Source organism: Palaemon carinicauda, chromosome 7 (assembly GCF_036898095.1).
Source record: "Palaemon carinicauda isolate YSFRI2023 chromosome 7, ASM3689809v2, whole genome shotgun sequence".
In the NCBI taxonomy this organism is placed as follows: domain Eukaryota; kingdom Metazoa; phylum Arthropoda; class Malacostraca; order Decapoda; family Palaemonidae; genus Palaemon; species Palaemon carinicauda.
In genome coordinates, this window is record NC_090731.1 from 110,017,506 (window position 1) to 110,083,334 (window position 65,829).

Here is a 65,829-nt window from a genome sequence, read left to right on the forward strand (position 1 = left end):
TGGGTGCAATGTTTAAATTTAGGTAAGCCATAAGGCTACTAAAAGCAATTTAGATTTGCCTTTATTAGGCAGCAAGCACAGGATAATTTAATTTTACAATAGGATTGTTATAATGACGTCTACAAAAAGTCTTATAATTACACAATCCGTCTCTTACTCCTCCAATGAGAGTATTAAAGTGTTCACCAGCTTTATGCGCCATACTGGGAAAATCTACTGAAGCAAGAGATGAACAGCTAAATTGGCATTTTCACAAACAAATTTGAACTTTACTTCCTGTCCCTTAAGTCGAGCGTTAATCACTTCTGGGCTGAGCATTTCACCCTTAAGCTGTGAAGGGTTGTTGATGTTATCAATGAGATCTGCCATCTTGGTTTGACTGAATGTGATGAACAGAATTGGCAAAAGGAAAGCAAAGGAAAAATCTGACTTTTCAAAACTCCATGGCAAATTTGCAGAACTTGATCACAAAACTTTAGAAAATTACAGGCGCACAGGGGAAATAATTGAATATTCAAAATTACTCTTAACGAGGGGGAAGATGGTTTAGTATCAAAACAAATGTGAATAACAAAATTAATTTAAAATTTAAATGGACCGGGATCAGCACAGCAGATGATACTCGGTCACATGACACTTAACATTACTAGAATGAATTATATTCACACATAGCGATAACTGAATGATTAAAACTACTAACGTAGAGTATAAAGCATGTCTAATAGAACCAGAGTATGGTGGGAATCCTTTCCACGTTTCATTTTAGTTATTTCCGTTATTCCATTTTTTTTATTTTTTATCTATTATTCCCTGAGTTTTCTGCACCACAATTTTTCTTTGTTTCCTTTGTAACCTTCATTCATTATACCTTTATTACTCATTCGTTGTACCTTTATTGTTCATTTCAGCTAACATGTTTATCATTTCCCTGTACTGTCATACCTTTCATCCCCTCACTCCTCTTCAACTTCTTAAACTCCAATATGTGCATTTTAGCGATGCAAAGTGCTCATGTAACGAAGGATGTTTAAACTGATTCATTAGTGTTCGAGTAGCTTGTTAATTTGAATGACTCACTAGTTTCAGCTTGCAATTATTTATATATCTGCACCTATTCATGGGCATGTCTAGGTAGGATTGTTAAATGTAACAGCCAATGAACACCGCTTAATCCTTTTGTATGAATTCAAATTTTTTATGCCAGACTGTAGGATTTTTTTGTAACTACTATCCCCTGGAGCTGCAAGAATACTCCTTGTACTTATATTAGCACCATTCAGCCCCTATCAGAAAAATGAAGAAAAAAAGATAAGAGAACCATCACACAAGTGACGATGTCGAAGACCTGGCAGCGGGAAAGTTTAACGGCCCACTTGAAGACGTGACCTAGTAGCAGTAGGTCGTATTAAGGGAGTGACCCGTCACACTTTGAGACCAGACGTTCCAAGGACAGTCTCTTTTTAATGTTCAGGAGTTCAGGGTCCTGAATCTGGTCACGTTCAACAGGCTGAGCCTGTATCTGACTTCATGTGTCAATGGGAAACGAAACAGGCCTCCCTTCTAATTGTTAGGATTTGAGGTCCTTAATGATGAACCAACCTGGTCCTCCATGACGGACAAAAACTGAAGACGGATCAAGTCTCAAGAGTATGAGTACTCAGTGGTGCTTAATTTGGCTATTTTACGACCCCCCTTAGGTAGTTACGTGATTTGTGCACAATATCTAGGATATCATGTCTGTAGTCATCTGGCTAAATTTAAGTAGCTTGTCCAGTATTCTACAAATTATACTCGAACAGTTTTCCCTCCTTTGTTTGGTTTAGATTTTTGTTTAAGGGAAACATGTTAAATGTGTTCAATCGTACTTTCGTGTTATGGTTTTCATCATTTTCACTTTGATCGCAACCGGTTGATTATGGAATTAACCCATCTTTGCCATTAATGTTTTATTAACACATTTTGTTTCATATGTCATGTGTTCCCTACTAATTCAATTTCCGTTAGGTAGCTTTGCTGCTCATTTCTTTGTCAGTTAGGTGAAAATTCCTGTGATACTTTGTATAAATAGATGCCATTCTTAGGTTAAAATTATGTACTGATTTTAACTCAAACTTCGTGTAACATAAATCTAATGTTAAGTAATGTAATCCTAAAGTGCTTGCAAAGGTTGATTATTTATTATTATCATTCGACATAATGAGTCCCGTTGCTTTAATTATGTGAGGTCAATCATGAATATAACATGAATTCCTGACCTCGTGGCTCTAAATAAGATATGACTAAGGTGAGTTTTATGTTTGTGTCAGATGTAAAGATATCGGTAACAATCCCTTAATTTATTGTTCTATAATATTGCCTCCCAGTAGCCCTTAGAACTCTTAACTCTTACATTACTGCTCCCCTTGTGTATGCACTACGTCATAATTACTTGATATTAGCTCACTCACCTTAGATTATGTGTTGTTCTCTATCCCACTCGATGCCGCCAAATCTTCTTTGGTGGGTTTGATTGATAGTGTATGTCTTATTAAAATACATTTAATGCTTAAAGGCTTACATTACTGATCGGCTCTCAATGGCTTGTGATTCTCGAGTGAGATCATCGTGAACACAACTCTGGTATACAAAAATACGAAAATAACAAATGAGCATTACCCTTAAAATACTGAATCCTATTAAGAAATATCTTTTTTTTTAAATTGAGTGGAATGGGAACTTGCTGTTCCGGGAAAGTCTCCCTATACCACATAAGTAAAGATCATCAGGGGAGGAAAAGGAGCACTAACTCTCAAGGGACAACACCCTGGTAATGAATTTGATGATGTAGTTCTCATGCCTTTCCTCTAAATGGAAAACTGTATTCTGTCCACAGGCTTGAAAACTCCACATGTGAATTAAAAGTAATTTCATGGCTTACTTTAGCTTTGTCAGGTCTAAAGCTATCCCACTCTTATGGTCTTTTTCGGCTCAGTCCCAGAGTCCCAGAGACCCCAGTGGGATGTTGGACAGGAATTTTACATTATGAAATTATTGAAACAATGGCAATGGATGGGAGCAGTGATGTATTGTAGTAAAGTATAAGTTAAAGGTAAGGATCTTTACCTTCGAAGCAATGGCAATGAATACTATGTCACTTGCTAACAAACTATTACCCTTAAGTTATTTAGAATTACGCCTTTCGGTATATTGGGTATGCTGTCCCGAGATTGAATATTCCTATCAGACACAATCAAATAAATGAGGGAATAACAATACAAATGGGTGTAATTAACCTAATGTAATTACTTTATTATACAAAATTTACTTTGGAAAATCAGACATCTTAACAGTGGTAAAAGGAAAAGCAAATAATTGAACCGATCAAAGAATACAAAAATAATACTAAAAATATGGTTGCTTTAGACTCGTGGTCTTCTACAATGGCAAATGATTAAAGTGGGATTGAACACATGGTATTGTGACCGGAGACTATACTACTCTCTAAGAACAAAATTTACACACAAATGAATCTAAGCAAAAAATGGGGGAAACTTCAAGTGGCCACAGATGTACCTGCACTCCTTACTTTAATGCTGGAAAAGCAGCCCTTGTCCTCAAATGGCTGTTACAGCTTGTTTTCTTGCAACTTTCGTCGTCTGGCTCACCTCAGGGAACCTTACTTCTTGGTAAATATGGTATTGTCAGAACAGTTCCCAGGCTTTTGGTCCTCCCTCTCTCCAGCCGACAAGACACCAGAACTCCTCTGTCCTTTGGTGGGAGTCAAGTGGGGTGAGCCAGAGTAATGCAGGTTGCCCGTCAGGTCAAGACAGCACTGCGTGAACAAATGGGACGACTTTCGGGTCAAAGGCCTTCAATTAAGTTCAGCTTCCAAAACAGGTGAAGGTTGTGGTGCGTAGGATAACGCAGTTGAGGTGCCATATTGGGACTTTTGGGCAGAGCAATGTATTGTTTTAAGGAGGGAGTAGGAGGCAGGATTCTGTGCAAAACACGGAGAGAAATCTTGCAGTTCCAAGGGAATATACATACATAGTAATCCTACCTATTCTGGCATACCAAAAATTAATAATCTACATGAGTAAGTAGTGTGAGGGTTCGAAATGACAGACCATAGACGAGTGATGCTTTATTTCCGACACGGGAAAACTACATTGACCTGTGCGGACGGCAGTGTAGCAAGGTGACTGACCGACCGCAAACAGGTGAAAAAATGTGGGGCATTTGTGTTTTCTACAGTTAACATTACAATAAATATGAAAGCCCACGCTTGACATATAATAATGAAATGTATATAGAAATGAAGGGCCGGACTGAATAAATATTATGTACAGAAAAATATATACAAAAATTATAATATTGCTGCAAGCGCTGTAGGACGTTGTCCTTACAACTACCCCCCCCCCCCCACAAGACAATTATTAAAAGGGGAACATTCTAATGATTGTATGAAAGAAATAAATAATAAACATATGCGCTTTTAGTCTCTGTAACGAGACGAGGGTTGCAGGCGTCCTCTTCGTTGGGACACTAGCACTGGAGGGCCATTATCTACGCCTTGTCCATCAGGCGGTTGCAGGATGCCACCCCGGTGTTGCAACCCAGGGGGTTCAACTGCTGGTTGCGGTTTCCTTGGACCGCATCTGGGCGGCCTTCTTGTGGCTTCTGTTTTATTCTGGGGAGGCCCTTGTGGGCACCACCCTTGCTGCCCGGGTACGTTTTCCTCGTCTTCTGTGTGAGCAGGCTTTAATTTGTCCCCGGTCAACCAGTCTTCTACTCTATGGACCAAGATCTTGAATGCCTTATTTGTCCTCTCCAGCACACAATACGGCCCCTTGTACGTACATGAGAGTTGGGGGCGGTGACCGTCTTGTCTGACAAAGACGTAAGGGCAGGTGTCCAGCGAGGCCGGCCTAAGTCCTGTCCATGTACGTTTTGTAGCACGCCGTGAATTTTTCTGTCCTTTCATACAGCCAGACGTGGCTGACGTCTTCAGTGTCTGGATTGGAAGGGAAAAACTCTCCAGGGACCACGAGCATCTCCCCCATAGACTTTTTCTGCTGAAGATGTGTCACCGTTTGCTTTCGGAGCCATTAAAAAGCTGAGGAGGGCCCAGGGGAGTTGCTTGACCCAATGCTTGTCCTTGCATCGGGCCATTAAGGCTGCCTTCAGGGACCAATGCCTCCTTTCAACCATGTCGTTGGCTGCGGGGTTGTAGGCAATCATACTGTGCAGGTTGGTCCCCATCAGGCAGGCGAGGGATGCCCACAGGTCCGAGATGAAGGCGGGCCCCCTGTCGGTTGTCATGTCGTCTGGGACCCCGAAACGGCTAACCCAGCTTGAAAGAAGGGCCTGGGCACAGGCGTCCGTTGATGCTTCGGTCATGGGTGTCGCTTACAGCCACCTCGTTGATTGATTGATGATTGTGAGGAGGTATCTGGCATTGCCTGACTCAGTGTGGCAGCCAACCTTGCTGGTCTGACACGCTGTGCATGCACGCGCCCACTCGCGGGAGTCCTTCCTTCTTCCCGGCCACACGAACTTGTCGATCATCTTCTTGGTGGTGGTCCTTGATGAGAGGTGGGAGAGGCCGTGTATGACGATGAATACCAGCCTTCGCCTCGATGGTGGGATAAAAGGTTTAGAACGATCTGTGCTGGTATCACAGATCAGAGTGGGACCGTTTGGATGTAACTTGACATTTTCCCATCGATGGGAGGTTGATGAGGACCTCTCATCTACTGTGGTGGGGTCATCCATCTGCTCCTGGGCGATATCCTCATAGTCCACCCCGATGTGGATGGAATTAGTGCAGATCCTCAACAGGGTGCTGGCCACCGGGTTCTTTTTTTCCTGGGTCGTAGCTGATGGTACAGCTGAACTCGGAGATAGCCGCCAGATGTCGTTGCTGTCGGGCGTACCATGCTTCCCCAGGCTTGGTGAAAGCGTGGACCAGAGGCTGGTGGTCCATCTGAATTGCGAATAAGGTTCCCTCCAGCAGGTACTTCAAGTGCCTGACGACGGTGCATACTGCCAACAGCTCGTGGTCGAAGGTGCTGTATTGAGTCTCAGGCGGTTTCAACGTCCTGCTGAAGAAGGCGAGGGCTTGGGGCTCATTGTTGACCAACTGTTTCAGGACGGCGCCACATAAAACATTACTGGTGTCAGTAGCTAACCTTAGGGGGGCCCCGGGCTCTTGGTAGGCCAGGGTTGTGGCCTTACAGAGGGCAGTCTTTGTCTGCTCGAACGCTTTTTGTTGAGGAGGACCCCACTGTAGTTTCTTCGTTTTCCCCTTCAGGACGTTGAGGAGAGGAGTCATCACGCTGGCGATGTTGGGCAGGAACCTCCAGTAGTAGTTAGCCATGACAATGAACTCTTGCAGGGACTTCACGGAGGTCAGTCCCAGGAACTTGTTTATGGCCTCCTCCTTCGATGTCACAGGGCACACGCCCCTTTTTGATTGTTCATGTCCTAGGAACTCCACCTTCTCCGCCCCGAATGTGCACTTGTCGAAGCGTACCACGATGTAATTCTCCTGCAGTCACTTCAGAAGCATCCTCACGTGCCCCAGGTGGTCCTCCCGTGTCTTGGAGAACACGAGGATGTTGTCGACGTAGACAGCACAGAAGGGGAGGTCCCCCTGGATGCTGTCCATTAGACGCTGAAAGGTTGCCTCGGCGTTTCTCAGGCCAAACGTTGAGTAGGAGAACACGTAGGATCCGAATGGGGGGATGATGGCCGTCTTCGGGATGTCGTCGGGATGCACGGGGACCTGAAAATAAAACTTCAGGAAATCCATTTTAGAGAAAATAGTGGCCCCGTGGAGGGCCCCGGTGAGATCCTACATGTTGGACAAAGGGTAGGGGTCAGGTGTCGTGACCAGATTTAAGCTTCTATAATCGCCGCAGGGCCTCCAACTCCCGTCGGGTTTCTTGACCATGTGCAGCGGAGTGGCCCACGTGGTAGACGCCTTCTTGCAAATTCCCATGCGCTCCATCTCCTGGAAGGAGCCTTGTACCTTCTGCGGTGAGAGGCGTCTAAACCTGCAGTGGGTTGTGGGGCCCATTATTGAGATATGGTGAAATATCCCATACTTGGCGGGAACCCCTTCCAGTTGGCAAAGCTCAGGTTTGAAGACCTCCGGGAATTCCTGCAGCAGGCAGCTGTATTCGTGGGGTGTGACTGAACACACCCTGGGAAGGCTTGGCCCGCTGGAGAGGTGGTGGGACTGGTATTTGAATCCTGGTTGACTAGTCGTTTGCGATGAACATCTACCAGCAGTCCATGGGGAGCGAGGAAACTGGTGCCTAGGAGGGGCACCTTGACGTCTGCGATCAGGAAAGGCCAGTCGTAATCCTGGCCCATGATGAATATCTTCATTGTCCTCGTCCCGTAATAGGTGATGGGGCTGCCGTTTGCGGTAACCAGGGCAGCCCTGTTGTCTAATGGGAGGCCGCGGTCATCCTTCGAGGGCAGGAAAGTCGACACTGTAGCGCCGGTATCCACCAGGAACCTTTTTCCTGAGTTAACATTCAGGATGTAGAAACCCGTGTGATCGAGCCTTGCCTGCTCCACGGTCGCTTGTAGATGTGGTCGCCCTCCTAGTTTTTTTGGATGGGAGCATGGCTGGACGTACTTTCATGCTTCTTTCCCCCATTCTCCGTGGAAATAGCACCATCTAGGAATGTCTGGACCCTTGTGGTAGTGCTCTTCCCATTGGTGCCGTTGCTCCGGCTGGGGACTCCTGCTGGCGTTACTGTTGCTGTTGACCCCCACCTCGTCTGGCTCTGCAGGATAATCTTCAGTCTCCTCCGTGACGGCGCTGACAGAGGCGATGGCGGCTTATCTGGCACCCCGGGCTACCAGGTGAAGTTTCTTGGCCTTCTCAACCAATGACGGCGTGTCCAGGTCCTCGGCGCCCTCCAACTGGGCGTGGATGCTTTGGGGAAGGCGACAGAGGAAGATCTCCCTTGACAGGCTTATCTTCCTGGGCAGCCCTTCGCTGACGAGCTCGTTCAGCAGGAGGTGGTCCATCAGTTCGTCCTAGGCTGCCGAGAGACCTCAGGGGTACAGGGAGGTTGTAAATCTCCATCAGTTTCCTTTATAGGTCGCTGTACCTCATGGGTCGCGGCCTCTGTTTCAGCCAGGGGGAAATCCTTTTTGAAAGCATCTGGTGTCCACATTACTATCCCCATATCTTCTTCTTTTATCTCATCAGTAATGTTTGCCAGCCTGAAGTGGGACTCGGCATGCTGGAACCATATCGTCGATGCGTCCGGTGTAAGGGGAAGCAGCTGCAATTTTTGTCCCATCGACATTTGTGTGGCCGCTTGTGTTATTATCACGCCGTGCCCTTTGGTTGCAAGGAGCGAGGTACTGTCGACTTCTGAATCTGTCATCTGACCTCACACTCCGAAACTCAGTAGTGAGCCGTATTAAGCAGTCGAGTAGTCGTTAATTGTAGTGGCAAAACTGCTTTTGGAAACACCAGAACGCAAACTGATTTTCTCCGTAATTAGTCCATTAGTGGCGTTGGGGTATGTGGAGTTGCGAGCCCAAACAATTTCTGTTGAAATCGCCGTTGTAAGTCCGTTAAGGGAAACTCCGTGGCAAAGTCTTGCAATGCCAAAACGCAAAATAACTTGCGCCGTAATTAGTCCGTTAATGGCGCTGAGGTGAATGGAGCCGCAAGCCCAAACAATTTTTTTGGGAAATCATCGTTGTAAGTCCGTTAAGGGAAACTCCGAGGTCACCAGTGGTGAGGGTTCGAGATGACAGACCATAGACGAGTGATGCTTTATTTCCGACACGGACAAACTACATTGATCTGTACAGACGGCAGTTTAGCCAGGTGACTGACCGACCGCGAACAGGTGAAAAATGCGGGTCATTTGTGTTTTCTACAGTTAACATTACAATAAATATGAAAACCCACGCTTGACATATAGAAATGAAGGGCAGATGATTCTGTGCCGGACTGAATAAATAATATGTACAGAAAAATATATACAAAGATGATAATATTGCTGCAAGCACGTTGTAGGACGGTGTCCTTACAGTAGCAAAGGGCTGGTGCTATGTGTTTACTTCTTAAAATAAATCAAGCCTGAATAGGTACTGAGGGATATAAGCTGCTTACATGTCAGCAGTATTAAAATTATATTCAAAACCAGTGTAATAATTTATCTTGACATATGTTGTTTAAGAAAAGAACGTACACAGGCGTATAGCTTCTGTCTTGTGTTACCACGCAGTGATGTCACAATCATGGTGTATTAAAACAAGGTAAATTCAGTGCAGATACCCGTGTTTTCGTAAAGAAAATGTAAAGTATGGGAGTGAAAGTTTTAGGAGTAACTACAATATTGGGAGCGACACCAAAATTCGAGAGAAAAGAAGAAGAGTGAAGAAATATTTTACACAAATCTACTGCAATAGAAAAGAAAGAAGAATCACATCCTATCTTTAAGAAAATTAACAAGTGATTGAATCCTTCATAACATACGCTACTACACTTATACTTAATGCCTTAACATGCGCTATCAACGCAATACTGTGCAACATAAGTCTTAATACCCGTAGCGCATATGGTATCACAGTACAAATACATAACTTTGCACAAAACTTTACAAATGTTATCCCTCAGGGGCTTCCCTCTATTCATCCTATTGGGAAGTACTTTAATTTCAGCCTGTACTGGTGCATGAATATATTATGAATCTACATCTGATGATTGAGTATCTTGGTTAATATCTGATTCATTTTATCAAACTACTTTTGAAAATTTCCCATCTCTAACATTCACATGATCTACATGATTTTTTTTGACAGGAGTAATTGATCAATATTTACAATATTTCCATCAACTTGAACATCATAATGTAAATTTCCTATCTTTGACAATTTCTCCTGGTACCCACTTTTCTGGAGTATTGTATTATCTTACCATCATGAGATAAAGGGTAAAAAATGTATTGCTTTTGGAAGATTTTCTGATTGCTTATATCCTTTTTCTTCTAAATCACCTTGCAAACTTGGATACAATAAATCTAACTTACACCTCCACATCAACAAATTTGATGGTGTCACATCTGTTGTGCTTTGTGGTGTTGTTATACAAGACAATAAAAATTTGACACGTGAAAAAAATATGTTATTTGCATTTGCGTTTGTACACTTCATGTTATGCTTAAATATTTGAACAAATCTTTCAGCCTCTCTATTTATGGAAGCATGATACGTTGCTGAAAATGTATGCTTAATACCATTCATATTATAAAAACTCTAAACTCTTGTGAGGTAATCAGTGGACCATCATCAGTTACGATTCTTTTTGTAATCCCGTGTGTAGAGAAAAATTACATTAATTTTGTTATAGTTGCGTAAGACGTTGTTGTCTTCATTGGAATGACTCCTGGGTACTTACTGTAAGCATCTACAACTATCAAAAACAAATAACCTAAGAAAGGACCTGCAGTATCTATGTGCACTCTTAGCAATGGATACCTGGGTAACAACTCCCATGGCTGCATATTAGCAAAATGAGGATTGTTCTGTTGCATAACACAATTCATACAATTTCTTACAAATAATTCAATATCTCTATCTACACCTGGCCACCAGACAAAAGTCCTTGCAGTAGACTTTGATCTAACAATGCCTTGGTAATTAGTGTGTATTTCCAACAAAACCTTATTCCTCAGTAAACTAGGAATAATTACTCTTGAACCCTTCATTATACAACCTTGTGTTATGCTCAATTCACTCCAAATATCCTTATATTGTTTAAAATTAATCTCGTTTCTACATAAGTCCCTACCTGTCATTAACCTCTTTAAAACCTTACTAAGCATTGGGTGTTTCTTGGTATTGTGAGCAATACCCTTTTCTGTAATGAGTATATCACATACTAAAACTGACAATATACTGTCATCATACTCTGCTGGTACTTTGTCCACTGGGAATGTAGATAAAGCATCTGCATTACCCATTTTTGATGTGAAACGATATCCTATATCATAATGATATGCGGCTAATGTAATTGCCAAATGTTGTAGTCTTGCAGCTACCAACGTAGGTAAACTTGCTTTTGGACCCAATATTGCTAATGGTGGTTTATGAACTGTAACAATTGTGAACTTTTTCCTTCCATAAAGATATATATGAAATTTCTTAACTCCATATTCTAATTCTAACCCTTTTTCTATTTGGGGGTAATTCCTTTCTGCCTTGTTCAATACTCTAGAAGCAAATGCGATTGGTTTTCTGTTCCATCTGGCATTACACGAGATAATATTACACCTACAGTAAACCTGTTTGATGCATCACATACTAATTTAACTCGTAAATTCATTTGATAATGTACTAAAAATGTAGGTGATGTTATTTCCTGCTTCATTCTTTCAAAAGATTCTTGACAATCTTGTGTCCAATTACAATCTGCACCTTTATTTAACAAGTTATAAAATGAATGTGCAATTGTAGATAAATTCTGAATGAAATTCCCATAAAATGTTACTAAACCTAAAAATTATTGTAATTCCATAATATTTTTTTTTTTTGGTATCTTTGATTACACTGCTTTAATTTTCTTCTTAGTCTTTTGAATACCTTTGTCATTAATTAAAAAACATAAGTATTCAACTGAATCAACTTCTATAATATATTTGCTCTTATTTACTCTATTATTATGTTCCTTCAACTTCTTCGGAACTGTCTGTAATCTTTCTCTATGTTCTCTTTTATCTTTACCAGAGACTAAAATATCATCTATGAAAATGAATACTTGCATTCCTGAAAAAATGTCTTATCCATAGTTTGTTGCCATTTAGCTGGACTATTTGCTACTCCATAAGGCAATATCTTTGGCCTATACAAACCTAAGAATGTATTTACTTTACATAATACTTGTGAATTTTCCTCCATGGGAAGCTGTTGAAATTGCTTCTCTAAGCTCCAACTTAGAAAATACGGTGCATTCTGACATAGTTGTAAACATGTCTTTTGGATTTGGTAATAGATGTTGAGCTACCTAGAGCTGTAGATTCAACGTTACCATGTAATCTCCACAGAACCTAACCTGACCATTTTTCATTCACAATAAGAACTAATGGTGCAGCCCAATCTGAGTATGTAACTTTTTCCCATGAACCTTCACTTTCCAACCTTTTGATATCTGTTTCAACTGCACTTTTCAATTCATGTGGTACTGGTCTTGGAACAAAAAATCAAGGAATACTATCTGATTTTAAAACTAAAATCGCTTTTACGTTCTGTAATGTACCGACTTTATCTTCAAGTACATCTTGAAACTCTGATTGAATATTATCCACAGATACTTCATTCTTGTGTTCATCTTGTGTAACTGTAACCTTCAAAATACTAGGCCAATCTACCGGTAATTCTAAATACTGTAACCAATTCAAACCTTGTAAAGTTTGTCCTTTACCGTAAAGTACGGCTAATGACATTCTCTCCAACTTCTGCTCTGTACTTCTACGTTCGAAGCACCTATTACCTGAATATCAAAACCATTATAACCTTTCAAAACTACATTTGTACCTTCTAATAACAAATTAGGAATGGTTTTTTTGGCTCAGCCATGACGTCCTGATGGAAGGTTCCATTTAGGTAGCTTTCTAATGGATATTTGGCTACAGTGATACTACCATAGAATTGACCATAGGTCTCTAGAATTCTAACTTCTGGCGCGAGTTTCCTTAACCCTGGATAGGTACGGTCCTCGGACACCCCTTTAAGGGTATACTCGGACGCGAACGACCCCGACGCCAAAAAAAATTCTTGAAAAATCAGTTTTTGCAGTAACCTCCTTTTTTCTTTTGCCAAAAAAAACTTCAATGAATGCTTAAAACAACTGTATAGATAAATACTACTCATCTGCAGAAAAACTATTTATTATAAATATTTTAAAAAATTAAGTAGAAAAAAAAAAGACCTGACATAAAAATTCATAAAAAAAAAGTTTATACATATATACACAAATCCTTTTAGGAATTGATTCTTGAATGTTTAGGACACATCTTGATGTATTTTGGATGAAGTCAGACCCATGGAGGTGAAGATCTGAAATGAGAAAAAAAGGGTAACTTTTTTTGGCCAAAAAAATTTGTCCAAATTTCATGAATTTTTTTGGGTACCCAAATGAAATAGGAAGTGGCTAATTTTTTTAGGGAATAAACATATGTTATCCTAAAATAGAAATATGTAAAAAAATCTTCATTATTTTGTAAATTACATTTATATCAGGGGCCATATCTAAAGGTAATTTTTTGAGTACTTAGAAATTCCGTAAAAAAATACATATATTTAATATATAATATGATATTTATGCAGGTAAAAATATACCAAAATATCACAAATTCTATAGGGAACAAGAATATATATAGATAGGGCAGCTTACGCTTCGGATATGTCCACAAAATGGCCGCCAACCACACTGACTCAGACTCCCTAATCTGCCACTTGAAATGTAGGAAGGGTATGTCAATTTCAAGGTGTTATTTACTAATCTAATTATTATTGGATATGCATAAAAATTGTATGGTGGGTTGCTGGATAATTGTCGATTATTTTACGAATATAAAATTAAAATTCTGACCCAAAAAATTTTTTTTGAAGGGAAATAAAATCGAAAAAAAAATGTAAAACAATATTTTAGCTAAAAAAATTTGATGATATTCAATCAAAAAAAAAGTAAACAAAATTTTCCGACAAATAAACATCTAGAGGAATCATTACTCTGTGATAGTTCCTTAGTACGTAGTAATTTTGAAAGAATTGGGAAAAAACGAAAAAATGGCAATCACCGGAAAATCGAACACATACCTATATATACGCCATATCTGGCTAAAAAAAAGATAGGCATGGGTAGCCAGATCATCTAGAAACACTTTCCAACACTATAAAAATATAAGTTTTGCGACACTACTTGCCAATTCCTTACGGTAACATGACTAAGCAAAAAAATGCAAAACAAATAAAAAGGGGCACTCGAGGAAAAATGGCTAACATTCTAATATACGGCATTTCAGAAGAAAAAAAATTCAGCCACGTGCTAGTCAAACCATCAAGGCACATTTTCCGACAAATAAACATCTAAATGAATAATTACTCTGTGATAGTTCCTTAGTACGTAGTAATTTTGAAAGAAATTGGAAAAAACGAAAAAATGGCAATCACAGGAAAATCGAACACATACCTATATATACGCCATATCTGGCTAAAAAAAGAAGATAGGCATGGGTAGCCAGATCATCTAGAAACACTTTCCAACACTATCAAATTATAAGTTTTGCGACACTACTTGCCAATTCCTTACGGTAACATGACTAAGCAAAAAAATGCAAAACAAATAAAAAGGGGCACTCGTGGAAAAATGGCCATTCTAATATACGGCATTTCAGAAAAAAAAAATTTCAGCCACGTGCTAGGCAAACCATCAAGGCACATTTTCCGACAAATAAACATATAAATGAAATATTACTCTGTGATAGTTCCTTAGTACGTAGTAATTTTGAAAGAAATGGGAAAAAACGAAAAAATGGCAATCACAGGAAAATCGAACACATACTTATATATACGCCATATCTGGCTAAAAAAAAAATAGGCATGGGTAGCCAGATCATCTAAAAACACTTTCCAACACTATAAAAATATAAGTTTTGCGACACTACTTGCCAATTCCTTACGGTAACATGACTAAGCAAAAAAATGCAAAACAAATAATAAGGGGCACTCGCGGAAAAATGCCCAACATTCTAATATACGGCATCTCAGATAAAAAAAAAGACATGCACGTGTTAGCCCAACCATCAAGGCACACTTTCTAACACATAAACATGAAAAAAAAAATCAATAATATACGGCAATTCCTTACTACGTAGTAAATTTTTACAAATATTGAAAAAAAAACAGAAATTGGCAACCGCAGTTAAATACCCAATATACCAATAACTACGTCGTATCTGACAAAAACAAAATCACGCATGGGTAGCCAGATCATCTAGACACACTTTCCAACACTAAAAAAGCAATAGTTTTACGACACTATTTCGCAATATCTTACGGAAAAATGACTTGGCAAAAAAATGAAAAAAAAGGAAAAAGGGACACTCGCGGTAAAATGCCCGACATTCTAATATACGACATCTCAGATAAAAAAAAAGACATGCACGTGTTAGCCCAACCATCAAGGCACACTTTCTAACACATAAACATGAAAAAAAAAATGAATAATATACGGCAATTCCTTACTACGTAGTAATTTTTACAAATATTGAAAAAAAAACAGAAATTGGTAACCGCAGTTAAATACCCAATATACCAATAACTACGTCGTATCTGACAAAAACAAAGTCATGCATGGGTAGCCAGATCATCTAGACACACTTTCCAACACTAAACAAGCAAAAGTTTTACGACACTATTTGGCAATATCTTACGGAAAAATGACTTGGCAAAAAAATGAAAAAAAATGAGAAAGGGGCACTCGCGGTAAAATGGTCCTCGTGGTGATGAACGACATTTTAACTAAAAAAAAAAACATGCACATGGTAGCCAAACAATCCACCAAGACTTTCCACAACTGATAACCTATACAAGTTGCACCATTCTACGACAATTTCATAATACGTAATAACTTTGATAATTATGCAAACTACCCTAGAAGGGTAAACTCGGACGCGAACGACCCCGACGCGTCTCAGAAATCGGGGAAGGAGTACAGCTACAGCAATGCACATCTGGACACTACTAGAGCGTGTAGGGGAGACACCTCCTGCAGGTCGATCACCCACAAATTCAGTCACGGGGGTGAGTCACGTGAGAAAAACCTGTTTTTTTTTGACGCTCGGGGTCGCAAACGACCCACCGTACCTATCCAGGGTATAACTCTTAAGGATATCGCATAATATCAGGGGACGTATTTCTTGATACGACACATAGCAATCTTCACCCCGAATAGAGTTTTCACTTTGAGGGGGAAGAATGGCGAAATTGAAGGGGAGCCGTTATCTAGGGTACCCGGTGGATCCCCTCCTAGTACTACCACAGCGTACTATTCCTTTTGAAGTAGCTAATTAAGCACGGTGTTTCTCTCACTTGCTCTCGGTGTTGTTACTTTTCTCAAGGATTATTACGATGCAATCTCCAGCATCTTCATCCTCTGGAAAGTTGAGTATTCAATCTTTCCTGTGTATAATTTTAGGCTCCCTTCCCACAGTTAAATTAGCATAATTTAGGTGTGTTAAGTGGAGCAGAGCCAGCACCGGAGGCGGCCATTTTGGGACCACTGCCGTACGCCATAAATGCTTTATTTAGTTAGTAGTGAAGATACGATTTACACATGTAATATTTCCTCTTATGATAAACCGTTTCAATCGTATACGATAGGGCCTTGGTGGTACTAGCGTAGCCGAGATCCCGACTCGAGTTAGGCTAGCCTAACGCGTTTTAGTATACTTTAGTAACGTTATCCCCGTTTAACCTCTCGTATCGTTTTATTAATTCAATCGGAGATATAAATATCTCCTAGAATTACTATCATAATTCGATACTCTTCTCTTTTGGAGAAATGAGGATAAACTCTTCCTTCCCCCTGAGTGTCGCCAGCCCAGGCAACAACCCTATCTTTCGTCTTGCCATAGAGTAGTGTACTCCGGCTTGAGTGAGATAGTGTTTTCTGTCAATCCTCTTTGCCGGTGAGTATCCTGGCTTTGAAATACGACAGTAACTCAGGGTTTTAAGTCTTGTTGCCGGCAACGCTACCGATGGGGGATTAGTCATTCCCCTGCCAGTTACACTGTTGCCGACATAGGAAGCTCAGCTTCCCTAGTCCACAACCGAAAGGGGGCAGTACAATTGCCACCACCCTTTTTCCCTTGTGGACTAGAAGACATGTCTTATATCCGGCAATGTAAAATGCCAGGGAATCGTTATTCCTCTGCCGCCCAAGACGGCGCCAGCATATGAAACTATATTTCCTTGATTTGCAGCCAAAAGTAGGAGGCATATCTGCTGCCTTCTTTCTATGCAAAATATAAGACCCTTTCCCTTCCCCTTCTGTCCTTTGGTGACGGCCTAGCCGTCACGATCCCTGTGGCCGGTATTCTACAATCACCCCGCTTGCTGGGCTGACTACGATACCAGCCGGACTCCTACAACGGCGGTTAGGTTACCGCTTTGACCTTCTCCTTAACGGAAGCAATGCTCCCGGAAAGGTTGAGCCAGCCCTGACGGCTGCCGGTGGGAAACCCATTACATCTTTGAGTAGTCTTCAGTCCTCCCTTGGACTGCCATCCACAAACCCTGTAACCAGCAGTGCAGCCAGCAACAGATATTGTGGCTGCATGGAAACTGGAATTAATACATTCTCTCCCCTTCCATTTGAATCCTTATTCTGGAAAGAAGGCAGTAGAGACAGTAGTCCCTACAACCCTAATTATTGTACTAAACTGTAATAATACGCTAGTCCTTCTCTCCATTCTTTCTCTCTCTCTCTGTCGGCTAGTGCCGCCAGGTACTAGCCTAGCCCGGTAGTATACCGGCAGAACTACAGTATAAGATTATACAGTAGCCAGTATTCCTGCAGTATAACAATACAGCAGTTAGAAAACTACAGTATATAATATACAGTAGTATGATTTTCCAACATACTCTGTGTATCCTTTCACAGTCCATTGTTGAGACCCCTAAGCAAATGTTGAGGTGAAGCATTCCTTCAACATTATGATGTATCCTAGATCATCGGAACACCAATAATTACCCTGCAGTATTAATATTTCACTTGTGGTGGAGTTAGTGTTAGTATACACTGACTTCAGCTCTAAGTACTAGAGCTTTTCCACCCTGTAGTTTCCCTAATAAGGAAATTAAATATATTAATACTGAGGGAGGCCACAGCAATTGCCAGGACAGGAAACACAGATATGTGTCTTTCCTATTTCCTTTCTAGCTTACTATCCTAAGCTATAATTATAATATTAACGATTACTATTTAATGCATGTGAATATATATATCAGTGTGATAAATTACCCCATACTCATTTCACTCTTTCTTTCCTTACTGGAGGAGGCTAAGGTGAAGTGTGGGGTCATGTACAACCACAAAAGCAGGGACTTTTGTGGCCAGAAGATGTGCAGGTCTCATGCCCCCTGCTCCATCGCAACTGAAACCCTGAGGTATTGGGATCCGAAGGGTTGCACCGTCTGCTCGGCCTTGATGTCCGAGGGTTTTGGTGATCCCAAGACGACGGAGTCGAGGGATACTGCGAGGGAAACGCTTCAAAAGTGTGAAAGAGGGTTCCAGAAGAACTCTTCGGGACCTTACCTGCCAAACGAAGCGATGAGAAGCCTTCTGTTCCCTAAGGCCCAATCCGAAGCGGTTGTGCCTCAGGCATAGGTCAAGCCTCCCTTCATACAACTGACGATAGAGGCTGACATCAACAAGGCTCTAGAAGGCATGGACATCCATCAGGAACGGATGTCAGATGTGTCCTCAGACACTGAAAAGGATCTTCTACACGAAGACCCTGAAGAAGAGGTGGCCCAGCCACCCGAGGAGGAAGAAGGATCCGTATCGACAGTGACGCAAGACCCTCTACTGTCTGTGACGGCATATCAACCTGTGCCATCAACCTCTTTGGCCCCAACCCCTCAACCGGACCCGCTGTTATCCAAGGGCGAAGTGCTCATAAACAATGCCCAAGGAACAGCAAGAGATGAGGAGGGAAGTCAGAGAAGCGCACCGCTCGGCCGCTGAAAAAGCGTGTCAAAGTCTCTGAATTACCCCAATGCTCCGAAACCAACCCCTCGAGGTATGCGGAGTTTATGCCCATGATGAATGGGAAACTCTACATCTTTGAAAAGATGGGGGCCATACCCCTCGACGATCTCCAATTCTGGCCGAACATTTCGGCTTACCCGGAATGCTTCGTGAGATTGCGGGATGAACCAGCATGTGACAGGCCGAGAGAAGGTTTTGACTCAAAGACAGTATGAAAGCAACTGAGTAAATTTATTATAGAACAATCTCCTTTATATACAAAAGCTCAAAGCAACAAGAAAAGCAGACATGTTTATTCTGGTTCTTTTTAGTGTGAGGGAAGAGCGCAGATACAAGCATAATATATACACAAAATGAACTATGTACGATCGTGTGACACACGGTTGGTACATGGCTCCCTCCCTAAAAATTACATACTGTACATGTTAAATAGGGCGCCCTGATCTTGAGGGGCAAACTGTAGGCGGGTCATCTGGCAGGAGATAAGCAGGTTTTAGACGATCAATGGAGACCCAGTCTTCTTTGCCACGAATGTTTAGTAGGTATGCTTTCGGACTGCGTCGGATCACAAGGAAAGGGCCCGTATAAGGGGGCATTAGCAGTGGCTTGCTAGTGTCGTTGCGCAGGAAGACATGTGTTGCAGAGTGCAAGTCTGTTGGTATGTGATGCTTTGCTGGGGGGTTGTAAGTCTGGCGGCATGGAGTAAATTTTTCCACGACGTGATGTATGCGCTGGAGATCGTCGGAGGAGGTTGTAGAAGGAAAAAATTCGGCAGGGACGACCAGCGGGTCGCCATACACCATTTCAGCTGCCGAGACGTCGAGGGCGTCCTTAGGAGTGGTCCCTAGTCCCAGGAGGACCCAGGGATGCTGAGTAAACCAGTTGGAATCCTTGCAGGGGGACATCAAAGCTGCTTTGAGGGTGCGATGAAAACGTTCAACCATTCCATTGGCAGCGGGGTTGTAGGCCGTTGTCTGATGTAGGGTGATGCCCAGGAGATTCGCTAATGATGTCCACAATTGAGAGGTGAAAGTGGTACCCCTATCAGAAGTAATATGATCAGGCATACCAAATCTTGCAATCCATCCTGAGAGTAAGGCAGATGTACATGAGGCGGACGTTGCAGTTTCCATGAGAAAGGCTTCAGGCCAACGAGTGGAGTGGTCAATGATGGTAAACAGGTAACGATGTCCTTGTAATGTGGGTAGGGGGTACAACGTCGACGTGAATGTGTGCGAAACGACGCTGAGGTTGAGGAAAGGTGCCCACTCCTGAATCCGTGTGTCAATGTACTTTGGAAGTTTGGCAAGAAGTACAGGCGCGGACCCAATCCTTAGCATCCTTAGAAATGCTTCGCCTTCAGCAGCTGTGCAGTAGAACGGCACGAGGGATGTGAAAGGCCGTGAATGAAATCAAACACCTGCCGGCGCATGGGAGCAGGAATCCAAGGTCGCGGTCTACCAGTACTGATGTCACAGAGGAGGGTGGTGTTGGAGACTTCGAGGGGGAAGTCTTCCCAACGGAGGGACGTGCAGGATGTCCTACATGCTTGATACTCTGGATCCTGTCGTTGGGCTTCAGCCAGGGCATTGTAATCCAATCCCAGTTGAACGGCAGCCAACGCGTTTCTTGACAGGGCATCGGCAACGGGATTCATTTTCCCAGGGACGTATTGAAGGGTGCAATTGTATTCAGCCACGGCGGAGAGATGTTGGCGTTGCCTGGCGGACCAGGCGTCAGACTGTCGAGTGAAGGCGTGCACCAGAGGCATGTGGTCTGTGCGAATGATGAAGGGCGTACCTTCTAAGAAATGGCAAAAGTGATGGACAGCCAAGTGCACCGCCAGCAATTCGAACGTAGAATAACCCGATTCTGCCTTGGACAGTTTTCTGCTGAGGAAGGCCATGGGCGGGGCGAGCCGTTGACCACCGAGTACTGCACCAATAGCGACGTCGCTGGCATCGGTGGAGAGAAGGGGAGGGGCATGTGGGATAGGAAAAGTGAGAGCCGCAGCAGTTGATAGGGCCTTCTTTGCATTGCAGGAGGCCGCTTCTTGAGGGGGACCCCACTTCAGGTCCTTTGGCTTGCCCTTGAGGGAGGCGTAGAGGGGAGCAAGAGTGGCAGCAATGGCTGGCAGAAAACGGTGATAATAATTGATCATGCCCAAGAATTCCTGCAGAGCTTTGACGGTCGAGGGCGCGGGGAAGTCCTGAACGGCTGATACCTTCTCAGGGAGGAGATGAACTCCTTCAGGAGTGATGCGGTGCCCTAAGAACGACACTTCGTTGGCGCCAAAGGTACACTTCTCGTACCGGACTACAAGGCCGTTTTGTTGCAGGCGGTCAAGCACGATGCGCAGGTGACGGAGGTGTTCCTCTTTTGAGGAGGAGAACACAAGTATGTCGTCCACATAACATACACAAAAAGGGAGGTCCCCTAAGATGCCATCCATGAGACGTTGAAACGTGGCCCCAGCATTATGAAGGCCAAAACAGGAGTAATTAGAGGTGTATATACCAAACGGAGTGGTGATGGCAGTCTTGGGGATGTCTTCTGGGTTCATAGACACCTGATAATACCCCTTCAGGAGGTCGAGCGTAGAGAAAACCTTAGCTTTGTGCAGGTAGGTCACGTCAGCAATGTTTGGGAGGGGGTAGTGGTCCGGTTCAGTTTGCATGTTCAGGCGCCTGTAATCCCCGCACGGACAGAGGGAGCCGTCTTTCTTCAGAACGATGTGTAAGGGTGACGACCATGGGCTGGAGGCCTTTTGGCAAAGGCCCATTTCCTCCATTTCGGCGAACGTCTGTTTGGCGGGTGCCAATCGTTCCGGTGCCAGACGTCTGAATTTTGCGAAGACTGGGGGTCCCGTCATCTTGATATGGTGATAAATACCATGCTTGGCAGGAACCGTGGGTGTTTGGCGAAGTTCTGGACGGAAAACATCCGGGTACGGCGTGAGGAGGTGGGCATAGGCATCTGTGGGTGCGCTGATGTGGAGAGCGAGGTTAGAGGGGGCGGGTTGAAGAGGTGTCGACAAGTACGAGTCTGCGTTGACCAATCATCGGTGGGCGACATCGACCAGAGGGTGGAAATGAGAGAGGAAATCCGCACAGAGGATTGGCAATGTGACGTCAGCAACGAGAAACTTCCAATTAAATTTACCGTTTCCAAACGATAATGTGAGGTTCTCGTAACCGTAGGTGGGTATCGCAGATCCATTGGCAGCTACCAAGCGGACGTCGGCAGACATAGACAGACTATGTCGTGTCCTGAAGAGTTCGCTTGGCAAAAGAGAACGACAAGCACCCGTGTCTACCAAAAATCGCACACCCATTCCTGCATCATGTAAAAAGAAAAGATTAGAAACACGAGCGATGGCTTACTGACACGTTTTTTGGCCACTGACAATCCTTGGCACATTTCTTCGTGGTTGCCCCAAATCTGGAGTGGTAGTAGCAAAACTGCGGCGGATGGGAGGTAGTAAGTGGTTGTAGAAGTCATTGGTTGGGGCGCGAGCGATTGGTGGGGTGTGGGTGGCTTTGTCGCCGCTTCGGCACGTCACGGGGTAAGCGTGCATGTCCTACGGCATTCACATCAGCTTCGGTTGACGTTGAATAGGCATCCTCTTCATCAGGGGTGGAGGCTTTGATGGAGGTCTTGAAGTGGCTGTCCATAAGGGCGTCGGCTTTGGTCATCAAGTCCTTTATGGGTAAACTATCAACATCGGGTATGGCAGCGCGTATAGGTCCGGGTAAACGGCATATCCAAAGGGTACAAAGAAGGTTCACCTCATGAGGAGAGCCATCTGCTGCAGGTTGCAGGTGAGCGATACTGGTCATTTCCCTGAGGGCAAGCGAAGCCCTTTGGTCCCCTAACGGTTGTTGCGAGAGCTGAAAAAGCTTTGCTATACAGGCGGCTGGCGACGGCGAGTACTGCTGCAGAAGGTATGTTTTGAGGGCATCAAATGCTATTGGGGTGTCTCCTTGTTCACAAAGCCAGTCGGATATTTCCGGGAAGGTGTCCTCAGGTATCGCCGCGAGAACATAATCTGCTTTGGTGGTTGAGCGAGTCACACCCTTGATGTGAAACTGGACTTCTGCGCGCTAAAACCAAGCAAACGTCTCTCCGCTGGCGAACGATGAAAGTTTCAATGGGGCAGCCGCAGCGCCAACTCCCGTAGAGTCCGCCATAGTACCAACGATGGAGAGGCGAGGGGGGGTTAGAAGGCGGTGGGTGCGAGTCGGCTTCCGGGGTCACCAATGTGATGGGCCGAGAGAAGTTTGTGACTCAAAGACAGTATGAAAGCAACTGAGTAAATTTATTATTGAACACTCTCCTTTATATACAAAAGCTCAAAGCAACAAGAAATTTCATGTTAAAATAACAGACACTGTTACAGAGGAGAAAAGCAGATATGTTTATTCTGGTTCTTTTTAGTGCGAGGGAAGAGCGAAGATACAAGCATAATATATACACAAAATGAACTATGTACGATCATGTGACACGCGGTTGGTACAAGCATCTAAAGAAGAGACGGAAGTTAAGGAGGTCATGGTCTTTGATCATGACAAAGCGTAGGCTCTCTTGACGAGTAACCTAAAGAAAGCCGGTTATACAAATTCGAAGGTTTCTACTTTGAGCAAGAAGCACCCTACCTTCCTCGCTCCATCCTCCACAGCTTTTCCCTTTTCGGTTAAAGCTCTCCACTGTGTGCTAAAAGCAGTTGATGCGGGCAAACCATGCCCTACGCTAGAGGAATGTAAACCATTGTCTCTAGCTCTGCCTACCTGCGAGAAGGATTAGAATGAGGTCCATCCAACCTTCTCAAGCTCGAAACTGGATCCAGAGATAGCAGGACAACAGTTCAACGAGAACCTTCCGAATTTGTCGGATCATCTTCTGCGAAGGGAACAGGAGACAAAAGAGAGACTAGCCGCCTCTCTGTCTCTCCAGAACTGTATGGAGATGTGTGCAGGCATCTTGAGTACCCTAGATATGTACACAGTCCTAGCCAAGATGCACATGGCTACCCTTGTAAAGGACATGTACGCTCTCGTGAAGGCCAGGAGGGTCGGTAGAGAGCATGTGTTTGCCAATGCAACGGTCAAGCACGAGCCCAGGAAGTTGATTACTTCATGTATCTGGGGCAAGGAATCTTCCCAAAAGAAGCAGTCAAAGAGGTAGTTGCTAAAGCCGCCATGGAAAATAGGAACCTTCTCCAAAAGTGGGGCATGTCTTCCAAGAGGAAATCATCCTCTGACGCTGGTCCCCAACTGAAGAACAGGAAGACAAAGAAGCCACGCGTGCCTCATAGGCCTGCACAGCATCCTACGGTTACCATGACCACAGTGCCCATATGGTTGCCCAGCCACAAATCACATTCCAAATGGTGCCCCAACAGTTAGTAGCTCAGTCACCAGCCTTTAACCCAGGCTTTGAGAGGCACACCATTACCTTTCGCCCTAAAGGTAGAGGATCTAGAAGAGGCTCCTCAAGAAACTCCTGAAGGGGTAAGGGGTAGAGGAGGACGTGGTCAGGGTAACAAACCCTCCGGATTATCTCAACAATGAGATGCTCCAGGTAGAAGGAAGACTCTTCCACTTTCGGGATCGTTGGACCTTCGATCCTTGGGCCCACAGCCTAATCAAGAATGGACTAGGGTGGAAATGGAATAAAACTCCACCTTCCTTTCCTCAATTCTTCCAACACTCCACCCCCTTATTGGAAGAATATACCTAGAACTCTTGAACAAAAAGCTTATAAGGAAAACAAAGTCCATCAAATTCCAGGGAAGGCAGTTTTGTGTTCCCAAGAAATACTCAGACAAACTCAGAGTCATTCTAGACTTGTCTCCACTCAACAAGTTCATCGAGAACAACAAGGTCCGGATTTTAACCCTACAACACGTAAGGACCCTGTTACCGAAAGGGGCGTACACAGTCTCAATAGACCTGGCAGATGTTTACTGGCACCTACCAGTCAGCCCCCACACCCTCTCCTTCTACCCAGGATTCAGGCTACAGAAGACAAAGTATGCCTTCACAGCCATGCCCTTTGGCTAAACATAGCCCCAAGGATATTCACAAAACTTGCAGACACAGTCGTACAACAGCTACACTTAGAAGGCATTCAGGTAGCAGCATACCTGGACGACTGGCTGGTGTGGGCAGCATCTCGAGATCTCCCTACATCAATCACTTGATGTTGGCCATCTTTCGCTTGGCAAGAAGGAAAAGATGGCACTTATCAGCAGTTCACCTACAAGGGTTCCGCAATGTGACGGCGGACGCTCTATCCAGGTGAAAACCGATAGAGTCATAATGGTCCCTACACGCAGACTCATTCTCCTTCATCTTGGAAAAAGTCCAGGAACTGCAGATCAACCTCTTCGCATCGAGCGACAACAAGAAACTACCTCGATATGTGGCTCCCTACGAGGACCCTTGGGCAGAAGCGACGGATGCTATGTCCCTCGATTGGAAGAGATGGAATCATATCTATCTGTTCCGTCCAACAAATCTCCTGCTGAAGGTCCTCAACAGACTGAGATCCTTCAAGAGAACAGCAGCAGTAGTGGCCCTCAAATGGCCCAAGAGCAATTGGTTCCCTCTGGTAATAGAATTGAAGCTGAGGCTGTTTCCTCTACCGAATCCAGTTCTATCCTAACTGGCTCAGAAGTCGACTGTCTATGCTTCATCATTGATAACCCAAAACCTACACCTCAGGATTTTCTCGCCTTAGCAGCCAAGAAAAGGTTCGGGATCTCAAAAGACAACCAGAAGACAATATGAATCGTTTTGGAAGAAGTGGGTCTCCTTTGTCAAAGCAAACAGACCGGCAGGAATCTCGATAGACTTCTGCCTTTCTTTCTTCATTCACCTTCATGAGCAAGGCCTGGCTTCCACCACGATAACTACGTGTAAGTCAGCCCTGACTAGACCTCTTCTTTACGCCTTCCAGGTGGACCTGTCAAACGAAATTTTCAATAAGATTCCGAAAGCATGAGCTAGACTCAAACCAGCAACTACTCTGAAGCCCATATCATGGTCCTTGGACAAAGTCTTGCACTACGCTTCAAACTTGAACAACGAAGATTGAACCCTAAAGGATCTAACACAGAAAGTGATATTCTTGTTCGCTATAGCCTCAGGGGCTAGAGTTTGATAAATAGTGGCCCTATCTAGAAACGAGGGCCATATTCAGTTCACAGAAGAGGGAGAACTGAATCTCTTTCCCTTTCCTACCTTTTTCGTCAAAAACGAGCTACCCACCAAAAGGTGGGATCCTTGGAGAATCTTCCCTCTAAAGGAAGATGTCTCTCTATGTCCAGTAGAGTGTCTTAAGGTCTATCTTCAAAGAACTTCAGACTTCAAGGAAGGACAGCTCTTTCTAGGCAAAACCTCAGGATCAAACTTATCCCTAAAACAACTGAGGGCAAAACTCACCTACTTTATTCGCAGAGCGGATCCTGACAATACACCCGCAGGTCACGATCCTAGAAAAGTTGCTCCCTCGCTGAACTTCTTTCAGCATATGGACTTTGATAGACTCCGCTCATATACTGGTTGGAAATCTTCTAGAGTCTTCTATAAACATTATGCGAAGCAAGTGCATGAAATAAAACACTTTGTGGTGGCGGCAGGCAGTGTTATAAAACCTGTCGTCTAGTGCTGCGATGAACAGTGAACTGTTTGGGACTTAACAGTACACAGGGTGAACAGGTATTAGCCTCTTTTAGTGTAATACCCGTCAGTGGAGATTACTATAGTGAATCTCGGACTGCTCTATATAGGTGTAGAATCTAACCAATAACACCAGTGCCGTGTGAACATTCGTACGCAGTGTTGAAACATATCCAACATCTAAGTGAAATCAATCAAATAATTTCACAATACTGAGTGGCACCTGTGACTATCCCATAAAAGTACTTCTTCCCTTACAGGTTATGAATATATATATACCTTGAAGATGTTGAATTGTTAAAGGATTCTATTTACGATACATGCGTTGTAGTATTTACATTTGTCTATAGAAATAAATACATAATATGTATCTGCGTCTTATTCGCCCTGCATGAAATCAAATAAATGTTCCAGAGCGCTTTATTTTTTCCTAAAAATAAATATACTTGTCAGTATACCTCTGTAAGAACAACCTGGTAATCGCTAAAAAGATCCACCTTGTTCCTATGAAATACAACTTTGACGCCTTATAGTCGGTATCGACGATTTCCCTGCAGGGGGCAGGAAGCCCTAAGTTAGTTCCAAACTGACAAATAACGGTAATGTCATATATATTAGGTCTGGGAGACCATATAAAGAACTGAGTCAAAGTAAAGGCACTTATACAAACCTACAGATATAGTACTTTCAAGTAATTCTCTGGTAAACTTCCATCAGAACAACATGGCTGAGCCCAAAAAACGGATTTTGAGCAAAGCGAAAAGTCTATTTTTGGGTGATATGGTCATGTTGTCCTGATGGACCCTTCCTCCTTTCTAAAAAGTAGTATACAACTATGTAACAAAGTCCCCACCCGAAACTACTCTATCTGCAGCTATCAATGCTTAATTGCAACAAGGAATAGTACGCCGTGGTAGTACTCGGAGGGGATGCACCGGGTAACCTTGATAACGGCTCCCCTTCAATTTCACCACTCTTCCCCCTCAAAGCGAAAACTCTATTGGGGGGGAAGATTGCTATGTGTCGTATCAAGAAATATGTCCCCTGATATTATGCGATATCCTTAAGGGTTATATTAAGGATACACTCGCCAGGACTTAGAACTCTGGAGACCTGTGGTCAATTCTCTGGGAGTATCACTGTAGCCAAATATCCCTTAGAAAGCTACGTAAAGGAACCTTCCATCAGGACGACATGGCCATATCACCCAAAAATAGATTTTTCGCTTTGCTCAAAATCCGTTTTAGCTGTTTTCCCAGACATAACTGATACATCAGCTGTTGTGTCAACTTGCATAATAATTGGTTTACCATTTATGTCCACTTCTACCAATATATGTTTCTTTGCATCTTTGATGACAGAATTAATGTGGAATGCAAAATCAGTTTCTGACCTATCTTGATTACTATGAACGTTTTTCACTTTATTCTCTTGGCCTATAGTATCAATTGTAGCATTTACTTCATTTGCATACTGTTTAGGGAATATACAAACATTTGTAAAATAGCCCATATTTTTACAATTCAGGCATATCTGTCCCATAGCAGGGCATTTCCTTCCTTCATATGCAAGATAATCAGTTTACAACATCTATAGCATTTGGGTGTATCCTGTTGTTTCTGCATATAGGTCTGATTCTGATATTAATAAACATTAGAGTTCGGCAATTTCCTATGATTAGGCTTTGACGTATTCTTTCTGTGATTTTCATTGTCTTTCAACCTTACGTGTATCTTGCTAATTTTAGAATTTGCTATTCTATTGCTTGTAGAATTACCTATTATATTACTTTGCCTATTATATGTTTCTAAAGCTCTGCCTATAATCAATACCTTCTCTAGGGCTAAATCTTTACCTTGCAATATTTTTTTTCTTAGCTGTTGTAATGTGCAATAACTTGATCTATGATAACATTTTGTAACTCTACAATGGCTAAATTCTTAAGTCTAGTCCCAAATGCATCTAAGCTTTCATTTTCTTTCAGATGTGCCTGTGCTGTAAATTGATACCTTTCAAAAAATGTATTTACCTGAGATGCAAAATATGGGGTAAGAGCATTAATGCAGCTTCACTAGTGTCATCTGTAGGTTGCAGTGTCTTAAAAACTTACCAAACCTCTTTACCGGCTGTGTGAAGTAATAACCCATTCTTCTGTGCATCTTTCATACTACCCAATGCTATGCTTCTAAATATTTCTTAAATTCCTCACACCACTGTTGCCATTGTTTTGCAACAGCAACAATGCTGAAACATTCAAAATGTTCAATATCCATAGGCTCTTTGAATATATACCTGGACTAGGTTAGGCAAATTAAATCTACAAATTAACTTGTAACTTCATAAACAAAGTTGATTCTAACCTAGTTCCTATGTTAATTGCACTTTTTGTTTAATAATGCAACCAACTTTATTAGTTCCACACCTTTTATTTTTATATAAAACTAACTCTGGCTTAAGGTTATTTGCCACCTAATGTGTACTGGTAACAAATTTTAATCCTACCTTATCTGGTCCTAACAAACAAATTATTAATGTTTGACATTGACTTATTTCTTAACATCGAACTTAAAAGCAGCCTTGGGTATTGGCATTTCTCTAGTTAGCAGTAGTTTCCTGCTGCTTGGAATTGCATTCGTCTAGTTGGCTTTTCTTCTGCTGCTGCTTCTTTTGTGTCTTCTGCACGAATTGTTTCCCTCTAGATCATCGCCAAAATGTGATATATGCAATACATCATAATTGCTTGATATCAGATCACTTGCCTGAAATTATATCCATACATTTGTTTTGTTCTCTATCCCATTCGATGTCACCGAATCTTTCTTTGATGGGGTTGAATGATAGTATGCCTTGTTAAAATATATTAAGGGGGCTGGCCGGTATGCCAATATATGGGGGGCATAGGATGAAAAACACAAAATCAGGAAAAAAAAAATCACTGAGCTTAGTATGGCAATGGAGAATGCGTATACAAAACGGATTTTGAGCGAAGCGAAAAATCTATTTTTGGGTGAGATGGCCATGTCGTCCTGATGGAAGTTCCTATAGGGTAGCTTCCTTGGGTATATTACAACTACGGCGATATTCCCAGAGAATTTACCTTAAGGTACCCAGAATTCTAACTCCTGGAGCGAATATCCCTAATAAAAGAACCAGGGATATCGCGAAATATCAGAGGACGTATTCTTGACACGCCACATGGCAATCTGCACCCCGAACAGAGATAACACTTCGAAGGGGTCAATTGGCAAGAAAACGAAAACGAGAAAGAAAAAAAGAGCCGCTCGCAAGGTATCTCTCCTGTCCCGTTTCGTAAGCGTGTATTGCGCCGCTCACGGCGCTATCTGTATTCCTTGTAGCGATACACGAGGTGTTACAGATACTGTATGTAGGGAGGGGACCTACAGCCCTTTCATAGAAAGGGAAGGGCGGGTCCATCAAGACGACATGGCCATCTCACCCAAAAATAGATTTTTCGCTTCGCTCAAAATCCGTTTTTGGGCTCAAGCCATGTCGTCCTGATGGAAGTATACCAGAGCATTACTGTATCTGTGGATTCTCAAAACGTGCCGTACTCCCCGGAGGTATTTCCCCGGTCCACTAGACCTAGAGACCTAAGATGTTACCGTCATACATCTTTTCAACTAACCATAAACTATGTTAGTGCTTCCTGCCCCCTACAGGGAAGAGTCCTACTAGACTCTGGAAAAGTCTCGAAGAGTACATATACCTATGTATGAATAACAGACAAGCCAATATAGTGGTCTCACCCTATATCATGTAAAGCATAGTTTGTGAAGAACCACTGCGTCAATATGAAATATCGACCAGTTCTCCGTTCAATACTGTATTGGACAAAGGTTTATATCCGAGTAGGAGGAAACTTGCATATCCGCCACCGTCCCCTTAGGGCATGGAGTCCTCCCGCTAAGGGAAAGCATAAACCAATGCAAAAAACGCTTGCATAAAGGAACAATCTATTAGAATTATCCCAGATAAATATACATAGTACGTAATGCTCAATTATTATCAATAAATTGACACAGGTGAAGGCGACGCAAGGTTCACAAGAACTAGTTTATTGACAAACAATAAATAAAACAGGTTAACAACAATTATATATATATATATATATATATATATATATATATATATATATATATATATATATATATATATATATATATATATATATATATATATAAGAGGAGGATAACCAAAAAATAAGCATAAGCATGATAGTAAACAGAAACTTGTTTATCTGAAAGAAAAACATTAGCGCCACTTTTAACATACCGAGGTATCAAAATTGTAAAAGTCTGTATTACTAATCAGTCACATTAGCATTGGAAACGCTCGACACACATGTCAGCACTTATGCTAAGTTCACCTTTGAAAGTGGAACAGTCAACGTGGGCAACCCTGTGCCCTCACACTTAGTTTGTAGAACAGTTTGTAACTACACACTCACCCCGGAATTAATCGTCCCAATTAAATCCACTGTTCCTCGCAGAGTTAAACAGCAGGGTTAACGACACAACCCACTGCTACCACAGACCTCTTTAGTTGCTCCACTTGCTTCGCATAGTGACGAAAGAACACTCTGGAAGACTTCCAGCCAATGTATGAACGAAGATGTTCAAAATCCATACAATTAAAGAAATTTAAGGATGAGGCAACTTTCCTCGGATCGTGACCTGCGGGTGTACTGTCAGGATCCGCTCTGCGAATGAAATATGTGATAAATTTGAGCCTGATGTTTCTCCCCTGAATAGTTGACCACCCCTGAAGTCTGAAGTTCTACGAAGATAGACCTTTAGGCATTCTACTGGACATAGAGATGCATCTTCTTTCAGTGGGCAGATTCTCCAGGGACCCCACCTGTTGGTGGGTAACTCGTTCTTGGCGAGAAACGTAGGATCCGGAAACAGGTTCAGCTCTCCCCCATCCAAGAACTGAACGCGACCTTTCTCTCTCGAGAGGGTTACAATCTCACTAACCCTGGCCCCGGATGCGAGTGCAAATAGGAAAATAACATTTTGGGCAAATCCTTTACGCACACTCCTCATTGTTCAACATTGAAGCGAAATGAAGAACTTTATCTAAATACCATGAAATGGGCTTTGGAGGTGCTGAAGGTCTGAGCCTAGCACAGGCTTTCGGAATGTTATTAAAAATCTTGTTAGCGAGGTCGACCTGGAAGGCATATAAAATGGGTCTTGTCAAAGCAGATTTACACATTGAAATCGTGTTAGCTGCTAAACCTTGACCATGGAGGTGGATGAAGAAAGATAAGCAGAGGTCCGTCGAGATCTCTTGCGGATTCTTCGCCTTGACAAAGGCCACCCATTTTCTCCAAGATGACTCATTTTGCCTTCTAGTAGATTTGCACTTATATTCCTCTAGGAAGTCTATACTGTCTTTCGAAATCCCAAAAGGCTTTCTCACCGCTAGGGAGAGAAAATCATGAGCTGCAGGGTCCGGGTTTTCTGTAATGAAGCGCAGACAGTCGACTTCTGGACTCGCTGGGTCAGAACTGGATCTGGTAACGGTAGAAACTTCAGCCGTAGTTCCAATGCCAGAGGGAACCACACGCTGTTCGGCCACTTGTGAGCCACTATTGCCGCTACTCCCTTGAAGGACCTCAGTTTGTTGAGGTCCCTCAACAGAAGGTTGTGAGGAGGGAACAAGTAAATCCTGGACCATCTGTTCCAGTCGAGGGACATCGCGTCCACTGCTTCCGCCAAGGGGTCCTCGTACGGGGACACGTAAAGGGGTAACTTCTTGTTGTCTTTCGTCGCAAAGAGGTCTATCTGCAGTTCCGGGACTTGACTCAAGATGAAGGAGAATGATCCTGCGTCTAGGGACCATTCCGACTCTATCGGTGTGAACCTGGATAGAGCATCCGCTGTCACATTGCGGACTCCTTGAAGGTGAACTGCCGACAGGTACCACTTCTTCTTTTCCGCCAGTCGAAAGATGGCCAACATCACCTGGTTGAGAGGTGGTGACCTCGATCCTTGTCGATTCAAGCATCTCACAATCACCTCGCTGTCCAGCACCAACTTTATGTGGGTCGAGCGACGCGGGGAGACTTTCTTCAAGGTAAGGAGTACTGCCATAGCCTCCAGAAAGTTTATGTGAAATGTCTTGAATAGATTGGACCAAGTCCCTTGGGCCTTCTTCCGATGAGAATGACCTCCCCACCCCTCCTTCGAGGCGTCTGTGTGAATAGTCAACGAGGGGGGAGGTGGCTGAAGAAGTACCGACTTCTTTAGTTGCCTGGCTTGGGACCAAGGCCTGAGAAGAGTACGTAGACGAAGCGGAACTGGTCTTCTCAGATCTCTTCGCGCGTTTGATGCATAATTTCTCCAAACTCCGGTTACATCCTTTAGCAGTGCTCTTAGCACCGGGTCTGTTACTGAAGCAAACTGGAGAGAACCCAGCACTCTCTCCTGTTCGCGTCTTGATATCCTTTCGGAATCCAGAAGTCTCTTGACAGAGCCAGCTATCTCCTTCCTCTTCTTCACCGGGATGGAGAATCGGTGTGACACTAGGTCCCAGTGGATTCCCAACCACTGGAATTTTTGAGATGGAGAAAGTCGAGACTTTTCTGTTGATCTTGAAGCCTAGATATTCTAGGAACTGGATCACCTGCAGAGAAGCTTGCAAGCATTCCGTCTTGGATGCTGCCCACACCAGCCAGTCGTCCAGGTAGGCTACCACCTGGATTCCCTTTAGGCGTAATTGTTTGAGAGCTACGCTCGCAAGCTTCGTGAAGATCCTTGGGGCTATGTTTAGCGCGAATGGCATAGCTTTGAAGGCATAGAGTCTTCGATGTAGCTTGAACCCTAGGTAGGGGGAGAGACGGAGATTGATTGGAACGTGCCAATAGGCGTCTGACAAATCTATGGAGACGGTAAATGCCCTCTTGGGCAGTAAGGTCCTTATGTGTTGCAGTGTTAGCATCTTGAACTTGCAGTTAACTATGAGCTTGTTAAGTGGTGACAAGTCCAGAATGACTCTGAGTTTTTCTGAGTCCTTCTTGGGAACACAAAACAGCCTCCCTTGGAATTTGATGGACTTTACCCTTCGGATCACTTTTTTCTCCAACAGTTCTTGAATGTACTCCTCCAGAACGGGGTTGGAATATTGGAAAAATCGAGGGCACGGGGGTGGAGTGCTGTACCAGCTCCAACCCAGTCCATTCTTGAGTAGGCTGTGGGCCCAGGGATCGAAGGTCCACCGATCCCGAAAATTCTGAAGTCTCCCTCCTACTGGTATCACCTCACTTTGACTGCTGTCCTGAGGTCTTGCCTCCCTGACCGCGACCACCCCTGAATCCCCTCCCCCTTGAGGGGCGCCTAGACGAGCCTCTGGCTGCTCCTCTAGGCTTTGCTCGAAAGGTAGTTGACTGCCCTTCGAACGTTGGGTTAAATGCCGGGGACTGCGTCGACACGGCTTGGGGTACCCACTGGAATGTGGTCGGGGTTTGTGCCACCATCTGGGGCACTGAAGGCATAGGCAATTGCTGTTGCTGTTGCTGTCTGAATGGCTTGGCTGGCCGAGAGGGTAGCCTAGTCTTCTTAGTCTTCCTCTTTGGTTGGGGACCCTCATCCGGGGAAGACTTTCTCTTGAGAGATAAGCCCCACTTCTGGAGAAGGTTTCTATTCTCCGTGGCAGCCTTATCTACAACCTCCTTGACCGATTCGCTAGGGAAAAGGTCTTTGCCCCAAATGTTGGAGGAGATTAGTTTCCTTGGCTCGTGCCTCACCGCAGCCGAGGCGAACACGAACTCCCTACAAGCTCTCCTCGCCTTGACGAAGCTGTAAAGGTCCTTCGTCACTGTGGCCAGATGAATCTTAGCCACTACCATGAACATCTCATGAACCTTGGGGTCACTTGCCATTGTCTCAAGAGTGGTTTGAAGAGACATTGAGGCAGCCAGTCTTTCTTTCGTCTCGAGCTCCCTTCGCAAAAGAAAGTCAGACAGCTTGGGGAGGTTCTCACCGAACAGACGTCCGGCAATGTCAGTCTCCAACTTCCCGACTGAGAAGGTCAGATGGACGTCCTTCCAGTCCTTGTGGTCCAAGGGTAAGGCCAGAGACAAAGGTTTACACTCCTCCAAGGAGGGGCATGGCTTGCCAGCCTTGACTGCTTTTAGCACAGCCGCAAACCCTTTCTGCATAAAGGGGAAGGCTCTAGCAGGAGAGGACACAAAGGAAGGGTGCTTCTTACTCAAAGCAGGAACCTTTGAGTTTGTGAAGCCCCTCTCTTTCATCGAGCACGATAGCAAAGCTTGAGCCTTAGCATGGTCCATAACTATGACCTCTTTCGGCTCTGTCTCCTCCTTTGAAGCTGGTTCCTTCCTCAGACGGACATAGCAGTCCGGATACGACCCCTTGCTGGGCCAGAATTCCACCTCCTCAAGGGGAACTGAGCCCAACTTCTCCGACATGACGATCTTTCCAGTCGTCATCGGCATGTGCTCAGCATACCTCCAAGGGTTAGCATCAGAGCACAAGGGAAGGTCTTTCACGCTGAGCCTCTTCTGGGGCCCACGTGATGCTGCAATTCTCTGCATCTCCAGCTCCATTGCAGCCGCCTTCTCATTATTCTCCATCTGCATCTGTTGGATCATTCCAACGATGGAGGAAAGGGTCTTTCCCAGCTCTTCTGGGAGAGCGGACGATGTTGAGGGAATAGGTTCAGAGGCCTGAACCGGAGTAGCCGACATCTCGTCGGCCTCTTCCTCTTCAATGTCTGGAGCCTGATCTTCATCCTGGTCTTCTGCCAGAAGGTCCTCTTCCAGACGCTCGGACACCTCCGACAGGATGTCCTGCAGGGCGACCGCGACTTCAGCATCCACAGGGATCTGAACTACCGGTATCTCCACTTGAGGCTGGGGAATCACTGCCTCAGCTGACGCTCTGGAGAAAAGGTAAGCCCTCATCTTCTCACTTGGAAGATAGGGCCCAGAGGTGTTCTTCTGGAAACCCCTTACCCAGGCACGAAGCTTCTCCCTTGCTACATCCCTTGACTCCGCCATCCTAGGGGAATCAAAAGCCTCAGCAATCAGGTTTGTGCACACGGTACATACCTGCGGGTCCCAATATCGGAGATCACCTTTGGAGACAGCGCATGCTGCGTGCCTCCTACACAAATCATGTCCGCAGAAGTTCTTGCTGTGGATGTTGCAGAAGACGCTTCCACACTTCGGATGGGCCTCCTGTAAAGAGAAGAAATTTCCATGAGTATCAAGTGAACTACGTATCACTGGATATACATAGCTTCATAATTAAATGGAAAGGAAAAACACACACTTGTGTTTCCCGCTCAGTCAATTGCTGCAGCCTTCCAGATAATAAAATCGTATGGTTAATCTATCTTAGAGCAACCAATGAAAAATTTCCAGAAGAAACAGGTGTAGCTCACACCTAAAGGATGAATCTAAAATACTGGATAGTAGACAAGAAAGAACTCACTTTCTTTATCTGTAAGGCAACACCAAGGGGCTGTGCAAGATAACACAGGAGTGTTAGAAAACACAGTGTTGTAACAATACTATACTATAGTTTTCTCCCTACAGTATATACTATACTGAAGAATACTGGTTACAGTATAGAAGGCAATGTGGGCACACATCTTAACTAGATCTAAAGTATACTACTTAAGAGCTATAAGGCGGCAGAACGCTGGTTCAAATGCATGTGCCGGCCGGCAATACTGCCGGCCAGCAACTACACAAGGTAGCACCCGGCTGCCGGCCACCACTCGTAGCGACCGGCAGACTAAGGCGTGATAATAGCCGGCCGGCAAAGGTATACAACCGATGCCGGCCGGCAGCAAAAGAACCAGAGAACTCCGACTGCCCGGCTGCCGGCCACTTAGGCCGGCAGCCGGCTAGGGTACAACACCAGAAGAAAACAGAAGGGATGCCGGGATAAGAGACTGTACTACCTCATAGCCCGGCAACCCGAAAGAGTGCACATAAGGAAGGGGAGAATATAATTTCAGGCTTCCTGACCAATGCCATCTGGCTCTACAGACAAACATGGATGAGGGACTAAGAGAGGTCCGGGGAGCACTCAAAGCAGAAGACCTTTGCCGGCCGGCAAGGAACTAAGTCAACTCCACATCCTAACCTATGCTAGGTACAGATGTAGAATGACGGACAGTAATGTAATGGCTAGGCCATTACAGAGGAAAGAGGGGGAAAGGACGAATAGGGTCCTACCAACCTTGCTTTAGTAATGAATCACCCACAGCCAAGAAAACTCATCTTAGCCTAAGGGAGATCCGAGGAGGGAGGCCAGCAATACTTGCCAACCCCCGCAGGACCAAAGCAAGGAAGGTGTTGCTATTCCCAGAAAAAGGATCCTATCCTCGACACCGAGAACAGCAACACTGGACTAGTCTGCTAGATCACAAGAAGAAGGAATCATCTCGTACAGAAACCTTCGAAAGTGACGTAAGGAGGCTAAGCCTCCTATGTCTGTGTCAGTCTAGCAAGAGAGTCTCAACCACAAGCCAGACATAACAGACTCAGACTAAGAACTCTGAAGTTCTGCCCCCTCTCTGAAACCAGACTTACTGGAAACAGGAAGGAACAGCAACACCCTAATATAGTTGTATCGAAAATTAATTCAGATACACCACTAGGGTTAAGCCCAAGGCTTACACAGAGGGAAAGGGATTGCACACCTTCTCCGAAGAGAAGAGAGCAACCGGGGAATGTGAGAAAGTATACTAAGGCCCCATAGGCAACTTAGCCTAGGCGCCAAGAGAATCGATTACCTAAATCACCGAAACTCACTCGTATACTATCTTGGAAGAAATCAATATAATCTTAAATGTATAAAACTGCCTAAAGCTTCAATAAAATTTTTAAAACACTCGGAAATCTAAATATCATGCAGGAAAGTACTAGGGCCAAACGACAAGGCTACACGGTCTAGCGTAGGCCAGATTGGCGAATCCTTCGCCAAGACAAACAATACTAAAAGCATCATATAAAGAAATCCTAAGTAACGCTAAACAGCTAAAATTATTAAAGCGAAACAGCCGGGAACGTCGCTCTGGCTAACTAAATAACTCATACCTAGTGAGCGACAGCGTCCAGGACGCCTCCGGTAGGCAACAGCTCTTGTAACAAAGATATTACTATTAATCACTTTGAAAATTACCAAGAGCCTACATTTATACATAAAAGAAATAATACTCAACTTATCAGAAGCAGGAGAAGTTGGAGAAAGCATAATTAATTGATTAAATCCAAGAATTGCGAGAAACACAGGAAAAAACACCGAGTTGTTGAGCTACGCAAAAAGGAATACAGATAGCGCCGTGAGCGGCGCAATGCACGCTTACGAAACGGGACAGGAGAGATACCTTGCGAGCGGCTCTTTTTTTCTTTCTCGTTTTCGTTTTCTTGCCAATTGACCCCTTCGAAGTGTTATCTCTGTTCGGGGTGCAGATTGCCATGTGGCGTGTCAAGAATACGTCCTCTGATATTTCGCGATATCCCTGGTTCTTTTATTAGGGATATTCGCTCCAAGAGTTAGAATTCTGGGTACCTTAAGGTAAATTCTCTGGGAATATCGCCGTAGTTGTAATATACCCAAGGAAGCTACCCTATAGGAACTTCCATCAGGACGACATGGCTTGAGCCCAAAAAATATTTTGTCAAAATTCCTCTTACTTTCATAGTTACAGGGTAATTAGTAAAGGTAACTCAATTAACCAAAACATTGATCCCTACAAGAAAATATAGTACTTTTTCTGCTATTGTAAATTTTGATAATTATTACATTTTAATATAAAAAAAATTGTGAGCAATGGCATCTGTATAGATTTCATGAGTCACAAGATGGAGTATTACACGATAATTATACCCTTTGGCCTTCAGCTGTAGCACAAACCTCAGAGACTACATGTTTGAGTTTGACCTCTGACATTCACTCATTTTTACGTCTATTTTTCTCGTTTTTGGCAAGAATTTCATCATACCAAAGAGGAAAAGACAATTTCAACATCTCGATAACATAAGGAAGAAGATAATTTGCTCTAATAAGAGTTCAGAAGTGGGTAATATCAGCGAAAATAGCGGAGTTAGTGAAGAGAGATGATGAAGGAGCAACCGTCTTGCCTAAAGTAGCAAGCTATTGAGCAAAGATATCTTCAATTATGATTAAATTATGATAAATAAGTTTGTTTTGATTTATTAATATCCAAACACAAACATAAAATTCATAATAATCATGATTTATTAATATTGTCTTTGTAAAAATACAAAGAAAAACTTTGAATGCCCGTATCTCAAAACTATACTTATTGACCTTCAAATTCTATCTTCTCCCTTAGTTTTAAAGATATAGCATTGAAATTTGGAATATAACTTAGAAAGACATTATAAAACAATCAAATGTTCTTTTTTTCCATTTTTTTTCATATTTTTTCCATGATTTTTCATTTTTTACCATAATGAAAAAAATTCATATCTACCAAAAAATTACTTTTAGAAAAAAACCTCATCGTATGATTGGAGGTCTACATCAGATCTATATAGGGTAGTAGTCCCTGGTCTTAATACTAATTATCATGGGAGGAGATAGAATTTAAGAAACACTAATTTTCAGGATAAGTTGCCCTGGCATAGCAAAACCGAAAGTCAGAGACAAACATCTTATGCAGTTTGAAGATGTCCTAAGTAACTTTATTAAGTGGAATGAATGTCAAAGTCCTGTCCTTAAAAAAATGCATTTGCTGGCTGGGCCCCTTAAATGCATAAAGGGTTACATTACTGATCAGCTCTCAATGGCTTGTGACTCTCGATCGAGAACATCGTAAACACAACTCTTGTATATAAAAATACGAAAATAACAAATGAGCATCACTCATAAAATACTGAATCCTAATGCAATAGAAATATAAGAAGAATCACATCCTATCTTTAAGACAATTAACAAATGATTAAATCCTTCATAACATATACTACTACACTTTAACTTAATTTCTTAACATGTTCTATCAATGCAATATTGTGTAACATTACTCTTAATACACGTAGCACATATGGTATTACAGTACAAATACATTAACTCCCCAATGTATTTTCTGTCATTGTCTCTTGTTAAAATAATTTGTCCAAGCATACTTGATTAGGATCTATTACTCTATGCCCTGAGCATCGTCTGAATATCAAGGGGGTATTAGAGTTAACAGTCCCGATATAACTTTGGACTTGAACATGTGCATGGGTAGAAATTCATGTACGTTACGGTTTTCTGGTTTATTGAGAGTGATTATTGGCCCTCTAATCCTCCAAGCCCAGGTCCAAAAATCAGAGTGGGGGCCCTTTTCTAGAATTATTTCCCACACATTAACATTAACTCTTTGGTGATCCTTTGAACCGGATGAGGCACCATTGATTTATGGAATAGTGAAGCTTTAAATTTAGTAAATTCATTCATAGCCTATTAGCTACATAAAATTCACTGGTCATGTCGTAACATAAAACTTGTACATGCCATTTTGTAGAATGATTAAGCCCAGATTTTGATAGGTAAAGAGATGTATTAGGCTACGACCAGTAGTCATACTTACTGATTCACGATCCTCAATGCAAGCGCTGCAACAGGACAAAAATAAAGAAAACAAGGCCTTGATAGCTGATATCAAATAACTCCTATATCAGCACAATGAAATGGATAGACTAGTGACTCTAAACTGGATCCCCAGTCACATTGGGATACCAGGGAATGAGAAGGCTGATGAACTAGCCAAAAGCACCATACACTTCCAAAGTGTACAGGTGCACAAACAGCCTGCACTGCAACAAATCAAAAACAAAATAAAGGCACAGCTCAAGGACAACCTAATCAAGGAACTACACAAGTGGCTAGAGAATGGCTCTCCCGCTGCCACATGGTACAAATGGGCCACAGAGCTAGAACCTCCACCCATAGACAGTTAAACCCCAAGGAAACAGGCTGTATGTATATACAGGCTCAGACTGGGATACAAGGCAAACTGGGAAATCATAGACAACAATCAGAGACCGTGTGATCACTATGATGTCACACCACAACACGCTCTCTTGCACTATTTACTAGAGTGCAGAAAAACAGCACAGCTGATAGGTGATCTACAAGTAAACACCAACACACCACAGGCCGGGCAAGCCGGGGCCGCACCGGCAAAGGCAATTGTCGAAAGCATAGACACACATATGCAATTGCTTTCAAGACTACCGCCACCAAGGTAAAGACCTCAAAATTCACATCATACCATCTCATCCCCTCATTGTAAGGCCCTATTCATATCATCCCCTGTCTTTTCTAAACTTAACCTACTACTAAAATTTCTCCGCAGGGACCCTAGGGAGTAAAGGGTTGGACAACCCCACCTGCCTCCTTTCCCTTACCATTCAAAGCCTTACACACCCAACTTTCAAACTACTACTATCCGCGAAATGATGGCCCTCTACTACTACCACCATCATCCTCACCCTACTTTCTCTACCACTGAAAACTTTTCAAATTTTCCTTTAATATGATAACCTACCTTATATTTTTCCACAGGTTACCTACCGACCGACCAAGGGAATGGCCCGTGCCAACGAGAACTGTTGGCTATAATCCACAACAACATGTATTAGGACGTAACATTTGGTGTATCCTTTAACAAACAAAGGCACCTGTGCAACCAAACATTTTAGCAACAAAGTTCTACCCTGTAGGAAAACTCAGGTCTTATCTTACTTGTTGGGATCATTGGGATATATTGCATGTTTTTTGTATGTACTGTGAGCTTTTAGAGCTATAATTTTGATCTGTTCATTTTTAACCATTTTATTTTTCCTAAGGGGACCAGCCGGCTAATGCCGTTTTTTAAGGACAGGACTTTGACATTCATACCAATTGATAAAGTGACTTAAGACATCTCCAAACTGCATAGGATTTTTCCCTTTGACCTTTGATTTTTTGACACCAGTGTGATTTATCCTGAAAATAAGTTTTTTAAATTCTATCTCCTCCCTTAATAATTGATATTAAGACTCGGGATTACTACCCTCTATAGACCTGATGTAGACCTCCAGTCAAATGAAGAGTTTTTTTTTCTAAAAGTAATTTTTTTGGTAGATATGAATTTTTTCATTATAGTAAAAAAAATAAACCTTAGAAATCAGGAAAAAAATTAAGAAAAATATATGAAATAATGGGAAAAAGGGCTACATTTGATTGTTTTATAATGTCTTTCTAAGTTATATACCAAATTTCAATGCTATATCATTAAAACTTATGGAGAAGATAGAATTTGAAGGGCAATGAGTATAGTATTGAAATGCGGGCATTCAAAGTTTTTCTTTGTATTTTTACAAAGACTACTAATAAATCATGATTATTATGAATTTTATGTTTCTTTTTTGGATACTAATAAACCAAAACAAACTTATTTATCGTTATCTAATCATAAATGAAGATTCCTTTGCTCAATACCTTGCTTCTTTAGGAGAGGCGGTCGCTCCTTCATCATCTTTCTTCTTCACTAATTCCAGTAATATTACCCATATTACCCACTTCTGAACTCTTATTACAGCAAATTTTCTTCTTTGTGCTAGCGAGATGTTAAAATTGTGTGTTCCTCTTTGGCATGTTAAAATTCCTGCCAAAACCGAGAAAAACAGACGTAAAAATTAGTGAATGTCAGAGGTCAAACTCCAACTGTACTCTCTGAAGTTTGTGCTACCACTGAGGACCGACGGGTGTAATTACCATGTAATACTTTGGCTTGTGACTCATGAAATCTATACAGATGTCATTGCTCACAATTTGTTTTAAAATAAAATGTAATAATCATCAAAATTTACGATAGCAGAAGAAATACTATATTTTCTTGTAGGGATCAATGTTTTTGGTTAATTGACTTAATTGAAAGTAAGAGGAATTTTGACAAAATATTTTGTATACGCATTCTCCTTTGCCATACGAAGCTCAGTGAATTTTTTCAGGATTTTGTGTTTTCATCCTATATCCTCATACATTGGCCCACTGGCCGGGCCCTTTACCATTAATTTGGTTTTGCACTTTGGTTTGTTCCTCGTTATAGGTACTTTTTATCCTTGACCTCTTTTTTTGCCCCTCTCTGTAACCATTTGTCTGGTAACATTCTCGGTGCTGTGCATTGTGATTTAAGTTTACTTTGCTTATTTTTGTGATGTGAATTATTTCTATGTCCTCTACCATCTTACACGTTGTCTATCCATGATGCCGGACAAAGTAATTCACTTCGTTAACTCTCCACCGACGGCCAAGGAAACGCCAGTTTCTTTGGAAATTATTGCCCGTCTTCAAACACAAACACGAGAGTTTAAATTCCTTTGTGAAGATACAGACACAGCTCTGCAATTTAGTGTGTCAATAGATTTTACCTGTAAAGCCCTGAGTGTTTAGAGTACTGTGAAGTCGAGGTTTGTAGAATTCATGAGGGCCTCGTTAAGGGGACCGTAAGCTACGGTGTATGAATTTACAACTCGAAAAAATGGAAAATCAAGTTATTGTTTCTATGTCGTACATGCTCTCCAAAAGTTTCAGCCTATTATTTTTACAAATAATGAAGATATAGCTGTCTATAAATGATAACGTCATGCTAACGATGTCATCTGCCTGACTGAGTTTGACAAGAACGTCTTTTCGTGTTTATTTTTGCATATATACAGCGATATTTTCAAATAAGTTACAAAATGTCGTACATCGGGCAGAAATGGAAGGTATTGGGAGAGTGTATTCAAAGAACTATGATCATACGAGAAGGCCAGCAAGTAACTCCAAAGATGTATGGGAGGTATGATGCACGTGTGTTTGTATGTACATTGTCTTTTTACAACGACCTCGTAAACTTTTTAGCAATGCCGACGTTACCTAAGGTCAAAATAAAAATAACTAGTAATCAGAGAACAACAAAAAAAGAACCAAGAAGAGAAAAAGAGTACAAAGCTAGAACATTCCAACTAAAACTCTGGCAACAATGAGAGGCAGCTGGCAACTCATTACACCCTTACACTAAGCGTACAGGTATTAATACAACTTAGGGTTTAAATACCTCATTTAGGGAGCCTTGATGTTAGAATGAACAATAAAAGTACCACGTAAGTTTATCATAATAATGTTATTTTGATTTTTCTACGAAAAACGCGAAAATTTACATAGGAAATCTTTGGGAGCTAATAACTCAAAAGCATACTTATTCGCATGCGGGTAGCCATTTCTCGGTTATTTATTGTTCAATTTGAGAGTGAAAGATATCATTGAAAAGAATAAGAATCTCATAACTTTGTGTAATAAATTTTTTATTTTCCTTTTTGAATTTTTATTACGATTTTTTGCGTCTAGACAAGAAAAAATTAAAAAATTATAAAAAAATACAAAAAGGAAAATCCAAATTCTGTCATACAGAATAATTCGGTTTATAAAGTAAATTTTATGGTATGATTTTCAATACAATTGATGTCATATTAGTGGAGAAAAGGCTACGTATTTTTCTTTTTTTAAATCATAATTTTTGCTAATAAATCAAAATGTTTTTGATCAATTGACTTGAAATATTTGTACAAAAAAAAGGTATTATATATATTTAAAACATATATAGAAATTGTGTATTTTGAATAATTAGAAAAAATGCAAGACATTGCGGACAGTCCCCTTAAATTTAAAACTCCGTAGAGACCTCATTGCAACAATCCGATTGTCCCTTCCAGCTATACCGAACTTATTACCCTAGAATTAGATAGACTAATAGAAAAAGTCAACTTTTGTATTATAGAGCATGGAGTAGTTACCCCTCCAAATCCCCCACCAGCGCCCACAGCCGGTATATGTCTTGGTTGCGCCAGAACCCAATCCCCATTCCTTTGATGGTCGTAGGGATCGTTGCTGAGGATAAGTGAGCCTGTATTGCCAGACGGTCCATGAAAACCCCAAATACTCTGCACCGATCGATAAAAGATTTTGTTGCGTAGCCTCGAGGGAACAACGCGCAAGTGTCTTGGCAACAAGGTGTGGACGGAGAGTGTGTATGAAAAATTGATCCACGATCTCAAACATGAGTATGATTCCCCTGATCTAGATAAACAGCTTTTAGGAACTAAATTGTTCAATCTTAACCCCCTAATGATGATAGAACTGGCCTCCTCTATGTAAATGTGTTTGTGGTAGCTCAAGTCCCACTGACTACTGCCCAATTTTCATAACCCCCATATTATCTAAAGTTTTTTAACGTCTTTGGGTAAAACGTCTTAATAGGTTTGCTGAAGGTAATCATCTATTCCCTAGTTTGCAATTTGGTTTTCGTAAAAGCCTTGGAGCATGTGATGCCCTTCTTACAATCTCCAATGCTGTACAGAAATCCCTTTATTGTGGTCAGGAAATTCGTATGATTGGCCTTGATTTTAGTGCTGACTTAGACCTTGTTAATCATGAGGCCCTTTTTTCAAATTCAAACAGTTGACAGTGGGTGGGTCGTTTCTTAGTATTATTATTGATTTTTTTAAATAATAGATCTCAAAGAGTTATTGTTGATGGGCACCATAGTGAGTATAGGAAAGTGATATCCAGTGTTCCACATGGTAGTGTTCTTGGCCCATTACTTTTCATACTATATACACATGACATGTGGTTTGTCCTAGAAAACAAGCTTGTTGCATATGCAGATGATGCTACTCTATTTGCATCAATTCCATCCCCTGAATGTAGATCTGGGGTTGGCAAATCCCTTAATAGAGATTTAGCTAAAATTAGTGCATAGTGCAAATTATGGGGTATGAAGTTGAATCCTAACAAAACTCAAAGTATGATTGTAAGTAGGTGAAGGACGGTGGCTCCTCAACATCCGGATCTCAGTATTGATAATGTTTCTTTAAATTTGTATGACTTTTAAAATTTTAGGTGTGATTCTCGAGAGCAAATTGACTTTTGAGAAACACATTAGCTCTGTGTCTTCTTCAATTGCACAAAAAAATTGGCTTACTGAGAAAGTCTTACAAGATTTTCAGTGATCAATCTATTCTGAAGTGTTTTAATTCTTTCATTCTACCATGTTTTGAGTATTGTTCTCCTGTCTGGTCTTCAGCTGCTGATTCTCATCTTAATTTGTTGGACAGAAACTTACGGTCTATTAAATTTCTTATTCCTGATCTAGATATTAATCGTTGGCACCGTTGTTAAATTAGTTCATTATGCATGTTGCATAAGATTTTTTATAACTCTGACCACCCTTTATATTCAGATCTCCCTGGACAATTCTATCCTGTTCGTAATATTAGGCATGAAGTTTAATTCTAATAGCCAGACCTTCTCCATCATGAGGCTCAATACTACACAGTATTCTAGAAGTTTTATTCCACCTGTTACCAAGTTGTGGAATGATCTTCCTAATCGGGTAGTTGAATCAGTAGAGCTTCAAAAGTTCAAAGTTGGAGCAAATGTATTTATGTTGACTAGGCTGACATGAGTCTTTTTATAGTTTATATAGGACATATCTGTTTTTTACGTTGTTAATAGTTTTTTTGGGCTCAAGCCATGTCGTCCTGATGAAAGGTTCCTATAAGTAGCTTCCTAAGGGATATTTGACTACAGTGATATTCCCAGAGAATTTACCTTTAGGTCTCCAGAATTCTAACTCCTGGCGCGAATATCCTTAAAATTTCTCTTAAGGATATCGCATAAATCAGGGGACGTATATCTTGATATGACACATAGCAGTCTTCACCCCGAATAGTGTTTTCGCCTCAAGGGGGAAGAGTGGCAAAAATAAACGGGGAGCTGTTATCAAGGTTACCCTTCCTCCCATACTACTATTGAGTATCTAAATGGCGCCATATCTAAGATGGCGGTTATTCCTATTTTTGTAGCGAATTCGCTCGGTAGTGTTCCCTGTTGATCTAACGTTTTGATCGATTTTGTGAGGATTTATTATGCATTCTCCAGCTTCTTTTGCCTCTAGAAAGTTGAGTATTGATTCTTTACAGTGTATAATTTTTATCTCCTGCTTCACAGTGGAATTATAGTAATTTACTTGTGTTAAGGAGCTAGGCCTGTCACCGGAGGCACCATGGGTGCTGTCGTTCGTTATGCATGTGTTATTTAGTTGGCAGAACGACTCTCCCGGTTGTAATAGCATTAATAAATTATGAAAGCTATTTAGGCACCATTATACTAGTAAAGATATTAATTTTATGCATAATTTCCTCTTCCTTTTGTCGATCGTATACGTTAGAATTTCAGCGATTTAGGTAACTGAGATCTCGTCTTGCGCTAGGCTACCTAGCCTAGGCGCTGTAGTATACTTTCAGACATTATCCCCGATTACCCTCGTGTATCATTTTATTGATTCAGCGGGAGATAGTACATCTCCTAGAATTATATAACTCGATACTTGTCTCCAGTGGAGATTTAAGGATAATCCTTCCTTCCCTCTGAGTCCCTCTGGTCTTGCTATAGAGTAGTTCTCTCCGGCTTGCCTAGGTTAGGATTTTCTGTTTCCCACCTTTGCCGGCGAGGTCCCGGCTTTGGTTTTCGACAAAACCTCAGAGTATTCAGTCTTTCTGCCGGCGGCAGAGCTGCAGGGTGAGTAATCACTCCCCTGCCGGCTTATAGCTGCAGAAATAGGAGGCTAGGCCTCCCTAGACCGCACCTGAAGTGGTAGTATGTTGCCGCCACCTTCTTCCCTATGGTCTAGAAGACTAGACCTGTGTTGACAGACCCTAGGCTGAAGAATAGATATTCTTCTGCCACCTAGGATGGCGCCGACACGGAAACGATATTTCTTCCCTGTTGAGAGACGGTGGCAATCTTGCCGCATCCTCTTAACACCATTTCGGCAGACCCTTGGCGGAGGAATAGATATTCTTCTGCTGCCTAGGATGGCGCTGATACTGAAACATTGTTTCACTCTTGTGGGGAAGTGGCGGCAATCTTGCCGCCTTTTTTTACACTTGATACAGGACCCTTTTCCCTCCCCTTTCTGTCCTTTAGCGATGACTTAGCCATCGCAATCCTGTGGCCGTCATCCTGCAATCTCACCGCTTGCCAGCTGGGTTGCGGGGCTGGCCAGGCCCTTACATAAGCAGCTGTTTAGTCACTCAGTCTTTCCCTTATGGACACAAGGATCCGGGAAGGTTGTGCCGGCTATGACGGCTGCAGGTGGGAGACCCTTCTGCCGCTGAAAGTTCTTCAGTCCTCCCTTGGACTGCCATCCACAGTCCTGAAACCGGAAATGCCGGCAACGGATCTTGTGGCTGGATGGAAGCCTGAATGATGCATTCTCCCCTTCCATTTGAACCTTCTTTTTGGAGGAAGACAGTAAGATTATATACTTACATCCTTATTTTGTGTAAACATACATTTCAATAAGGCAGCCCTTCACTCCATGCTTTTTCTCTCTCTGTCAGCTGGTGCCGCCAGGTACTAACCTAGCCGGCATGCTGCTGGGCCGGTGCCGCCAGGTACTAGCCCCGTTGGCAACATGCCGGCTGAACTACAGTATATGTTCATACAGTGGCCAGTATATTTGCAGTATAGTATAAACTGCACATAGAAAACTGTTGTATATTTTATACAGTAGTTATTCTACAACATAATTTGTGTGTCCTTGCACAGTCTTTTGCTGAGACCAATCCTACATTAAAAGAATAGAATTCCTTCAATACTCTGATTAGAAATCAGTTTACAATTTACCCTACAACATTAAATAGTTTAGAAGGGTCAGTGGTAGTACACTTTTCTATCCCTAGAGGTTAGAACCCTTCTCTTTTGAGTTTTCCCTGATCAGGAAACTCTATAGTCTTAATATTGGAAGGGGAGGTCACAGCAATTGGCTGGTAGGGATACACAAATATGTGTCTTTTCTAATTTCTAGTCCAGCTGGTGACATGCTGGCCGGACTGCGCCGCCAGGTGCTAGCCATGCTGGCAATGCACCGGCTGAACTACAGTATATGATTATACAGTAGCCAGTATATTTGCAATATAGTATATACTGCAAAAAGAAAACTATAGTATTTATCATACAGTAGTTAATTTCTACATACCTTGTGTACCCTTGTAAAGTCTTTTGCTGAGACCAACCATATATTGAAAGAATAGAATTCCTTCAATACTCTGATTGGAAATCAGTTAATACTTACCCCCACAATATTGAATAATTAGAAGGGTCAGTGGCAGTGTACACTTTTCTATCCCTAGGGGTTAGAACCCTTCTCTTTCGAGTTGCCCTGATAAAGGAAACTCTTTATCTTTAATATTGGGGGGAGGTTACAGCAATTGGCTGGGAGGGATACACAAGTATGTGTCTTTCCCTATTTCTTTCTAGCTTACTATCCTAAGCTATAATGATTAAAATATGAATAATTGCATATCTGTTTATCATGTGAGATAAACAATCGTATACTCATTTTATTTTCCTTTCTTTACAGGAGGAACCCCAGATGAAATGCGATGCGATCTTCTGCAATCATAGGAGTAAGTACTTCTATGGTCATAAAGCATGCAGGTCTCATGCCCCCTGTACCATTATTATCAAATCCCTGCAATATTGGGACCCCCAAGTCTGCAATATCTGCCGGACCTTGGTGACCGAAGGTTTTGACGACCCCAAGTCAATGGAGTCTAGGGATGCGGCATGTAAAACTCTGCGCAAGTGGGTAAGAGGGTTCCAGAAGAACTCTCCGGGACCATACCTACCTAAAAATAGGATGCGTAGCTTACTGTTCCCGAAAGTGGGTAGTGAAATGGTTGTGCCCCAAGCACGACTCGCACCTCCCTGCATCCAGATTGCCATCGAGACGGATGCCAGGGAGGCGTTGCAAAATATGGACATCCACCAGAAGGTAAGGATGTCGGAAGTGTCTATGGACACTGAAAAGGATCTATTAAAGGATCATCCCATGGAAGAGTCTACTCTACCTCTGGAAGAAGATGATGATGTCAAGTCGGAATTTCTTCCGTCTGTGCTGGCACCGGAGCTGTTACCCTCGACGTCTTCACCTTCTTCCCCTCCATTGGACAACATGAGCCAAGCACTGGCCCATCTTACGGATTTAATGAAGAACATTAAAAAACGAGGCTAAACAAGGGAAGCGAAATTCAAGAGAGAGAGTTCTGTAAAGCTCCACTTATCGCCTCCCGAGGGTCATTCAAGTGACCCAGAGGCCAAGACCTCCCGACCTGCTCCAAAACCAATCCCTGGAGGTATGCGGAGCTTATGCCGATTTTGAACAGCAAACTCTACATCTCAGAGAAGATGGGAGCTGTCCCTGAATGCTTCATTCGACTGAAGCACGAACCAATGTCAAAAGAGGAGTCAGAACCGAAAGAGGTCATGGTTTTCGACCACGATAAGGCACAGGCTCTTTTGTCAAGTAGCCTGAGAAAGGCGGGCTATTCGGTGTCGAAAGTGTCCGCCTTGAGCAAGAAACACCCTACCTTTCTTGCTCCTGCTTCAATAGCATTCCCCTTTACGTGGAAGGCATTTAAATCTGTTGCCAAGGCAGTGGAGGCAGGTAAACCATGCCCTGCACTTGAGGAGTGCAGGCCTCTGTCGCTACCCTTGGCCATGCAGGAGAAGGAATGAAAGGAAGTCCACCTAACCTTCTCAGTAGGGAAACTGGACGCGGACATCGATGGACGACAGTTTAGCGAGAATCACCCTAAACTTTCTGACTTTCTCTTGTGCAAGGAACAAGAGATAAAGGAGAGACTTGCGGCCTCTTTATCCCTACAAAACCGCATAGAGATGTGTGCAGGCCAACGAAGTACCCCAGACATGCTCATGGTCCTGGCCAAAATGTATATGGCCACCTTAGTAAAGGACCTGTATGCTTTCATGAATGCTAGGAGAGCCTGTAGAAAGTTTGTGTTTGCTGCTGCAACAGTGAAACATAAACCCAGGAAGCTGACATCTTCTAACATCTTGGGTAAAGACCTCTTTCCGAATGAAGTAGTCAAAGAGGTAGTCGAGAAAGCCATCACGGAGAATAGGAATATTCTCCAGAAGTGGGGCCTCTCTTCAAAGAGGGAGTCTTCCCCGGATGTGGGTCCCCAACCTAAAAGGAAGACGAAGAAGTCTAGACTTTTCCCTCGGCCTGCTCTACAACATCCCTCAGTTACTATGACCGCGGTGCACCAAGTAGGCAGTCGAGGAGGTAAACCCTCCGATAAATTGAAGCAAGGAGACGCTTCCGGTAGGAGGGAGGCTCCAACAATTTCAGGATCATTGGACCTTCGATCCTTGGGCCCACGGCCTAATCAAGATTGGACTAGGATGGAAACTGGACAAGTCTCCACCATCATTTCCTCAACTCTTCCAACACTCCAACCCCGTATTAGAAGAATATACCCTATAGCTCTTGAGCATACAGGTTATAAGGAAAGCAAAGTCCATCAAATTCCAGGGAAGGCTGTTTTGTGTTCCCAGGAAGGACTCAAGAAAACTCAGAGTCATTCTGAACTGGTTGCCACTCAACAAGTTCATAAGAAACAGCAAGTTCAGGATGTTAATCCTTCTACACATAAGGACCCTATTACAAAAAGGGGCGTTCAAAATCTCGATAGACCTGACAGATGCCTCTTGACACCTTCTAGTCAGTCGGCCCCTCTCCTCCTACCTAGGATTCAAGTTACAGAAGATGAAGTATGTTCTAAGAGCCATACTCTTCGGACTAAACATAGTCTCAAGTATCTTCATGAAACTGGCAGATGCAGTCGTGTAACAACTACGCCTAGAAACTGTTCAGGTAGCAGAGTACCTGGACGACTGGCTGGTGCAGGCAGCATCCGAAACAGCTGGTCTGCAAGCATCCAAAGAAGTAACCAAGTTCCTGGAACATCTGGGATGCAAAATCAACTTCAAGAAGTCTCGACTATCTCCAGCTCAAGGGTTTCAATGACTGGAAAATCATTGGAACCTGAGGTCACATTGTCTCTCCATTCTCTCAAGGGAGAGGAAGGAGATTGCAGGGTCTGTCAAGAGACTACTGTAATCCGACAGGATTTCAAGACGCCAACAGGAAAGAGTATTGGGCTCTCTCCAGTTTGCAGCAGTAACAGACCCAGTGCTAAAAGCACAGCTGAAAGATGCGTCAGGAGTCTGGAGAACATATGCATCAAACGCTCGAAGAGATCTAAAAAGACCGATATCGGCCTTATTTCGATCACTTCTCAACCCATGGTCGAAGGCCAAGAGCCTACGGAGGACCGTGTCCTTGCAACCACCTCTGCCGTCGATGACCATCCACATGGATGCCTTGACGGAAGAATGGGGAGTTCACTCCCATCAAAGGAAAGTCCAAGGAACTTGGTCATCTCTGTTCAAGGCCTTTCTCATCAACATTTTGGAAGCCATGGCAGTCCTTTTGACGTTGGGAAAACTCTCCCCTAGCAGACCAGCCCTCATCAGGCTGATCTTGGACAGCGAAGTGATAGTGAGATGTCTGAACCGACAAGGCTCGAGATCGTCCCATATAATCCAGGTGATATTAGCCATCCTTCGTCTAGAGAGATGGCACCTATTAGCACTTCACTTACAAAGGATCCGTAATGTGACAGCGGATGCTCTACTCAGGCTCAAGCCGATAGAGTCAGAATGGTCCACAGACGCAGACTCATTCTCTTCCATCTTGGAACAAGTCCCAGAACTGCAAATCGACCTCTTCGTGATGAGCGTCATCAAGAAACTACCTCAATATGTAGCCCCATACGAGGAGCCTCTAGAGGAGATAACAGACGCCATGTCCCTAGTTTGGAACAAATGAACCCGGAATTTCCTGTTCCTCCCATCCCATCTCCTGCTGAACGCCCTCAACATGCTGAGATCCTTTCAAGGAACGGCAGCTCTAGTGGCTCCCAAGTGACCCAAGAGCAACTGGTTCCCTCTACTGATGGAACTGAGGTTGAGGCTGGTCCTTGTACTGAACCCAGCTCTATCTCAATGGGTTCTGAAGTCGACTGTCTTCCCTTCATCACAGAGATCCCCAAACCTTCATTTCATGATTTTCTCACCCTAGTAGTTAAGAAAATATTTGGGATCTCAAACGGCAGTATAGCCTTCCTAGAAGAATACAAGTTTAAGTCAGCCAGAAGACAATATGAATCGTCTTGGAAAAAAGTGGGTTGCATTTGTTAAAGCAAAAGAACCAAAAGAAATTTCAATAGACTTCTGTCTGTCCTTCTTTATCCACCTTCATAATCAAGGTCTGGCTGCCAACACGATAACTACGTGTAAGTCAGCCCTGACTAGACCTCTTCTATATGCCTTTCAAGTGGATCTGACGAACAAAATCTTTAACAAGATCCCAAAGGCATGCGCTAGACTTAGGCCTGCAGCTTCTCCAAAACCCATTTCATGGTCTTTGGACAAGGTCCTACATTATGCTTCATCTGTGAACAATGATGATTGTTCTCTGAAGGATCTAACCCAGATGGTTATTTTCCTGTTCACTATAGCCTCAGGGGCTAGAGTTAGTGAAATAGTAGCCCTATCAAGAAATGAGGGCCACATTCACTTCACAGAAGTGGGAGAACTGAATCTCTTTCCTGATCCAGCTTTTCTCGCCAAGAACGAGCTACCCACTAAAAGATGGGGTCCCTGGAGAATCTGCCTTCTGAAGGAAGATGTCTCTCTATGTCCAGTAGAGTGTCTAAAGGTCTATGTTCGTAGAACTTCAGACTTCAGGGGAGGACAGCTCTTCAAAGGAGAAACTTCAGGATCAAACTTATCCCTAAAACAACTGAGGGTGAAGCTCACCTACTTCATTCGCAGAGTGGATCCTGACAGTACACCCGCAGGTCATGATCCGAGAAAAATTGCTTCATCACTGAACTTTTTTCAGTATATGGACTTTGAGCGTCTTCACTCATATACTGGATGGAAATCATCCAGAGTGTTCTACAAACACTACGCAAAGCAAGTCCACAAACTGAAGCATTATGTGGTGGCGGCAGGTAGTGTATTAAAACCTGTCGTCTAGTGCTGCGATGAACAGTTAATTGATTGGGACTATCAATTAGGGTGAAAAGGTGTTGACACTTCCAGTGCGATACCTTTTATGTGGGTGTCACCACTAAGACTGTTCAAAATCTCAGGTATGGAATTATACAGATAACACTTTTGCCGTGTGTACATAGTACACAGTGTTGATAGTATACATTTACAAAAATTATATTGGGAAAATTTATCAAAATTTTCAATTTTAGAGTGGCACTCATCATTTCTTCCCTTTCAGGGAGGATAATATTTTCTGTATACGTTGCACGTATAATTCCCTTAACACGTTATATTCGTTACACTCATTATTCCATTTGGTTATTTATTCGAAATAAATGTCTATTAGATTGTAATTGCGTCCTATTTCGCCCTGCAATTAGCACATTAAAAATGCCAGAGTTCTCTTATTTATTTAAGTAAACCTCATATTATTGTATGCTTACAAACAATGGATATAGTTGACACTTAATTGTTCCGACAATATATACAAACCGTGAGACCCTTTGTATATCTAGTGGATACTTATGTTTGTTCATAAAATATATGCTAACCTTGAGGCCCCTTTTCTACCGTCTAGTATGACTCTTCCCTACATGGGGCAGGAAACACTAACATTGTCTATGATTAGTGGTAATGACGGATAACGGTAACGTCATTTGTCTCAATGGTCCGGATGACCATAGAAAAATTGTCCCAAGGTTAAGGCACCTATGAAAATCCACAGATACAGTACTCTCTAGTAATTCTCTGGTAAGCTTCCATCAGGACGACATGCCTTGAGCCCAAAAAACGGATTTTGAGTGAAGTGAAAAATCTATTTTTGGGTGAGATAGCCATGTCGTCCTGATGGACCCACCCTCCTTTTCTATAGAAAAGGCCTTGACAGGATCCCTCCCGAAACTACTATATCTAGCACCATGCTCAATGCTACAAGGAATAACCGCCATCTTGGATATGGCGCCATCTAGATACTCAATAGTAGTATGGGAGGAAGGGTAACCTTGATAACGACTCCTCTTCTATTTTTGCCCCTCTTCCCCCTCGAGGCGAAAACGCTATTCAGGGTGAAGATTGCTATGTGTCATATCAAGATATACGTCCCCTGATTTATGCGATATCCTTAAGAGAAATTTTAAGGATATTCGCGCCAGGAGTTAGAATTCTGGAGACCTAAAAGTAAATTCTCTGGGAATATCACTGTAGTCAAATATCCCTTAGGAAGCTACTTATAGGAACCTACCATCAGGATGACATGGCTATCTCACCCAAAAATAGATTTTTCGCTTCGCTCAAAATCCGTTATATAGGACATATCTCTTTTGCCGTTGTTACTGTTTTTAGTATGATTTATTGTTAATTTATTCTCATCATTTATTTATTTCCTTATTTCCTTTCCTCACTGGGCTATTTTTCCCTATTGCAGCCCTTGGGCTTATAGCATCTTGCTTTTTCAACTAGGCTTGTAGCTTGGCTAGTAATAATAATAATTTCCTCATGGAATGGGACAACATGACAAACAATGATGAACAGAATCTTCCTTGCCGGATGAACTGTTAGAGCAGGTTTTAACTAGTAAACTCAGTACCCTCCACTTAGAAATAGTGGATCAACGTTACTATCGTGAAAGAGTAACCTTGGTCGAATTGAAAACTGGTCTGTTTGATCATGTCCGTATGAAGGAAAAGACCAAACTTCTGACTGGCCATGCCCCCAAATGTAATCTCATTGATAAACCCAATCAAGCCATCTGTAACGTTAATTCCAAGCCTCACGGTAAAACCTATGATAATTCATCTAACTTTGGTAAGCCCTGGTCCCCCAAAGTGAACAATCACGCCCCAAACCTAAATTCAGAGTTAATAATTTGGTCGTTGGGTCGATGAACGTGCCAACAAGTCCTAGTCCTGCAAATGAACAGCCTAATGCTGCCAACAGTAATGGAGTCTCTAGAGGTAAATGCATTTTTTGTAGCAATAGTGATAATGAGCAATTCAAATGCCCTCACTTCCCAGATTTAATAAGTAGGGTATCAAAGTTGAGCAAAATATATTGTTGCACAAAATGTTTTTCTGCTCAACACCCTGCCGGTAGGTGCGACGCCAATATTGCGTGTCTGAGCTGTTAGCTACATCATGAACTGCCTGTTAGCCAAGGTATCCTTGCGGTGTCCCACCAGTCCATCCAAACCCATTAAAGGACCTGCTAAAAACCCCACTAACTTGTGACCTCTTAACCCTTCCACTAACAGTAACTCCATTGTAAATCACAGTCAAATTGCTTGTATCAGTAACAACCCCACAATTACATAACCAACTTTCAGTGCCGAATGGGTCTCCGGTAAATCTAAACACTCCACAAGAGTTTTTTCTAGATTTTGGTGTGCAACATACTTTTGTGCACTCAAGTGTTGTTAACTTATCAAATCTTGAAGCTGCTGGACAGATAGTACCAATAATATTGATGGTGTAAAAATATTTAGCACTCCTGCTGGTTACGTGATATGGGGACCATTACCTGATTGGTCGCGTCTGGACATGGGTCCTAAAGGAGTTAACACACTCTCCATTTCCTTTAACCACATTAATGTTGACATTCCTGGAACAATAACCTCCATTATTGAAAACCTTTGGAAATTGACACCATTGGTATTAATAAAGAACCTTTCAGCCATCTTGAAGAGAAAGCAGTTGATCTCATCAAAAGAACAACTCAATACAAAAAGGGAAAGTATATCATTCAGTTACCATTCATGAGCGATAAACGTCCCTCCTCAAACTACGCCAGAGCCTTTGCCCAACTCATTTCAGTTAAGAAATCCAAGAACCCCAAATTGTTTGCCAATTACTGGAAGATTCTGAAGGAATATCTTGAAGAAGGTTTTATCAAACCTCTCTCCTTGGACACCCCTGTTGATGGACAAGTACACTATTTACCCCATCATCCTTTAATTAAGAATTCAACCACCACCCTTATGTTAATTGTTTTCAACACTTCATCTAAGTCGAACCCAAAGTCTCTTTCTTTGGAGGATTCTGAGTACACAGGGCCCAATCTTGCTTTCAAGATTCACTCGATGATTTTGATGTTCCGAAAGAAGCCCTTTGGTTTAACTGCGGATATTTCCAAGGCATCCCTTCACATAGAGATCGGCCCGGAGCAGAGAGATTTCTGTCGCTTCTTTTTCTTTGAGGATCCCGAAATGACAAAAGTTGTTTCATATAGATTTAAAGTTTTTTTTTTTTTGGTGACATATTGAGCCCCTACTTCCTTAATCAAATTATCTAACATCATTAGGACAGCCATTCCAATAGGTTGGCATCGACGCTCAAAACCGGTTTCTACATTGATAACTTTCAACGCTGTCATGTCAACGCCAAAGACATCCTGAATGAAAAGCCTATCATCAAGGCATTTATGTTAAAGGCTAACCTAATGTTAGCCAAATGGACAACTTATACCCCACTTAAGGACAATTTCACAGAGAATAGTGTACATGATTACCTTGGTCTTGAATGAGATGCTGTCAATGACACCTTGAATGTTAAATTACCTCCTGAATTAGAGATGAAAAGCCATTCCCACATCAACACTCACAGAAAATTCATGTCCTCGTTTTCTTCCATCTACGACCCTATTGGTCTTATTTCTCCTTTCACAATATTAGGTAAGCTCTTCATACAAAAACTCTGGATGGCTGACAAGGGCTGGAACACCCCTATAGACCCTAATCAAGTTCAAGAACTAGATGATATTCTTTAAAAAGTACAGAGGTTTTGAACAAATTCAGAGGGCCGGCCGGAATGCCAATATATGGGGGTATAGGGAGAAAAACACAAAATCCTGAAAATATTCACAGAGCTTCATATGGCAATGGAGGATGCGTATATGAAATATTATGTCAAAATTTCTCTTTCATAGTTACAGGGTAATTAGTAAAAGTAACTCAATAAACCATAAATATTATTCCCTACAAGAAAATGCAGTATTTCTTCTGTTATCGGATATTTTGATAATTATTACATTTTAATGTAAAAGAAATTGTGAACAATGGCATCTGTATAACTTCCACGAGTCCCAGAAGATGTTTTCACCCTTCAGTCCTACCACAAACCTCAGAGAGAATACATGCCTGAGTTTGACCTCTGACATTCACTCATTTTTACTTTTGTTTTTCTTGTTTTCGGCAAGAATTTTATCATTTCAAAGAGGAAAAGACAATTTCAACAACTTGCTAACATAAGGAAGAAGAAAATTCGCTCTATTAAGAGTTCAGAAGAGGGTAATATCGGTAGTGCAGAAACAGAGAGACAGAGAGAGAATAGTGTGGATGAAGAAGCGATGGCCTTGCCTGTTACACGCAAAAATAGCAAGATATTGAACAAAAGGATCTTCGTTTATAAGAAAATTATGATAAATAACTTTGATTTCGTTTATCAATATCCAAAAAGGAACATAAAATTCATAATAGTCAGGATTTATTAATATTGAACGTCCCCTGACATTAACTCATTTTTACGTTTGTTTTTTCTCGTTTTCGGCAAGAAGTTTATCATTTCAAAGGGGAAAAGACAATTTCAACATCTTGCTAACATAAGGTAGAAGAATATTCGCTCTATTAAGAGTTCAGAAGAGGGTAATATTGGTAGTGCCGAGAGAGGAAGAGAGAGAGAGAGAGAGAGAGAGAGAGAGAGAGAGAGAGTAATGTGGATAGAGGAGCGGCCGCCTTGCCTCACAGGAGCCAAAAGGAGCAAGATATTGAGCAAAAGGATCTTCATTTTCTGATTAAATCATGATATATAACTTCGTTTTCTTTTATTAATACCCCAAAAAGAACATAAAACTCACAATAATCATTATTTATTAATATTGTCTTTGTAAAAATACAAAGAAAAACTTTGAACGCTAGTATCTGAAAACTATACTCATTGACCTTCAAATTCAATAGTCTCCCTTAGTTTTAAAGATATAGCATTGAAATTTGGAATATAACTTAGAAATACATTATAAAACAATGAAATTAAGCCCTTTTTTTCAATTTTTTTTATATTTTTTCCTAATTTTTTCCCCGATTTTTAGGGTTTATTTTTAATATAATGAAAAAATTCATATCTAGAAAAAAAAATTACTTTTAGAAAAAAAAATCTTTATATTATTGGAGGTTAATATCAGATCTATATAGGGTAGTAATCCCATTTCTTAGTAATCGTTATCAAGGGATGAGATAGAATTTGAAAAACAATAATTTTCAGGAAATTGCCCTGGCGTTGCAAAACCAAAGGTCCTGTCCTTAAAAATTGGCATTAGCCAGCCAGCCCCCTTAAAGTCCCTTAATGCACATGATGGCAGTCAACTTTCATTGCACATTCTTGCAGATGCATCCAAACTCACCTTCGGCATAGCTACTTACGCAGTAACCCAGGAAAACAATTCTCACATCCTTACAGCTAAAGCCGAGTCACCCCTAAACGCATTTTGAAAGTAGTTGAGAGTTTAACAATTCCTAAGCTTGAGTTAACTGCACTCTTACTTGGCTGTTGTTTAGCCAAACACTTGTTACAACTATGTCCTAGCATGTACGATTCAGTCACTGGTCCAACGCTTCAACTGCCCTCCAATGGGTCCATAATTTTAAAAGTAGTTCCCCTTGCATCCTTAATTGCCTGGAGAAAATAGTCAACATTAAAGTAACTTGTAATCTTAAACTTAAGCATGTCCCTACTAATAGTAATACCGCTGACCTGGTGTTGCATGGTGTTGCTGTTAAACATATTCTACAAGATCCTCCTTGGCTCACTAACCTTTCAGATTATCCCAATCAAGGCAGGTTCTCTATTAACCCCGAAATATGTGAGTGCCCTATTCGGCTTGCTCCTCCTGATCTATGACTGTTTGATCGTTATAGTTCCCTAGACCATGCGACCAAGTGTTACACAGCACTCCTTCATTTGATTCCCTATTGGATACAACCCTTGTCACAACGTTACCCTAATCTAACTAATAATTTCAACCTTCCACCCTTAATACTCATTTTGAACTGTTCTCAATGCCAAAGTTATCCTAACATTCTTGAACATGTGCAAGGTAAAGACGTCCGTCTTAACTCTAATGAACGCGCTTTTATCGGTCAACGTAAACCTTACCTGGATAACCAAGGTCTTCTTGAAGCTAGGTCCTGTCTCAGTAACACTCACATGGAACTAGATTACGTTGACCCCATTATGCTGGAACATCATTGCGGCATTTGGACACTCATTGTAGACATTGGCATGAACGTGTACTGCATTGCAACACCTCAACACTTCTCGTTGAATTGTGTAAACAATTTTGGGTTCTCCAAATGCATCAGCAAATTAAGAAATTCTTGCATCAATGCATCCATTGCAAGAAAGTTCAAGCATTCCCTTACCCAATGTCTCCTCTAGCCCAGTACCACCCCAATCACCTCATCTCAAGACTGCCCTTCTGAGTATTTGGATTGGATTTTGCTGGAGCTTTTAAAAGTATATAATCCACATGTAAATTTTGTTTATATTTTGCTTTTTGAACCTGCATAGCAACCAGAGACGTAACTATAGAAGTCACAACTTCACAAACAGCCACTGAGTTCGTTCAAGCGGTACACAAATTTGCCGCTCGATTTGGTATGCCACACTATATTGTCTTAGATAATGCTTCCATTTTCCCGGCTGGTCAAGCCCTCCTTACTGAGCTCATGCATCACCCAGTAATTGATGGGTTTAAATCTTCCCATAACCTAAGCTGGAAATTTAGCACTTCTTGTGCCCCTTGGCTGGGAGGTTTTTATGAAACGCTGATAAGCTTCGCCAAACTTAATTTAAGGAAAGCCATATATCACTTGTACCCTACATTTAATGAATTTGTCACTGAGGTACAAAATGAAGTTAATGACACTCCCTTAAACCCAAGTCATCTGCTTTATGGTTGAACTCTCTCACTTGCTCCTCAGGCCCTTATGACTTGCCTCAATGACCCTACATATAGGGAAGGAAATAGCCTCCCAGCTAGTTACCAAAAACTTACAAACATATTGCAAGTATTTCTAAAGAGATGGACGCAGGATTATGTCAATTCCTTCGTGAACATCACAAAAAAATAATCGTATCCACCCTATACCCCCCTAAAATTGAAAATTTATGATTGTTAATTTTGGACAAAGTTATCTGTGAAGATTATCCCATGGCCTGTATTCTTGAAACCTATCCTGGTCAAGATGGTCATATTAGATCTGTGAAGGTACGTACCGCTAACGGAATATACATGTGTACCATTAGCCGTCTTATCCCCTTGGAGATAAATGTCACAGGTCCATGTATCACAGTAATGGAACAAGGTGGTCCTGACGGGGCTCTTGCGACCCCCCAGGATCCCTATCATCCCTCAGAGGTCCTCATACCTCTCAGGAAATCAATTCCCCTGATGAAGCCATCCTACTTTCTAGACCTGATCGTATGCCCTCTCGAGGTCAACCTTGTAGGACCGCAACAGATAAAACCTGTGCCTTGTTCCAGAAAGTGCTGCAGAATAGTTAAAATGCTTCCTTCTGCCCCCCTCTCTCTCTTACTTGAAAGGGTATGGAAATTCTTTCCACGGTTTATTTTAGTTATTTTCGTTATTCCATTTTTTTTATTTTTCATCTGTTATTCCCTGAGGTTTGCCCACCACAATTTTCCTTTGTTTCCTTTGTAACCTTCATTCTTCATACCTTTCATTATTCATTCATTATACCTTTATTATTCACTCATTATACCTTTATTATTCATTTCAGCTAACATGTTCATCACTCCCTTGTACTATCATATCTTTCATACCATCACTCCTCTTTAGATAATATTGCTTCAGCTTCTTGGTCTCCAATATGTGCATTTTAGCGATGAAAAGTACTGATGGGTTAGTTTGCGTTCTGTTCACAAATGCTTATGTAATAAAGGATTTTTAAACTGATTCATTTATATTTAAGTAACTCATTAATTTGCGTAACTCATTAGTTTTAGCTTGTAATTATTTACATCTCTGCCCCTATTTATAAGACTGTTTAGGTAGGATTGTTAAGTGTAATAGCCGATGAACGCCTCTTAATCCTTTTGTATGTATTAAAAAATTCTATGCCATACTGTAAGATTTTTTGTAATTAATTTCCCTGGAGCTGCAGGAGCACTCCTTGTACTTATATAAGCACCATTCAGCACCAATGGGAAAAATAAAAAAAGATAAGAAAACCATCCCCCAGGTGGCGATGGCCAAGACCCACCAGCAGGAAAGTTCAACGGCCCACTTGTAGACGTTCCTAGTAGCAATAGGTCGTATTAGCGGAGGGACCCGCCACACTTTGAGACCAGAAGTTCCAAGGACAGTCTCTTTTTAATGACCAGTAGTTCAAGGTCCTGAATCTGGTCACGTTCAACAAGCCCAGCCTGTATCTGACTTCATGTGTCAATGGGAAACGAAACGTGCCTCCTTTCTAATTGTTAGGACTTGAGGTCCTTAAAGAAGAACCAACCATGAAGGACACAAACCGATGATGGATCAAGTCTTAAGAGTGTGAGTACTCAGTAGTGTTTCATTTGGCTATTTTACAACTCATTAGGTAATTATGTGATTTGTGCACATTAGCTATGATATCATGTCTGTAGTCGTCTGGCTTAATTTATGGGGTGTGTACGGTATTCTACAAATTATACTCAAATGGTTTCCCTCTTTTGTTTGATTTGGATTTTTGTTTAAGGGGAAGGTGTTAAATGTATCTAATTGTACTTTTATGGTATGGTCTTTATAATTTTTACTTTGATTGCAAGGCTGGTTCACCCATTTGATTGTGGAATTAACCCTTCTTTGCCATTAATGTTTTATTAACGCATTTTGTTTCATATACTATTTGTTCACTGCTGTTACAAATTTCTGTTAAGTAGCTTTGCTATTCATTCTGTTCTAGTTAGGTGAAAATTCCTGTGATACTTTGAGTAAATAAATGCCATTCTTTGGTTGAAATTATGTACTGATTTTGACTCACACCTCGTGTAGTATAAATCTGAAGTTAAGTAATGTAAGCCTAAATTGCTTGCAAAAGTTGATTATTTGTTATTATCATATAAGACAATGAGTCCGTTTGCTTTAATTGTGTGAGATCACTCATGAATATATGATGAAATTCTGGACCTTGGGGCTCTAAATGAAATATGATTAATGTGAGTTTTATGTTTGAATCAAATGTAAAGTTATCGGTGCCAATCCCTTCTTGCATTATTCTATAGTATTGCCTCCCTGTAGACTTTAGAACACTTAACTACACCCCCTAATGCATTTTGCGTCGCTGTCTCTTGTTAACTAATTTGTCCAAGCCTGCTTAATTGGGATCTACTATTCTATGCCCTGATTATCATTTGTATATTAAGGGGATATCAGGGTCAATAGTCCCAATATATCTTTGGACTTGATCGTGTGTATTGTTAGCAAACCATGTTCATTCCGGTTCTTTGTGAGACAAATAATTTAGGTTGAAAGTTAAAATAACAGATCGAGGCTGACACTATTATTACGATACGGTTACACAGTTGCAGGAGCGCTGAGGTGACTACCGAACAATTCAAAAGTTATAGGTGCATGAGGCAACAACTTAATTGCTAAAAGTTCACTCACGTACAGGCTAAGGTAACATAAAATCTCACACAGGGGTTAAACAGGAAATCTCCTCACACGAAGGATAAACGCAAGTCTCCTCACGAAAAGGATAAACCAATGTTTCTCTCGCAGATAATAAAATTAAATCAATGTCGTGCTTGTAAAAAGTAAACAATGGAGTTACAAGTAAAACGAAGTTAATGAAATAAAACCATGCAGGGGGCTACATAAGGTTATGGACAAGATCTGCCATCTTGGAAAAAACACATGGAATGAAACGGACTTGGTGAAACTAAATTTCTACGTTTTCTTGTATGGAAACTTAAATTACAGTGCGCCAATATGCTCTGTTGGACAAGAACATGTGCTAGGCTTACAGGGAACGACAATTAGAAAATTAGGGAAGGTAAACTACTCGAGGGAAGGTAAACTGAGGTACAAAATGACAAAATTTTGACAGACAAAAATAGACCGACGCTCTCGTTAAGCAGTACACAGATGTATGAATAACATTAGAAACCTTAGCTCAAGAAGCTTAGGACATTCTGGTTATGAACTTATGAACGGAACCCACGACCTTGAATGAACATGTGAGTAATCGGATTCGAGATAAAACGAAGTTTTTACATCAAATTGTGGAGAACCTTCAACAACAAATGAACCTGGTTACACAGTCTTTCCTTAAACTTGTGATCGATACAGTAACATCATATGACTACAAATCTCTCTTTCCAATTCAAGTCTGATCTTTACACATTCTACAAAATGGCTGGTGCATGTGAATTTAAGTTATATAGTGACTTACTTAATTCTTATTCAAGCTGAATTATGTCCATGCTTCATAGGTCAAAAGTAAAGGCTCCGGCTCGAAGGACCACTCATGCGGAATTGTATTTTACTATTTATTTTGAGTGGGAAACTTGTTCTGGGAATGTCTCTCTACAACATGCAACAAAGATCAACAGGGGAGGATAACGGCACTAACACTCAAGGCCACAGCACCCTGGCAATAACTTTGGTGATGCAGTTTACAAACCTTCACTCTTAATAGAAAAGTTTCCTCTGTCCAGAGTCCTAAAAACTCAACACATGAAAAAGTTGATTTGATGTCTCCGAAATACAAAAGGATATTTTTGGAAGACCAGATACAAGCCAAATTCAAGAAAAAAGAAATGCTCATGGAGATACGTCACCGAAAGAGCCAGGTACTTAAAATGGTCTTGTGCAGAAGGTCTGATGTCAATTTTGATTAGATTGCGACAAGTGTGGGTGAGGTGGCTTTCTACAAATCTTTGGCACACAAAGCCCAACTAGGTAGGAAACTGGATCATCTATGTAACGTTTCGACATGGAATCAATCATTTAACAATGATAATGCCAAAATTCTTACTGATACTAATATTAATGAAGATTACAAAATACTTCTAAGCTTAGGTTTTAATTTTTCATTAGGTACAGAGAATTCAGACTTTGTGAGAGGAATAGGAAATATAAATCAATACAATTTCAAGCACACAGAATTTAATCTTGATTTTATTAAGGGAATTTTATTCAGCAGTTATAGCAACAAAGTAAATTATTTGCGCCAGTGCCTTATGCAGGCACTCAACAAGCTAAAGAAAAGTCTTAATTTGAAAATATAAAAGGCTGACAAGGGAGGATGTGTAGTAATCATGAACAAAACTGACTACCTTATCAAGGCTTACAGGCTCTTAAATGACCAAAATACCTATGTTAAGTTAACAAAAAAACCTTCCATAAAATACCTTCAGTCTGATTTTAACAAGAGAATAAAATTGGTTGTTAACAACAAGGCAAGTAAGAAGATTAAAGATATTGTTTATAATAAACTAACCACTAGGTTACCTTCATTTAGTTATTTCTATGGTACACCGAAAATACATAAAGTAAGAATCCCGCTAAGACCTACAGTAGCTAGCTGTAACACCACACAGACTGATTTATCTACTTAGTTGGCTATGATTCTTGGCTAGTTGATGGGTACCATCTCTGACTCTCATTTAAAGCACAGTGATGAGTTCATAGAGAAGATTAAGAAAAAGGAGTATGAGGGTCATATGTACAGCTTAGATATTATTGTCTCTTTGTTTACAAAGGTACCTCATGACTTTGTGCTGGAAAATCTCACTAAACTTGTCGAAGATGATATTTTCAAACCACTATTGCCCATAAGTAAGTTCTGCGAACTAATCAAGATATCTGGAGAATCTACTAGTTTTTAATTTGAAAGTTCATTTTATCAGCAAAAGATGGTAGTCTCAATGGGTTCTTCCCTTTCCCCAGTTCTGGCGAACCTGTGTATGAAGTTTTTTTTAAATGTGTTAGAAAATTACCCAGAGATATAAAACCAGAAATTTGGGTACGGTTTGAGGATGATTTTTTTATTGTACACAAACATAATGAGGAGACTTCTAGAAGATTCTTAAATTTACTGGATGGTTATGTACCCTTTATAAAATCTGCTGTTGAGAGAGAAACGGACAATCAACCACCCTTTCCTTACTTAATACTTCATCGAGATAACGTTAATAGGTCTTTTAAATTTTGTGTTTTTCAGAAAAAGCCCACACACCAATTCATATATTTATTTCTTTTCATATCATGATGCTAAAGTTCAATTAAATGTTTTAACAAATCTGTTTCTCCGGGCGTATCGTCT

At 41.8% G+C, this 65,829-nt stretch overlaps 1 protein-coding gene across 1 annotated transcript; it reads left to right on the forward strand.

Moving 5' to 3' along the window:
• The first annotated feature begins 42,743 nt into the window (after positions 1 to 42,743).
• On the forward strand, positions 42,744 to 60,459 carry LOC137644484 (uncharacterized). Its single transcript, XM_068377458.1, has 2 exons — positions 42,744 to 42,909; positions 60,068 to 60,459. Exons 1-2 carry the CDS (start codon positions 42,744 to 42,746, stop codon positions 60,457 to 60,459), a joined length of 558 nt encoding a protein of 185 aa, XP_068233559.1.
• Positions 60,460 to 65,829: the final 5,370 nt, after the last annotated feature.

Bases quoted from the DNA above. Each gene is read 5' to 3' on its own strand.
- LOC137644484 (XM_068377458.1), top strand. From the start codon at position 42,744: ATGCCGGACAAAGTAATTCACTTCGTTAACTCTCCACCGACGGCCAAG. The intron at 42,910-60,067 runs GTAAAGCCCTGA...GAACCTGCATAG, and splicing joins TGTGTCAATAGATTTTACCT to CAACCAGAGACGTAACTATA.